Here is a 72,089-nt window from a genome sequence, read left to right as displayed (position 1 = left end):
TACTTCTGACGAGGGCGAAGCCATGGCTTGTGGTGGTGCTCCGTGCTCGTAATCTGCTTCGCGAAGTTCCCGCTCTCCGGTCTATTTGAAAATGCAGCAACGGCTGCAGCAACCTTGGGCAATCAGTTTCATGTCGCCTAATAGCAAAGTTAACATTTAACAGTTAACGTTATGGTGGATAATGGAGAACAAACGCCATATATTGTACACGTGATGACTTAATAATAGTCAATAATTGCATTAAAAAAATTAAAAAGTGTAACGTTATAACTTACAAGTCAAATGGCTAAAAAGCATTTGGAGCAAAGCAACTCGCTAAAATAACGTTAAGTGGCTGAAACATTTATATTTTAGACTTGTGAACTAAATATATACATAAATTATCAGAACTCACCTTTAAATTTCGTCTTCAAGTTTGATAAAATAATCTCGACCGCGCTGCAGTGTGTAATGTTAGCCTGCTGCTTCCCGCTGTCAGTTCGGAAATTTCCGTGGCTGAAGCGATTTCGACCAATCAGTGTCTTGTTGCTATGCAAAATACTCAACACAGCAACCAATCATGAATGAAATAGTAATTTGGTCCATAACTGTACCCTTGATGTGAGAACAATTATGTACCTTCATTTCAATTGTACCTTAACAGGTACCAAACAGTATCATCAGTGGTCTTTCCTGTACCATTAAAGGTACTATTATTGAAAAGGTACAAAACTGTTCTTTGAGGAACATTATTTGTACCACCGTGTACCTTTTTTTCTGAGAGTGTAGGCCTATGTCTCCTCTGTCTGTGCAGACTCTTCTGTAGGCCTTTTTGTAGATGTGAAATCCTGCAACTTATATTGCAGACATAAATCATACAAGTATAAATTAAGTAAAGTTATTTATGCACTTGCAGGTAGGCTATGTAACGACACTGACAGTCCATCCGGCCAGATGCTCTGAATTAGCAAATCCTGATTGTTTCTCTCATGCTAAAACACCTATGAGCGTATACCCAGAAAGCCCTAATTGACTAGCTTTCTGACACAAGTCTCTACAAGCAGGCCCTGGTTAATGTTTTACACGACTTAATGAAATCAACGAACAGGCCCCTGTTTGTTTCTCATACTATCACGTGCTGCGACCACAATTCCCTTACTGTGTCTAACGTTTGTCCTTTGTGTACTGAAGGCAAAATTACAAGACTTACCCCATTCAGTTGTTTTGGACAACTAGGACTATCTTGCTTCTCTCAGCAAAATTATATGACGCCTCAGGCTGTCAAGTTAGTCTGCCCACAGAACTACCTTTGTTTTTGCCGAGTAACACATTCTCAAATAGCCCCCAACCCCTCACGTGGTATGCACCACGAGATGCAACATATGCCGACCTCACAGATACACACACACATTGACATATATGGACTTCCACTAGTAAAATTTCATTTTACTAACTATTAAAAATGTACAAAGAGTGTTCCAGGTGATTTGCATGTTCACCAGTGTGATATTAGAATAGTTGTGTTTTTGAATTACAGTAATGTAATCTTTAAGTGCCTTTGTTCAACAAAAGAATGTATCTCTATGTTGCTATCTTTGTCAATATTCGTCCTTAGTATCGTTTTGATCCCCTTTGCAGGATGAAGAAGATTTTTGATAAGAGACTGTGATAAACGTTATGGTTCCATGCGTTTTTAATTCCCTGAGCATAATATCATACTTTGCCCCCCCGGGATTCCACACGAGGAGGGTCAGGCTGCATTAAACACACAAAGAAAATCTTCTGCTCAGAATGCTCGAAGAGGATTCGTCCACCACGAAAAAGGGGACGGTACACGGGACACTGATAAAAGCCAAAACCTTCAGTTTCCTCGCTCTCTTCTCCCTCCTCAAAAACTTTGGAAACCCAAGTCCGGACTGGCTTCGGCCTGCTTCTCTTTTCTTCTCTTTTATTTCTTTTTATGTTTTTCTATAGTCTAGTTTCGTTTTCCTATTCACCTCTGTTCATTCACGAGCTGAATGAACTTAGCCTGAATCATTCCCGGCAACTTCACCTCAAAGAAAGAGACTCTTTGAACCTCTCGCGCTCGCATGGAAGACACAGCACGCGCACGCCTCCCCTCAGACGATACGCAGGACCCTGCCTTCCTTCCTCATACAAAGAGAACCATATGCAATGCAAGTATCGATTATTGAATTGAACTTTTAATGTAATTTCTTTGTGGTCTCTCGAGGGTTACTGTCCGTGATTTTTGCCATAGCCTACTGCGATCTCTGATCGCAGATTTTTGCTTTCACTTCCGATCTCATCTCCCATCCTTCTCTCTCTCTCTCATCCGCTCTCTCATCCTTTTCTGTCATTCTATCTTTCTCTAATTCTGATCATTTTATTCTCTCTCTCACTGTTATTCGTTATCTTGTATTGTTTAACTGTATTTTATGTACATAGACATATAATCCGTGTGTATTGTGTAGTTTGATATATTCCTTAGTTCGATGTATTAGTCCAATTATTAAATTCCATATGTCCTTGACTGACTCTGTTTTAATTGCCCATGTTACTTAGTCCCTGAAATGTTCGATCTTAGCTATATGCTTTATCTTGGTACGATTTAAGTAACCTAATTTTACAAACACAGAAAGTTGTCTTTTCAAGGCCTGGAAAAGATACTCTTTCTCGTGTTTGTAAGAAGGATAATTTTCCTTGAGGGTTAAGTTAATCTTACGTTCAATGTTTGCTGGACAAACAGATTGTTTGATAACTAAATTAATTCCATTAAAGTTATCCCATAACTTCGAGCTGAAATAAGACTATTGATGAACCATAACCCGTTATGGTAATCATTCATATATCAATCTAGTTCAGCTGCGATAAATTAATGTAACTGTAACATACAAAATATTAATCATATTCATGATTAATTATTAAAATTCCCTATAGATCATTTGAGCTAATATTAATATTAATGTACAACCCATTGTTGCTACAGCTAGTTCATCCATATGACAGTTATCTGAGAGGGTTTATTCACTGTCCAGTGCAATGGAAACAAATAGACATTACAAAGTCGCATAGCCTACTTTCTTTCCTTTGGAAAGTTAGAAAACTTCCACTTACTGCACATATTTCAGCCACCACTTTCTTGGGAACAGATACAAGTGTTGCTGTATTATGTAAAAGTGCACAAAAGAGGAAAACACAATGTCATTACAATGAACTACACTGGGGAAAAATGTGATCAATAACTCATGGCAAAATATTTTTACATTAACATAAGTTTATCAGTTTTCACTTTCACAAGTCAAAGCAATTCATCATTACTCAAGATTTAACAGTTGAAATGACTATACGGCCTTAATTTAATGCAGCAAGAAATTTTTATAGTGTAGGCTACTAAGATCTTTTCTATTTTTTTTTTCTCAGCCTTTTTCTTGGTTGCTTTTATAAACAGAACACCATTTATTTAGCAGTGCCTTTTATAAAAGAGACTATAATATAACTAAAAATTACCATTATGTAGAATGTTTTTGTACTTCACTTTTATTTGTTCCCATGTTCTAGTGTGGTGACTCTGACATTACAATGCACAAAGTAATTATGCAATATTAAAATACAATAATATAGTCTAATAAGTGATAAAAACATCTAACATGGCCACTTCTAACGGATTTAAATTGTCTACTACTTTTTGCCAGCCCTCTCTCCTGGCTTTTGCAGACTTTGAGGTGTTCCCTGGCGTTTTGATTAAACATTAAAATTCCGAATAAACTTCGATTATTAGTTCTTGCTCTGCTGATGAGAAAAACTGAGCGCTCTCTTTGGCCACGCTGAGCAGCCAATACCAGCGCTGCTGATCAATGTTTCTACTATCGATTCATATCCCCTTTTAACCAGCGCATGAACGCGCAATTATCTCAGATAACTCAATCCAGCGATACTAATCATATCCAGCAAGTGTGTTCGAAGAACCGAGTTGATACGATGAACACGATGATATCATCTTGGATGTGTCATTTGATCTCGGATGTAATAAGCAACGTACGAAGAACGGACCCCAGAACAACTCATGTCAATACAAACATGATTCTGAACCTCATCAACAAGAGATTCATCAGTTACTTTAAACAAACTTGTCAGTTATAGACAAACATTTTTGGTTACACTTTACAATAATGTTTATGAGCAAACAAGTTAATAACAATGACAAAAACAATGAGCAATACATTTGTTACAGTATTTATTTATCTTTGTTAATGTTAATACAAATACAGCTGTTCATTGTTTGTTCACAGTGCATTAACTAATGTTAACAAATACAACCTTTAATTTTAATAACGTATTAGTAAATGTTGAAATTAATATGAACTAAAATTGATAAATCCTGTTCATTCTTATTAACTAATGTCAACTAATGAACCTTATTGTAAACCGGGAACTGCACTCCAATGGTTCAAGTCTTACCTCTCAGGTATGTCCTTTATAGCAGAGGTCCCCAACCCCGGTACCGGTCCGTGGGACATTTGTTACCGGGCCGCACAGAAAGAATATATAATTTAACGTATTTTACGGACAATAAATCGCTCCGGCGTCGCATTAGTCAAAAAATGCGTCATGAAGAAGAAAAAACATAATATAGCCTAAGTCGTACTGGACTATAAGTCGCATTTATATAGAAATGTAGCCTATTTCAAAAAAAAAAAAAAAATGTTACGGACAGGACAGTTCTCTGTTACAGACGTGAGCACTCTGAAAGCAGCACTAAAAGACTGCTTTAAAACTTTTACAGAGACCTCGAACAGAAAGCAAAACGCTTGTCTTTAAATTTAATTTCGTTTTGTATTAATTGTTAGACTTGTAGTCAAGACCGCCTAAACCGAGACCAAGACACTACCAAGACCAGAGGGTATCGAGACCAAGACAAGAACAAGACCAAGTCGAGACCAAGACCGAGACCAAGTCGAGACCGGAGGGGGAAAAAAACAGACTAGTGTTGAAGCTAAGCAATAACTTGTATGAATTCAAGAACAGCAGCATACTAGGGTTCAGCCGCGTTTACATTCATATTAGATGGTATTACTTCAACTACACAGGCAGAACAATACAGAGACAGACCATGTCATGTGTGTGACTGTGAGCTCACTGTAAATGTTTTTGCAGACTGGGTGAGATCAACTGTGTGTAGCAATTGCATGACGGCTGTTACTGCACTATTAGAGGATTGAGACTCCCTTAACTTTTGTGTACTGTTGAGGACTGACAAAGCTTGAAATTTCTTTAAACGAAATAATTCAAAACGAAAAAAGAAAAAGGCTACTCTCTGATTATTATCCATTATGAGCATTTCTTTCTATAGGCGCGTTCACTACGGAGATGGCGATCGTCAACTTCATCTTTGCAGCCGACACAGTCAGAAAACACTAGTTTATTAATAAAAATCAATGCATGCGTCACCGGATTCACATGCACATCTTGCTTGTTGCACGCACACATATTATGTCGAAATAACGAGATATTATGTTGAAATAATTATTATTATTAATAATAGCCTACATCTTTTAGAATATTTGATTGAATGCTGAATGTTGCGCTTGTTTAATTTAATAAAATTAAAACTTTAATTGTGATCATTAAAATAATTGAATATTAAATATTTACTGGCCAAGTTTTGCGCAGCTCCCCCGTCAGTGATCTAGCACCCCCTCAGCACATGCGTTAAAAATTCTCTGGCGCCGCCCCTGCAGAGAAGCTAGGCAGTGTAATTATTATTTTTTTCGTTACCTCCAACCCCCCGTTTTGAGTCGCCGGATCAATATTAACAGATCTGCTGAAAACACTCTTTATTTCATGACAATAGTTCCTGTTTTCACCTCATTTATTATGCTGATGTCTTCAGATCTCCTGTAAATTGACACTTAAAGCTCATTTCATTGGTGTCAGCAGACTGAGGGGATTTGATGATTACTATATGTATGTTAATTTCTGAGTTTAACTGTTTTTCTTATCATTGTTTTTTATTTGGAAGAATTTACATTAAGATATGAATGTTTTTCTTTATTTCTGCATATTGTAGAATATTTTTATTGATTATTAACTGGAATAAGGGAAATCTATGAGAATATTATCAAAGACATTATACTATTATATCTGGCTCAGGGCAGAAGCATAAGAAAAACAAATGTATTGATTACCTTTGAGGTGTATATATGTTTGATACTGGACTCTGGGGTTGCTTTTGCAAAAGCACTCGACTTTGTTAGATAATATAATTTCTTGGATAGTAAAGTTTATTTTCTGGCATCAAGACTTCAAGATTAATTTTTAATGAAGTGACAGACTCCACAACAATATGCAAATATTTGAATGAAGAAGGAGAATCATTTTAGGGTTTTAAATTGAATCAGCATCAGTTACTTTATGATGGACAGAAAGACATGATGGACAGATTTTTTACAGATTTATTCATTTAGTTTAAAAACACTCACTAACTGATATATTTTTTTATTTTGGCAGATAAGCTCCTCCCACAGCAATCACATCATCAGTGAAGCTCCTCCCACTGTAATTCACCCATAAATGCTGTAAATTCCCATCAGCTACAAGTGAAGACGAGCATCGGAGCATCAGGAAGAGCTGAAATCTGCAAAGACTGAGTTTATTAAAGAGGACAGTGAGAACATGAGTGATCCAGAACCCTGCAGAATGAAACACACTGAAGATCCTGAAGAACAAAGAGGTTGGTGTTTATTCTTCATTCATTCATGATGCCGAAGAACATTCATGTTAGAAACATTCAAGCACTTCATCACATTTAGATCACAGTTCAACTCTGAAATGGTACATATTTTCAACAAATGGTCAGTAGAGGGAGGTTGGAGAAACTTGTATATACATTGTCAACATCAGGTCAAATTATCTCCCTTATTTACACTTATTTTATAACTGGTTCGCTTTATTTTGCTACTATTTTAGCGAGATGTCAGACATCTTCTAATATAGTTTACAACATTGTGTTTAAATTCAGTGTATATTTTAAAGATTATTATTTTTTTAAGCATCAAACAGCAAACTATCAAGTAAATGAACTTTCCAGAATGGCTGACAGAATTGGAAATAAATTACTTTGTGCGCCGATAAGACAGAGCATGCAGAAAACCTTCTACCACACCATTGGATTCAGATGGTGGGACAATTGTTTTACAATTGTGTCATTAATCAATTATATTTAATATTTCTCCCTTTAGAAATGTGATCTGTGCCTATTTTTCTATTATTTCTTGAAAAATAATAATTGAAATATTAATGTACCTCATTCATGCAATTAATTGATGAAACCAACACCAGATTTATCATAATATTTTATAGCAATTGTCTACTAGTACTTTCTGCTATTACATCAGGGCTCACTATCATATTTCTCTCTTTGAATTATTGATGTGCTGAAAATTAAATGAAACCTTTTTCTTTTATGTCAGACCCGATGAAAGTGAAGGAGGAGAGTGAAGAACTGAGTGAAGTGAAGGAGGAGAGTGAAGAACTGAGTGAAGTGAAGGAGGAGAGTGAAGAACTGAGTGAAGTGAAGGAGGAGAGTGAAGAACTGAGTGAAGTGAAGGAGGAACATCATGCCAAACCTGGAGAAAAACCTTTGAGTCGCTCAAAGACTAAAAAGGCCAAAAGAGGAGTCAAGGAATCTTTCACCTGCACTCAGTGTGGAAAGAGTTACACAGCCAAACAAAGTCTTGAGCATCACATGAGAATCCACACTGGAGAGCTGTTCAAATGTGATCAGTGTGGAAAGAGTTTCACAACCAAACAGCGTCTTGATGTTCATATGAGTGTTCACACTGGAGAGAAGCCGTTCACATGTGATCAATGTGGGACGAGTTTCGCACGAAAACAACATTTGACCGAACACAAGAGGATCCACACTGGAGAAAAGTCACATATGTGTGTTCAGTGTGGAAACAGTTTCACAACCAAACAAAGTCTTGTGCGTCACATGAGGATCCACACCGGAGAGAAGCCGTTCACATGTGATCAGTGCGGCAAAACTTTTCTTAGGGCATCACACCTGAAGAAACACCTGATAGTTCATATGAAGGAGAAGCCGCATTCATGTTCTGTGTGTGGAAAGAGTTTTTCAGTGCTGTCATATTTACATAGACATGAGAGAACTCACACTGGTGTGAGAGAGTACATGTGCTTTGAGTGTGAGAAGACTTTTACTTCAGCGGACAGTTTAAAAATGCACCAGAGGATTCACACTGGAGAAAAACCTTACAAGTGTTCACACTGTGACAAGAGATTCAGTCAATCATCACATCTGAAAACACATGAGAGGATCCACACTGGAGAAAAGCCACACATGTGTGTTCACTGCAGAACTAGTTTCAGAGACAAATCATCTTTTAAGCGTCACATCATGAGAGTTCACACTGGGAGAAAGACCATTTAACTGTGATCAGTGCAGTAAACAGTTTCATTGGGCGTCAGTCCTGAAGAAACACCTGAAGATTCACACAGAGGAGAAGATTCATTAGTAATATTACAGCAGAAAAGACACGGCGGTGTGTGTTTCAGTGCTGAAGTCCTTTACTACAGAAGATGAACTGAAAGAGTGCCAGAAAATTCACACTGGAAAAGAGGCCATAACACTTTTTAAGGGCTGTTTACACCTGGCCACTTCATGCGTTTTCTCAGATGGGATAGCTATCCGATCGTGAAGAGACCAGGTGTAAATGCCCTCCAGAACGCATTCGAGACGGATTTGAATCCGATTGCACTCAAACCACTTCAGGAGGAGGTCTGGGCCGCATTCCAGACGAAACTGGACAAGTGTAAATGCATCTGGTTGTTGAAACCACATATGTAAATTTTACTCCTCCCAAAAATGCTATAAAAATAATGGCCAGATATGATGATGCTACTGGAACACGCATCACCGCAGATGAGAAGCTGAGCATCTCTTCATCAAGCCAACGTGCGAACTATCGCAAATCAAAGGGAAAGTCGCAGATGCTTAACACACAATCATCATCATTAAAAGTAAAGAACTGAAATGATCTTACCAGGGCTGTTGCCGCTCTCTCTTATTGCGGTCTTTGATTTAGAAATTTTAGCTGATGATCAATAAAATGCAGCTCATATCTGTTGCTTTCGGTGACGTGCACTCCATTAAATCTGAATATAGGGAATTGAAGATGGGATTTAAATCCATTTCGCAAAAACAAATGTATGTGACCAGGTGTAGATGGAATCGTTTTGATAAATCAGATCAGTTATCCGATCTGAGAAAATGCATGAAGTGGCCAGGTGTAAATAGCCTCTAAGAGAGACATGAATCTGATATTAATTTTTAACTCCTTCTTCATTGTTTTTCATCAGAACATCTGGTTTCTCTTCCACTTCTACTTTTCAATGCAAACTCAAGATATACTTTCATGTATCTTTGAAACTGGACACTTCTCTTCTCTTCTTCTCTTGAGATGCTTTGGCTCTTATAAGTCAGTAAAGAGAGAGATCTGTCTCATTTTCCTTCACTTTTACTAAATGTTTGTATTTGCTTAAAGTAATGATTGATTCAACTCTTTTCTCATATTATCAAAATTGTATTGTCCATTTTTATGCTGATTCTGTTTGAATCAAGAATAATTTTATTTCTAAAAGCCATGGAGCATTTTTTGCTTATTGTGCTTTTCATGTTGGTAATTTCTCAATAGAGCTTTTAAATGCCTTATAAATTATATTTCACTGCACACATGACTGACACTGAATGAGTTTGCTGTCTGTCTACATTATTAACAGTTTCACCCTTGATATCCAGTATCATATATACATTTCAAAGAGTTTGTTCTAGTCAGTTTGATCTCATTCACACCATGAGGCTTCATGAAGTCAGAACAATTACTATGAACTTTAAACACAGTTTTTACTAAATAAATTGAAATGATTACTGTCTCCATCTCACCACAGCTTTACACAACAGCAGAAAGAGAGCAGCTCGAATCAAGATAAGTTATTTTTTATTTTTGTGTGATTATGTTGATATTTATAGATGTTTTATCGTTATGAACAGGATGTAAATACAGGTATGAGCGCTGGCTGAATTAACCATTTTTATCCATATCTTTCACATCTACTGCAGTCACTCGTGTTCACTCTGAAGGAATCACTCATATGGCTGTGCACTTGTAATGACACATCAAGGATGTTAAGAGGCTAAAAGCAGGTTTAAAACTTGCCCCATTGAAGTCAACAGGGTGAAAATTTTAAAAAGAGGATAACACGGTGTAGGCAACACCATTTTTGTCGTTGTTCTCTGTACTGACAGCACTCCAAATTTAAAAAAAAAATAGCTCAATATTAAAATTGACCGGAGTTCTCCTTTAACTTAAAGGCCTAAATTAAATTTAAGTTTAAATGGCTTTGCCTGTCTTTACTTTGTCTTTAAGTCTTATATTAAAACTCTGAAACCTGCCATAATATCTTTATTTGTTTGTTTCTAGAAGCCATTTGGAGAAATCCTGGATACAGAGAATCCACGAACCAGGAGGTGGAGCGATGGTTGAGGCGTTGGTTGTATTTTGGCTGGCGATTGAGAGGGGGGTAGGAGGAGGAGAAGCACAGTCCTCCACCACCAGCCACCCACCAACACATAACACATTAACACAAAGTCAGGCACACACACATATACGTTCCACTTTGGCCCGTTTCTGGCCACACTTTAACATACACTACCGTTCATAAGTTTGTGGTCTTTCATGGTTTACACATGGTTTCAAGGTTTTACTAGTGTGATTTCTAAAACCATGCTTTGTATTATAAATGTTTTTAGATTTCATTTTCTTACATTTTATTTGTATAAAAAAAATGAATAATTGTAAATGTTAACCTATTTAGGTCATATGTTTATGTTGATTGAAAATAAACACTCATTTTCAGCAGTTATGGTTTCCTGGTTTGATTTATCTTTGAATTGCATGGTTGCTGTTGGGCGCAGATATTAAATATGGGTCAAATTAGTTGTTTAATATAATCTGGCAGAGTTGTGGCCTGTGCTCGGGAGACATCTGGCTTTTCAATGGCGATATTATGGCATGAATATGGGCCAATTTCGGGTCTTCTGGCTCTCGTCTGGTAAGGCATTGGCATTTTTCTGGCAGCTTTCTGGCATGCTTTTGGCAAAACTGTTTGGGCCGGTTTTGGCCCTGCATTCCGCGCGGTATGTTTGCCAAAACTAAGAACAGTGTTTGGGCCATAAAAGGCCCGGAACAATTTTGCTATCTGGGTAGGGCTGGGACAACGCGTCGAGGTCATCGATGACGTCGACGCAAAAAATACGTCGACGCAAAATATGCGCATCGATTCGTCGACCTGTTTTTATTTCTCTAAAAAACGTTTGCAAAACGTTTACCTTAGCCTATGCGCTGAATATACGCGATGGCCGAATCAACATTCTGTCCAACGTTATATAACCAATCCAGGGGGTTTTCTGCATTGATCTTTTTTGGCGGCTGTCAAAGCCTTATTTGATCGGTGAGTGATGTAGAATAGAATGACTGCTGTGCCTGGGCGCGTACGAGAGAGAGCCCCGGCTGCGCTCGCGCACTCACAGTCTTCAAACTACATGAGCGCTGTCTTGCTCTCTCTCTCTCTCCCTCGTGCATATTAACCAAAATCATTAGACACGATAGAAAAAGGGCGGAACACCAAAGTTTCAAGTTGTTGTTATTTTCATCTGAAAGAAGAACTTTTTTTCAGTAAGCTAGGCCCTATGTGTTCAGTAATCTTGTTTCGGTAAGCTATGTATTTTCAAGGATTCATGGTTTTATTGAATGCTATCTCTGACTAAGAATGCATTACTTTGCACTTGTATAGTCTTTTATTTTGTAATTTTAAGAGCAATAAACATATTGCAATGTTAAGGAATTCATGTTTTTCCATTCAGATATGTAAATCAACATGTATAAATTGTTAGTAGTCAATTAATGGGGAGATAATCGAATCGAATCGAAATCGAATCGGTTCGATAAAATTAATCGTTAGATTAATCGATGCATCGAAAAAAATAATCGCTAGATTAATCGTTTACAAAATAATCGTTTATCCCAGCCCTATTATGAACAGTATTTGGCACCTCTTCGTTTTTTACTATTATTATTTAATTCTTGCCATGAACTAGAAAAATACAATGAGACATAATCATTCAAAGTAAAAAAATACAATATGATTAAAATAAAATAAAACAGTGCCAGAGGACAATATTTTTTCTATAACAAACAAGAGAAAAGGGGTGCTACATTATACACCATCATCACACCTGCTTACAATGCCATAAGCTCTAATTGCCTTTTTACTATTTGGCGCGTCTTTGACCATCTACAGTTGGCGGCTGATGACGTCACCGCTCGCGTCGTCTCTTCCGTCATTGAGTTTCAGCGTCGAGTCTTCTGAGGTGAGGAGAGCAGTTCACGGTATTTCTCATATTTACACAACCATCACACACACTTTATACAGTTTGATTAAGCGGCAGACTCATTTCTGTTTTGTTTTCATCGATCACAGCGATACTTGTGCGTCTTTTCTGGCGTCTTCCTACTGAAATAAACATTCAGCGAGCATGAGGAGAATATGTAAGGAATAATTAACGACAGGCTTTTGAATTATTGGATAAATGATGCACAGCTGAGGTGGTAATGCGGTCGCGAAGCGGAGTGACCTTACACCGACCTGGAGTCCATTATTCTGCTTATACTACAGTTACCACACCTCGAAACAATGTTCAGATGATGTATTTCAAGACGTTTGTCAAGTTTTTGTCATTAAAACGCTCTTGTATGTAGGACTAGTTTCTTACGCATCAATTCCCATGCCTTTGTTGCTAATTCCATAACGTCATTTAAGAGTTAGTAACTGAGGTTTGAGCCACTGATAGCAGACTAATGCAGTTATTAGTGCAGTTATTAGATAGAGAGACAGAGAGAGGTTGCAATAATGAGACACAAAAGTATTTGTCAATATTATTTAATTTATTTATTAATTCATTCGTTTTAATTCATTTGTTAATTTTATTTTTCTATTATTGACATTCTGTAGCAGAAGGTGCCCAGGAGCTTCTCAGGCTTGTTTCACACTTGTGCCCTGTGACAGACATGATCGGCCTGCTCTCCAGCCCTGCCTCTGACAGCATTTGAACTGCAGTGCTTCTTAATGAATGGTTGGTGTATCTTCTGGATAACCCGACTGCCCCTCTGATGCGCGGAAGCATGTTTCCAAGATAGTTCACACCCATCGGTTTGTGGGAATACCAGCAATCTCTCGTGTCAAGCTTCACCTGTGAATCTTCCAGTGGATGAAGATAGAAGGATGTGGCATCAGGTGGGCATTTGGCGATGTACTTTCTGAAACTTTTAACTGGGCAAAGGGGGTCCCCTGGATTGGCAAACATGAATCCTCGGTAGCAGTCTTTGCTGGGATCGGTGGGCTTTTCGTGTTTTTTTGTTTCTGCATTATAAGACAAGCAAATATATTCATCATCATTCACCCCCTCCTTGCCAGGTTCAGCTGAATGTCAAACCAGACCTTGCGAACCAGCCCGGCTGCTGTGTCTGGTGACAGATACGTAGAGTTGCGAATTCGCTCTATTTTAGCGGTCAAAATGGGAGGATGATGAGAACTGGAGTCTTTCCCAGCCTTGCAAAACTTTCTGAGGACGGCCTTGAATACGCCATTGGATGGTTTGAATTCTGACTGCCCAATGATGTTGTATTTGGATATATAGCGGTTCAGTCCAGCTCGTAGGGAGAGAAAACAAGACACTGAATACTCTGCACCTGATGCGTTTCGGACAGTGACATAGAAAGCCCTCAGCTGGGTATTTAAAGCGTCTGCCCCGTCTCTCTCTACTTTGTCCACAGACGTATTTTTGGCCTTAAGCCAGTCCTTAAACACATTGACAGCTCAAGCTGTTGTTTTTTTCATGTTTTTCGCCCTCGAGTCTGTCTAGCTGTTCTTCGCTGATTGTTTTATGTCTTTTGTTGTTGCCTGCTGCTTTTGATGTCCTCTTCCGTTTATTTGTTTTTTCATCTGGGTTATCCAATACTGCCATCGCCCAGTTGTTAAAATATAAAGATTTACTTCCGGAAAATCAAAATTGTCTGTCATTCTTTTTCTTGTTATGAATTGTATCCTATTTTCTGTTATTAGAGTTAACTACGCAAAGTGATATGGAACTGTAATGCGTTCAAGACCTGCCTGAAACTACTTTAGCTGTGCGTTTCCCTGAAAATAATTGCACAACTTAGAACGTTTGTCAACCAATCAGATACAAGCATTCAACGGCCGTTGAGGTCATTCAGACCTGAGCGATTTTGTGTTCGTTTGTGTGATTGTCTCGATGTTTGGAGTGAGAACTGTTACTGAATGTCAAGTCAAGAGTTAAAGTTTGAGATCTGTGAGGGGAATTGATGGGAATCGATGTGTTGCTATTTTTTTATGGCAGATTTAGTTGTTTAAATTTAAATATATTGAACAGATAGCTCTAAATACTTAATATTAACCCTTAATGAGAACTGATCTAATGATTATATAATAATTTTATTGCAATTAATGCAGCTTTGAGAAAATCAAACAATGTTTAGATTCATGTGGACATATATAATGGTGTAGTTATTTACCTGAGTGTCATTCATGTTTTTGTATTATTGATGTTTTATCCATGTCATATTGTGATAAATTACAGTATTGTCTTTCAATAGAGCAGTTTTACAGGCTTTTAGCATCTATCCTGACTCAAATAATGTGTTTCTATCAGCAAACACTCAGAATAAAGTGAGATGATCTGCTGATGATCCTGAATGGCTTGTTGAATGAGTGTTGATAGTCTGAGGCTCATCAATATTAACAGATCTGCTGAAAACACTCTTTTTTTCATGACAATAGTTCCTGTTTTCACCTCATTTATTATGCTGATGTCTTCAGATCTCCTGTAAATTGACACTTAAAGCTCATTTCTACAGAGTACCTAAAGGGACATGGTGGAAAATATTTGGCATGGGAGGGAAAAAAAGTCAAATCTTTTGCGTTCCCTTGCAAAACTTCTGCGTTCCCCCGAGAAACTTTCTGTTCCCTCTCAAAACTTTTACGTTCCTTCGCAAAGATATTTGCGTTCCCTCACAACACCTGTTGCGAGCTCTGACAAACACGTCCTGTTTAATGTCCCGCTGGCAGTGTTTCAGAGATCCGTTTGTTAACAATGCGCCGTTCATGGAGTTCAGTAAAGTTGGCAATATATTCACAGATCTGAACTTCCCGGATCAATAGATCTTGAACTAAACTTTGCTCAAACACAAATGCCTGCTATTTCCAAATGATCTCTATGAGCAGTGGAGAGACACGTCCTAAGGCAAAGTCTGCAAAGTGCAAAAACTCCAAGTAGTCATTAACTTCAATGTTAAACACTGTAGTGTCACCAAATTCAGTTTAGATGTAAATGGTCTCCTTCTGGTCACACTACAACACTTGGTATAAAATATGCAAAAGCACATTTTATCAAACTATGAAAAATATTCAATAACTTCACTGTAACACACCAAATTCAGTTCACACATCACTGCTATCCTGCTGGTTATACAGTACAGGTCAAAAGTTTGGACACATTACGTTTTTTTATATTTTTGAAAGAAGTCTCTAATGCTTATAAATGCAGGCTTGATGAGCAGAAGAAACTTCTTTCAAAAACATTAAAAATAGTAATGTTTACAAACTTCTGACCTGTACTGTACGTACAACACTTCCAGCTGCCTATTTCTGGCCGGGATGGAAATGCTCAAATATGGTGAAGCCCTTAGTCTCTGTTCACTGCTTAAAACAGACATATAAAGCGCTTGGCTTTGTTACTTGGATAATAAAGTTTATTTTCAAGACTTCTAGAGGGATTTTTAAAGAACTGACAGACTCCAGTTGAATGAGCATCAGTTACCGTAATTTATGATAGATAGACACAAATGCTTAGAAGTGTCAATTAGTATGAAAACAAACTCAGTAACTGATCTATTTTTGATTTTGGCAGATCATCTCCTCCCACAGCTATTACATCATCAGTGAAGCTCCTCCCACAGCAATTACATAATCAAAGAAGCTCCTCCCACAGCATTTATCCAATAAATGCTGTAAATTCCCATCAGATACAAGTGAAGACGAGCATCAGAGCATCAGGAAGAGCTGAAATCTGCAAAGACTGAGTTTATTAAAGAGGACAGTGAGAACATGAGTGATCCAGAACCCTGCAGAATGAAACACACTGAAGATCCTGAAGAACAAAGAGGTTGGTGTTTATTCTTCATTCATTCATGATGCTGAAGAACATTCATGTTAGAAACATTCAAGCACTTCATCACATTTAGATAAACAGAAACTTTCATATTGATTGTCAAAATCAGGTCAAACTAAAAATCAGGTCAAATTAGCTCCTTTCTTTTACACTTATTATATATCTGGTTTGACATTTTTTGCAACCATGTCACCAAAATGTTGGACATTTTTCAATATAGTTTACAACATGTAAAATATATATACATTTTTTTAAGCATTAAACAGCAAACTATCAAGTAAATGAACTTTTCCAGAATGGCTGACAGGATTTTTTTTTATATTGTTACTAATAAAGTTGTTTTTCTCATAAATTACATAAGTTATTGATAGAAATATATAGTTATATAGATTACTATTCTTACAATAACTTTGGTAACAGGGTTGATAAATAAGCACTGCACTGTGTGTAGAAACTGAGACAATGGATTGAGATTATTTTCTTGTCTTCCCATCATGCAGTGTGTGTATATATATATATATATATATATATATATATAGGCTTAAAGGGACAATATGTAGCTTTTTAGGTATTTTATTATCTAAAATCAATATTTTTATTCATAAATATGCCCTCAATGGTGTACAAATACCTATGCCAATGATCAGACTAATCCTCGTAAACGAAGAATTTATTATCTTTATATACATGGGACGGGTAGGTCCACGGAGGCTTCCATGTAGTTCCGCCATCTTGAAAAACTATAATAGCAGAGAGGGACAAAAAGTACTAGGCCAACACGTTTCCACAACGCGTTTCGTTCAGAGCCAGCGTCACGTGACTCAAGTCAACAGAAGCGGAGGAGCAGAGCAGAGAGAGGCGCTTGAAACTGCCGCGGCAAGTTTAAAAGGCTGCACTGCACGGTTATTTATACACCGTTCATTCATACATACATATGAGTCACAGGATAAGGAGTCCTCGTCGTCGAAAAAGTCCAAAATAGACCGTAAAAGGAAACGTGACCGGAGATTACAAAAACAAGGGTTAATGTCGGGATAGCTAATGCAGGAGAAAGCTTTCAAAAGAGATGCTGAAGTTGCCTGCTTTCTTCTCGACAGGTAAGTCAATGTTACGGTCTTAAATACAAGCTGCTTTTTCATTGCTTTGTTGTGAACTTTATTATATAGACAGTAGAAAATTTATAGTTATATCTATTTATCTATTCTATTCATAGTAAGTTAAACAGGCTCTTTGATGATTAGCAGCTAACGTTATTGAGTAAAGGAACGTTAGAGAAGGCACGGATGATGATGATAACAATGCACATACTTCAAAAATATAACGAATAAAGGCGACATTACTACTAACTACCATAGTTAATGTTTTTCACAGTCAGTAATTTATACTGTAACATTCTTTTTTTCGTTGATTCAAGTTTCAGTTTGTTTTAAATAACAAACCTGTTCACCCGAAGAAAAACTCGAAGTGCTATTATAAGACATCCTGTCATAGCTTTATGGTACATAACGGCTACCGTAGATGCAACGCGCATTTGAAAAAGTGAGGCGCTGGAGAGCATTATTCGTTTGAATGCAAAATACAATTTCACCACTAGATGGGAGAAATTCCTACTTACAGTCCCTTTAATATCGGCAATCGGCCACCCTGCTCTCCAAGATATCGGCCATCACAAAACCAATATCGGTCGACCACAAGTTTTTGCTGATGTATCAATAATTGTAAAAATTTACATTTAAAATGACCCATATGTGACCCCGGATCACAAAACCAGTCTTAAGTCGGTATATTTTTGGCAATAGCCAACAAAACATTGTATGGGTCAAAATTATCGATTTTTCTTTTATGCCAAAAATCATTAGGATATTAAGGAAAGATCATGATCCATGAAGATATTTTGTAAATTTCCCACCTTAAATATATAAAACATTTATTTTTGTGAGTGGATGCAGCACAATTGCCAATAGAAATGGATAACTTTAAAGGCGATTTCCTCAATATTTCTGCACCCTCAGATTCCAGATTTTCAAATAGTTGCATCTCGGCCAAATATTGTCCTATCCTAACAAACCATGCATCAATGGAAAGATTATGAATTCAGCTTTCAGATGATGTATAAATCTCAATTTTTAAAAAAAATACCCATAAGACTGGTTTTGTGGTCCAGGGTCACATATCATGAAATAAGGCTTTGATCACCCAACAACAATCTTGTTAAACAACCGTGATTTCAATATTGACCAAAATAATCATGATTATAATTTTTGCCATAATCGAGCAGCCCTAACCTCTGACTAATAATCAGACTGAAGAGTTTGTGACCGTGAGATCCGGGTTAATGGCCGGTGGAAAACTGTAAGTGACATTAACCTCTGAACGAACGAGTAAAATATAAAGAGTTAAACAGAATAATCAAATGTTTACGTAAATGATTGGCTTTACAACCTAAATTTAAGGATGTGAAAAATAGAGTCATAAATACCTTATTGGACTTAAATTACTCTGCACACCGAAAAATCAAAGCATACAGAAAACCTTCTACCACACCATTGGATTCAGACGTTGTGCCATTTGGGTGGACCTTGCATTTCACTAGTTCACACTTACAAATAAGTCAGATAGAATAAATGCGTATTTGGCTTGCTGACCGAGGAGAGGGCTCCGGGCTCGGTATTCGGCCCGAACCCAGAGTACTCCCCCCGTATTCCTGGCTGTAAAAGATTGAGCCAAGAGTGAGGAGTCGGGGTGGTGGAGGGATGCTGGGAAACTGTCAAGGAATATTAGGTGAGTTGACAGAGTGGATATATATATATACTTCTTGTCATGCTGATTAGGGTAGACATAATTGTTTGATGACGAGTAGATTGGATTGTTTATTTGAACGTGCTCCTCCCGAACTTTGTTTATAAAACATCATTTAAAATTAGTCTACCTTCTATTACATCAGGGCTCATTTTTGGGTTCTTTCACTTCATGTTTCTCTCTTTGATGTACTGAACATGAAATTACACCTTTTTTCCTTTCATGTCAGACCTGATGGAAGAAAATGAGGAGAGTGAAGAACTGAGTGAAGTGGAGGAGGAACATCATGTCAAACCTGGAGAAAAACCTTTGAGTCGCTCAAAGACTAAAAAGACATTTTTAAAGGAAAGAGGAGCCAAGAAATCTACAACCTGTACTCTGTGTGGAAAGAGTTTCACACGCAAGAGTCACATGAGAGTTCACACCGGAGAAAAGCCATTCACATGCAATCAGTGTGAAAAGAGATTCTCACACAAACAAAATCTTAAACGTCACATGAGAGTTCACAATGGAGAGAAGCCATTCACATGTGATCAGTGCGGGAAGAGTTTTACACAAAAAACACATCACACCAGGCACATGAAAATCCACACTGCAGAGAAATCACATGAATGCGATCAGTGTGGAAACTATTTCATATACAAATATGAGCTTGATACTCACATGAGGATCCACACTGGAGAGAAGCCGTTCACATGTGATCAGTGCAGGAAGAGTTTCACTCAGTTAACATATCTTAAAGTACACATGAGGATCCACACCGGAGAGAAGCCGTACACATGTGATCAATGTGGAAAAGCATTTATTAATGCATCAGAGCTGAAGATACACCTGAGAGTTCATACAAAGGAGAAGCCGTATTCATGTTCTGAATGTGGAAAGAGTTTTTCACTGCAGTGTAATTTACAAAAACATAAGAAAATTCACACTGGTGTGAGAGAGTACATGTGCTTTGAGTGTGAGAAGACTTTTACTACAGCTCAACATTTAAAAGTGCACGAGAGAATTCACACTGGAGAAAAACCTTACAAGTGTTCACACTGTGACAAGAGATTCAGTCAAGCATCAAATCTGAAAACACATGAGAAGATCCACACTGGAGAAAAACCTTACAAGTGTTCACACTGTGACAAGAGATTCAGTCGATCATCACATCTGAAAACACATGAGAGGATCCACAGCAGAGAGAAGCCGCACACGTGTGATCAGTGTGGAACGAGTTTCTCTACTAAAACTCACCTGAAGCGACACATGAAGATCCATGCAGTGGAGAAACCACATCACCACAGTCTGAAATCACAGTAACTAGTCCATCTTTATGTGCTGAGCAACAGAATCTCTTCTAAGTTAGTTTTGATAACAGCCACGTTGAGCAACAGGAGATGTTGTCGGTTGATTGGTATCTATTAACTTCTGTTCACACCAACAAGAGAGTTCAGTCTGATTTTCACATGCGATTTGTCTGTTCAGAAAAACCGTGCTGCACATGTTCTGATCGCCCTCTGGTGGCTGGATGCAGTATAGATCATAAACCTATGACCTGATATAGACAATATTACTTTAGCATATCTTTACACGTGTCATATCTGCAGTGTAGATCCGAAGAGGGGGCTATTTCCTATAGACTGGACTGAGACTAGACGTCTCTTGAGCTGTCACAATCCTTTTTTGGCAGTCTTAGATCTTGATTTTGTAAGAATTACAAAATGCCGGACAGTCTGTTTAAAGAGTGACCAGACCCTGAGAGGACAAAGGACCTCTCTGGAAATTACCATTTGAACTCCTCCTCTTGCACCATCGAGACGAATGTCTCACCTCCGAGTCATCCTAATCTACATCTCTTTGCCCCTTCTCTCACCCCTCTTTCAGATGATCACCTGAATTCACCCAAAAAAATGTATAGTTTAATGTAAATGATCATCACTGAGTATTTTTCATGTTTGGTATCATTTAAAATGTCACAGTGCGACTGGTACAAATGTTTCATTCCCAAATAAGTAACACAAAAGGTAATAAGGTTTTAAGAGTTTATGGATAACTGACTTACAAAGGAAGGTGGTCTCCTAGCAAATGGTCACACAGAGAGAGAGATCTCTCAGCCTCATGTCTATTTCTTAATGTTGGGTTTGCATCTTTTCTTTATTCCAGAGAATTTGATGTTTTGTAACGATTATCTTCTAAATGATTAAGAAATTGGCATGATACATTTACCTGACATAATAAATTGTTACATTTGATTATTCTAACTGACTTTGACATTATTTTACTAAAGAGTTAAAAGGAATAGTCAAACATTCACTTACAATCAATGATCCACAGATATCATTAAAACCTTTTCATTTATGTAGTCAGATGAAATAACGAGAGAATACATATTCAAATGTGTTGCATTTAATCCAAAAAATACTTTGCCTCGAGAAAAGGACAGTAACACGCAAAGACCTTCCGCGCTGGTCGGACGCCAGACTTTGGGCCGATCGAGCGCGAGCTTACAATTTCCTAATTCAGAATATGATCAAGTTTGTGTATGAAGACGTTTTCAAGGCATTTGGCTATTGAAAATATAACATTTAATGCCTCTCAAATGAAGGAAATTACTTGAATAAAGATCGAATGCAATTGTACGAGAGAGTTATTAAAATGACCCAGTCTTCCAATCACTACCAATAACAACCTGAACATTTCAACACGGTGAAAATGAATGATTGTGTGATGACACATGCATTTTAACTGAAATAAATGAACACAAACAGACATTTCTGCAGTGAGATGTAAAGTTCCTTTATGCATACATATTCCTCAAAAACAGTTCCTTTCTGCATAAACACTGTCCACACAAACAGATGAGGAACACAACGCAGGAGAGAAACTGTTTGTTGGCATCTTGACAACCGAAACTCTCTGAAAGTGTAAGTGGAAATATAGAAAAACTTGGGAAATGTACAGAGAACATAAGAAAAGCATCGATAATATCTATGAAAATGTTGATGTTACAAGAGGTAAATTTGAAAGAGAGATCAAAGACTGTAATGCAAGAGGATCCAGTCATTTGAACTCACAGGTACTGAGATTATTAAGAATACCTTTCATCACATACTGTTACTATTTACTATCATAGAGCTGTGTGTCACGTTCATATCCAAGAACGACAACCTCACCAGTGAGAGAAACCAGTTCATATTCATCAATGAGAATCTCTCAAGAGAGAGAGACCAGCTAAAGTGGGAGAAAAACTATCTTCAGATGAGTCTTGGTAACATGGGTGCGTATCCAGGGCTGCCAACTCTCACGCATTGAGCGTGAGACTCACGCAATTGACACTTTTCACACGCTCTCACGCCACACATCCATTTTCTCACGCACAGAAAAATTGCGGAGCAAAGAGGTAACCTACTTTTAATATTAAACTAATTCTCAGCTCTTAGATTTCGTCAATTTTATTACGAAATTCAGACAAAAATACGTTTGGCGCTTGTAAATGTGACGTGACAGATCGCTGAGCGCCTCAGTTCAAGTCAGTGGCGTAGCCACGAGGGGGCCTGGGTGGGCCTAGGCCCCCTCATTTATATGTCCGGCCCCCTCAGATTTCTGATGGCTTAAAATAAAATAATAAAAATAAGAAATTATTGATGTGTTAGTCTAATTGATAGATTGACCAATCAAAATACTGCGCGGTAAAATGCGGCTGTTTTCAAACTTGATTTGACTTGTTGTGCGTAACCTATGCTGTCATCTTCGCGTGAGAGTTCATGCGGTGAATGGCAGCGTTGTGCAAAGTACAATATTACGCACGAAAAGATGAGCGAGAAGGAGAAAATAAGCCATCTACATCTGAGTTTGCTTCAGCTTACTACAAGACGACAGCGAGTGAAGCGGCTAGGAGACAGAAACGTATATTTCATCACAGGAATAGCGGTGAGACTTCGACTCAGATCGGCACATTGCGCAATGACTTGTTTGCAATTGATGAACCGCCTTCACAACCAGTGATGACCACATTTCCTGTATAGCCTATATCTGTTGTATATTAAGAGTTTGGTTTCAAAACGCGATAAATTCATTATGATTAATTTTGAGTAGGCTAATAATGTGTTTTCTTTACCAAGAGAGTGGACAGATTAAAACCACTATTTTTTGTTTCAAACTTTCACATAGCATATTTAGGTTATAATAACATAACAATTTCAAATCCATATTTTGATTTTCAAATATTTATTCTAAAAAAGGATTAGTTTTCCCCCCAAAATGCAATAAATTCATGACACCTTTTTTTCCCCCCAAAATTCAATTCATCAATTGAATCAATATAAAAGTTATTTTTCATATTTTAACTGTTGAAATACACAACAAAGTAAGTTGATCCACATATGACAGCCTCTGAACTTGGTCAATACTAATCTTATATAACTTACAGGCACTGGACTAAAAATAGCCGAAAAATCACCATCGCTAAGAAATACCTCCTGAACTTTTTTTTACGGCGATCAGCTGTAAAATGGCTTGGTCCTGCTCGGTTTTCGTTGACTTTGAGTAAAACAATTGAAAGTTTTTCAAAAGATCCCCTGGGGTCAAGTGTCAGCGTGACAGAAGTTTGATGCTGTCGTGTGAGAACAAGCAACAGTCGAGATTTTTCCTCCTCCCTCATCTTCTTAATCTCCTCAAGTAGCCTAAATGATTAGATTTCAATGGCTTACGTTTCTTCCCCACCACAGGGTCACCAATGCCGTCAAAATGATTTTTTTTTTTTTTGTGGATCACAAAGTAGAAGGAAAACTAGGATGCCGGGTTTATTAAAAGCGCCGCCGTTACGGTTTACAAAGCGTGGAATGGTGCGCTGACTGCGCGGATATCGCATTTTACGTAAAATTAAAAATGGACTTTTCAACACCGACCAGATAGCCTACAATACAGATTTTTGCGGGAACTAAAAAAAATATATAGCCTATATATTTAACGTTTATCGTGTTTTGGAACCAAACTCTTATCTGCGGAGTAAGACATCATTGACACTTTTTATAATCGCCCTTGTAGGCCTACTTCATGTAAAAGATAATAATCGCCGAGCTATGTCGTAGGCTGCTATAGCCTAGGCTATATATATATACAGTGAGGAAAATAAGTATTTGAACACCCTGCTATTTTGCAAGTTCTCCCACTTGGAAATCATGGAGGGGTCTGAAATTGTCATCGTAGGTGCATGTCCACTGTGAGAGACTTAATCTAAAAAAAAAATCCAGAAATCACAATATATGATTTTTTAACTATTTATTTGTATGATACAGCTGCAAATAAGTATTTGAACACCTGTCTATCAGCTAGAATTCTGACCCTCAAAGACCTGTTAGTCTGCCTTTAAAATGTCCACCTCCACTCCATTTATTATCCTAAATTAGATGCACCTGTTTGAGGTCGTTAGCTGCATAAAGACACCTGTCCACCCCATACAATCAGTAAGAATCCAACTACTAACATGGCCAAGACCAAAGAGCTGTCCAAAGACACTAGAGACAAAATTGTACACCTCCACAAGGCTGGAAAGGGCTACGGGGAAATTGCCAAGCAGCTTGGTGAAAAAAGGTCCACTGTTGGAGCAATCATTAGAAAATGGAAGAAGCTAAACATGACTGTCAATCTCCCTCGGACTGGGGCTCCATGCAAGATCTCACCTCGTGGGGTCTCAATGATCCTAAGAAAGGTGAGAAATCAGCCCAGAACTACACGGGAGGAGCTGGTCAATGACCTGAAAAGAGCTGGGACCACCGTTTCCAAGGTTACTGTTGGTAATACACTAAGACGTCATGGTTTGAAATCATGCATGGCACGGAAGGTTCCCCTGCTTAAACCAGCACATGTCAAGGCCCGTCTTAAGTTTGCCAATGACCATTTGGATGATCCAGAGGAGTCATGGGAGAAAGTCATGTGGTCAGATGAGACCAAAATAGAACTTTTTGGTTATAATTCCACTAAATGTATTTGGAGGAAGAAGAATGATGAGTACCATCCCAAGAACACCATCCCTACTGTGAAGCATGGGGGTGGTAGCATCATGCTTTGGGGGTGTTTTTCTGCACATGGGACAGGGCGACTGCACTGTATTAAGGAGAGGATGACCGGGGCCATGTATTGCGAGATTTTGGGGAACAACCTCCTTCCCTCAGTTAGAGCATTGAAGATGGGTCGAGGCTGGGTCTTCCAACATGACAATGACCCGAAGCACACAGCCAGGATAACCAAGGAGTGGCTCGGTAAGAAGCATATCAAGGTTCTGGCGTGGCCTAGCCAGTCTCCAGACCTAAACCCAATAGAGAATCTTTGGAGGGAGCTCAAACTCCGTGTTTCTCAGCGACAGCCCAGAAACCTGACTGATCTAGAGAAGAGGAGGAGTGGGCCAAAATCCCTCCTGCAGTGTGTGCAAACCTGGTGAAAAACTACAGGAAACGTTTGACCTCTGTAATTGCAAACAAAGGCTACTGTACCAAATATTAACATTGATTTTCTCAGGTGTTCAAATACTTATTTGCAGCTGTATCATACAAATAAATAGTTAAAAAATCATACATTGTGATTTCTGGATTTTTTTTTTTAGATTATGTCTCTCAAAGTGGACATGCACCTACGATGACAATTTCAGACCCCTCCATGATTTCTAAGTGGGAGAACTTGCAAAATAGCAGGGTGTTCAAATACTTATTTTCCTCACTGTATATATATATATATATATATATATATATATATATACTGTATATATATATATATATACTGTATATATATATATTAGTTGCCCCCTCATTTTAAGTTGGGCCCCCCCAAAAATAAAATTCTGGCTACGCCCCTGGTTCAAGTGCACGTGAACCGATCATCTGTTACTTTTTTATTTAAAGATGCAGTACAACTTACCAAAAGTATACATAATATCGACCAATTAGTGTTTTTCAACCACGGAAAGAGGTCAATATAACAGCAGGAGAACAATTATGTTACATAACGTTACATTTACCTCAGGAAAGCCATTTAATGACCATAGCATGTTAACTGAATAGAAAAAATAGCTAGAGAGGAGATTTAGCTGAGCACTATATTACATATTTATTATATTTTTACTTATGTCATTAAATAATTGTTATTATAACAAAAACTGCATTATATTTAATTTAATTTGTTATTTTTAACCTTTAATAATACCCGCAGATTGGGCCCTCTATGTTTACAGCATTAGGTGAGATTATTTTTTTTTATAAAATTTAAAATAAACATGTATCCAAATTAGTCAATATTGAATCAAAATCGGAATCAAATCACAAGAATGGAATTGAAATCTCGAAATTTTTGTCAAGCAATAATAAAAACTGTCCCCTACCAGTCATTGTACAATGTAAACATTGTAACATGTTGTCCCCCCCCCCCAAAAAACAAAACAAATCTCACTCCAAGCTAAACTCAAAAGTTGGCAGCCCTGGTATCTCTGGTCATTTTAGTAGATGCTACACAGCAGGAATATGATATGGTTAGTATTCATAAGCAAGTGAATTTCTAGTACACATAATATGGACGACATGAAAGGTTTCTACTAAATAAACCATAATGTAAAAACCATTTAAAGTGTAAAATGACGTGTACTTGCCATATAGTCTACTAATTGTATGTGCATTCCTGTTGTGTTAGGTTTAAGTGACTTAAATACAAATAAAAATAAATTAACCTTTAAGACATGCAAGTCAATTTTAAAATCCAAAGGAACAACTCCACCAATCTAATTTGGAAAACTGCTACATGTGATCATACAACTTGTTGGCTCTTTGCACTAAGTACAAATTGCATTAGATGCTGTTAAATAGTAATTTCAAGTGGCACAAAAAATTATATTCTAGTAATTTCTGTGCACTACGTGTAACTGATCAGTAGGTCCAGGAACAGAGCCATATACCAGTTCACAAAGACATGTAACTTTAGTGTAAATAGACATTCTGTAACTTATTCAGTTTGGAGAAGACTGAAATAAAGAGCTAGTTGAACTGGTTGTGTTTATACTGTAGATGGATGGACTTTCTATCAGTCCAGTCTTTAATTCTTTTCCTCTGAGTCGAAGAGCTGGAATGAGAGCAGAAGAGACTATAGACAGAGGAGCAGATCTGCTCATCATAAACAACGGAAATTAACTAGTGAGTATGAAAGAGTTGATATTGTCCGTTTATGTATAAATGTGCTGTGGTGTAACATTCCTAGGAGTTTGTTAACAAGAGTGTATTCTGGACTGGTAATGTTGGAGTCTGGATTGGTTTGAGTCAAGTGGAGGGCAGATGGAAATGGGTTGATGGCATGCAGCGCACTGAACTCTAGGTGAGAAATCACTGAACTGATTATTATCTAATAAATGATTCTCACTGCCAGTATCATCACACAGAAAGCAGCACTGAACATGTAATGTTGATCTGTAGTTTTAGGTTCTTGAAGTCTTCAGGTGGATATATAGGACAGAACTGTGTTCGAAGAGTTTATTCATCATGGTATTCTGATTTATGTGATCGTATTTCTAGATGGATCTGTGAGAGGAAGAATATTTTACCCATTGCACTGCTCTATAAACATAACACAACCTTTTAAAATACAAATTAACATTAACATACTTTCTTGAATTGCTGATGAAAATTAAATATATTTCAGTATAGGCCTATTTAAATCAAATCAAATCAAGTATATTTGTATAGCGCTTTTCACAATACAGATTGTATCAAAGCAGCTTCACAGTATTAAATTAAAATAAAATAATACAACAAAGTTTGTTTCTAGTGGAATTTATTGATTGATAGAATAAAAATTAAATATCCCCAAAATATCCCCAACTGAGCAAGCCAAAGGCAACAGTGGCAAGGAACCGAAAAAACTCCATCAAGTGACCTAATGGTGTCCTAAAACTCAATCAGGTGACCTAATGGAGAAAAAAAAAAAACCTTGGGAGAACCCAGGCTCAGTCGGGGGCCAGTTCTCCTTTGGCATTTATGAACTAGAGGTCGGATTGTAGTTTGAACTGTAAGATTAACAATATTATATGAATGCCTGGCCGAAAAGATGCGTCTTTAATCTAGTTTTAAACTGGGAGAGCAAGTCCGAGCAACGAACAGTATCAGGAAGACTATTCCAGAGTTTCAGAGCCAAATGTGAAAATGCTCTCCCTTCTTTGGTTGATCTGGATATCCTAGGTATGACCAAAAGCTTAGAATTTATTGATCTTAAAGCGCGTGATGGATTATAGGGCGATAGAAGATCCGTTAAATAGACTGGAGCTAAGCCGTTTAGGGCTTTATAAGTCAGTAGCAATACCTTATAATTAATACGGAACTTTATAGGTAACCAATGCAGTGATGATAAAATCGGTGTTATATGATCATATTTTCTTGATCTAGTAAGAACTCTAGCAGCTGCATTTTGAACTAACTGTAGCTTGTTTATTGAGGATGCAGGACAACCAGCTAATAAAGCATTATAGTAATATAGTCTTGAGGTCATGAATGCATGAACTAACTTTTCTGCATCAGAAACTGATAGCATATTACGCTCTTCCACTACAGGTAACACTTCTTTCAGTAGTTTAGTTGGTATAGGATCTAATAAACATGTTGTTGTTTTAGGTGAAGTGATAAGTTTATTTAACTCTTTTTGTTCTATAGTTGTAAAGCACTGTAATTGTTCTTGCGGGGTGATAATTGAGGCTGAATTATAAGGCGCGATTGAGGATTGAACGTTTACAATTGTGGTTCTGATGTTTTCTATTTTCTCAGTGAAGAAGTTAATGAAATCATTACTACTAAACTGTAACGGGATATTTTGTTCGGGTGATGTCTGTTTATTTGTTAGTCTAGCCACGGTGTTAAATAAAAACCTAGGATTGTTTTGGTTGTTTTCTATCAGTTTGCGGAGATGCTCAGCCCTGGCCGCTTTTAGGGCCTTTTTATAACGTGACATACTGTCTTTCCACGTGATTCTAAAGAGCTCTAAATGAGTTTGTTTCCATTTACGCTCTAAATTACGGGTTTCTCTCTTTAGAACATGCGTAGTATTATTGTACCATGGTGCTTTAATTTTCTCTCTGACCTTTTATTAATTTAATGGGTGCAACAACATCCAATGTTCTAGAGAGAATGGTGCTCATAGTGCTAGTTAGTTCTTCTAGTTCATCTGTTTGTTTGGGTTCAGGCAGCAGCTGAGACAGATTAGATAAGCAATTTGAGAAATTATCTATGGTGGATGGAAGGATTGTTCTGCATGGTCGATAACGCGGCGCCGCATGACATATTACAGCAGTACGTAATATGCAAGTTACCAAGTAATGGTCAGTGACATCATCACTTTGTGGAATGATATCTATATCGGTTGGATCCGATGAGTTGTTCCGGTGACGTTTTGCTTGACCCCAAAGGAATTTAATAAATCTATAAACGCAGCCCCTAACGCATCAGTTGAATTATCTACGTGTATGTTAAAATCTCCAACAATTAATGCTTTATCTACATTGACCAATAGATCTGAGAGAAAATCTGCAAACTCTTTTAGGAAATCAGCGTAAGGCCCAGGCGGTCTATATACGGTAGCCAAGGCTAGAGATAATATGTATTTTTTTCTAACATCTAAGAGCGTAACATTTAGTACAATACTTCAAACGAAATAAACTTATAACCCGTTTTCTGAGTAACATTGAGAATATCTCTATAGATTGTTGCAACACCGCCGCCACGACCAATCAGACGGGGTTCATGTTTATAGGAGTATCCAGATGGAGTAGACTCATTTAGACCGAAATAATCATTTGGTTTAAGCCAGGTTTCAGTAAGGCAAAGTACATCGAAGCTATTATCTGTGACTATTTCATTTACAATAACTGCCTTAGGTGTGAGTGATCTAATGTTTAGAAGACCTAGCTTTAAAAATTGTTTTTGTTTATTAATAGCAACATTTTCTGTTTTAATAACAATTAGATTTTTCCTAGATTTTTCCAAGTGATCAAAGTGGCGCAGATACAGTGTTTTCTCGTGTGGCTCGCACACACCGCATTGTCTTCACTCGACGCGCGCTTCAATCCGTTGCGTTGCGGATACTCTCTATTCGTTCTGTTGAAATAACAAAACATAATGCATACGTTTGCATGTCCCTGCTTGATATACAACCACTGATGAAAATAATCGTTTTGATGAGAGAAAAAAACTATACGAGAAAAAAAACCTATAAGAGGGCGGATTCGAACTCACACCCTCTGACATGGCTGGCAAAAGCACTACCACTGGACCATTAGATACACGTCGATTAAGTGGGCGGATATATGAATTGGCACTGACAACATGTATTAGGCTACATTTCATTAAACGACAAATTAAACCCCATGTAAGCTACAATTTAAATCGATTGCTGGACATCGTTATGTTATTGGCGTCCATGTTCATTGAATTTTGAAATCAGATAGAGCCGGCCAGAGCGCTGCATAATAAGTAGCCACGCCGGCTTATTCAGTATGGAAATACACAACGACAATGACACGCCCCTACTGCATGCTAGAATCTCCGAAAAACAAGTCGATTTCAAACTCAAAATGTACGCTTTTAAATATGCCAATACTGCTATATCAAACATGAAGAGGCTTCTTCGTGATCTCAACTAACAGATTCTGCAAAAAAATGAAAATCACCAATTTTGAAAAAAAACGATTCTTTCTCATTTTGCTCGAAAGTTGTGCTGCCGACTTGTGTCCCTGGTTTCCGTGACGGGTCACAAATAAGAAGCAAATACATAGCAGACAATGTAATATGGCGCCGGCGCGATCACTTGCATAATGCATATGCAAGTTGCATTGCACGTGAACTGTCTGGAGGACGCCGAAACAGATTTGAGAAATATAGGCTATCTATTATAGAAAGCTTGAAATGTCTACTTTTAAACGAAAATATTCAAAACCAAAAGAAATAGGCTAGCCTACTCTCTGATTATGTAATCAAAAATGTGCATTTCTCTCTGGCGTTCATGGCAAGTCCCGTCCGCATCGTCAACTTCATCTTTGCAGCGACACAGAAAACACCATTTTATTAATAAACAATTCAATGTCTCCTTGCTAATTTAACTCTTTTTTTTTCTTTTTTTTTTCTCACGCCTGATCCTCTTCCTCTCACTTCTGTCAATAGAACAAACGTGACATTTTACTGCGCCGAGTCGAAGTGCTCCCAAAAGTGCTATTCCGCCATACTAGTGTTGTTTTTGGCGGCCTGTTTTAATTTTAGTTTTAGTCTAGTCTTTGTGTCAGGCTGTCATTTTAGTTTTTATTAGTTTTAGTCACATTCATACTCTTTTTAGTCTAGTCAAGTTTTAGTCGACGAAAACTGATGACATTTTAGTCTAGTTTTAGTCGACGAAAACTGATGACATTTTAGTCTAGTTTTAGTCAATGAAAATTGTATTTTAGTCTCTTTTAAGTAATGCGATTCTATTTAACCCAGTCAATATAGAATTTCAAACAAGGCTATCTTATTATAGGCTATTTAGTAGGCCTATATTTAGGGCTGTGACGGTGGCAGGTTTTTTTTACCACCGCGGTAATGGACCAACTACCGGCGGTGGTTGGGGGGTTATTAAAAAAAAAAACCTCGTTTTATATTTCCACACAAAGACGCGTGATACACTCTGCGCTTTGAGAGGGATGTGGGACACGAGCAGGAAAACACGAAGATATCGATCTCTTTATGATATCTTCGTGTTTTCTACTTGATGTAAATTGGTTTGAAGAGCGAATTTTATCCTCCACAAGGGCGAGATATTTAGGCTGTGTTTGAGATTGCGCTGCCAGAGAAAGTGAAACTAAAAATCACCCACACGTGTCAAACGCGCTTTACAACTAAACTCGCGCCCAATGTCTAATATAACAAGCACAAACTGTGTTAAAAAGAATTTGACATGCAAGTAGAAATGTAGGCTATCTGTCCTACAGCGTTTTTCTACTTTACCACAGTAAAGAATACGAATATAATAGGCCTAATTAAAAGCGAACCAAGAAACGTTTATAATACCTTTAGAAAATGGGTGAGACGTGACGTGAGTGAAGATTTGGGAAAAGAAACAAGAGATTCCATGCAGGGATGAGTCACGATTTTTGGATATTCGATTAGTTTATTTAATTATAAAATATCGAATAGGTTGTGCGATTATATCTACTCTAAAATAAAATCTCCACGTTCTGGCGCTGATACGTGTTCATGTAACAAGAGACGCTGCCAATAACGCACATAACAGCTGTCACAAAGAACCAGCAAAAGTAATGATTATGAATGTGTCAAATATATCAATGAGACATTTTAATAGAATAACTAATGGAGTAATATATGGTTAAATTCGCTGATAATCGGGTGACCAGATCGCAATCCAGAATTCACGCACAACTCTCTCATTCGTCGTGACGTTACATTTCGTCTCGTCTCGTTTTGGTCAACGAAAATGAAGAGACATTTTAGCATAGTTTTTATTTTTTAAACCACATTTAGTCTCGTTTTTATTCGTCAACAATATTGCATTATACATGTATTTTAGTCATCGTCACATGACCATGCATTTACGTCTAGTCTCGTCTCGTTTTCGTCAGGTGATAACGGTTCGTTGACGACAATATTTCGTCATAATTTTCGTTGACGAAAGCAACACTACGCCATACATTATAGTTACCCTTTTTAACCCGCTTAGAAAAGCGCCACGTTTTAATTTTGTGTCACCATACTTGGTCGTGTAACTACTCGTGTAACTGTATTTAAATAGGGAAAACGTGGAGGTGTTTGGTCGCTTCTAACTTCATCTCTGTTTGGTCCCTAATGAATGAACTGGGCTAAGCTAAGTGCTATCAAAGTGTCACCGCGCGCCAGAGCGATTGAGTGCACGCACTGAGATGAGAGAGGTATGCATCAACTCGTCTTAGTTAAGGGAATAACAGTTTATTATGAAAAAACGGTGGAGTATCCCTTTAACAACAACTTTTCAGAGTCTTAACTCTAGGGGTCATCCATCATATAGCCTAGAAACAGCCAAAACCTGGACTATTTTGAATTCCAAAGTCCATTTGTGACTTAAACAAAGGGTATGAGTCTAGGAGTGGTAATCTCAAGGAGTTTGAACATGTATTTGCCATTGGGAATGCAGAGTCATCCAGGAACTCTATTTGTGGCAGTGGTTCCAAGCCAGATGGGGGAAGTGAAGACAGCCCAGTAGCAAACATCAAAACATCTTCCACAGACACAGCAGCCTGGCCTTCTGCAAAGAAAAACAATTCAGATACATCATTGCCATGTGTTTTCTTAACTAGTTATAAAAAACAAACCTTCACAATCAAGGAGATAGTCTGCTCAGTAGGCCATGGTTTGACTTTCTTTAAGTCTTCGATTACTCCCCGAAGGACTGAGGTCAGGTTTGAAGAGACTCTCAAGTTCAAAAGCAGTGAGTCGCCTTTCAGAGTGGCACAGGACAGGGGCCAGCAAAGTAAGGTGTTGCTGTAGTGCATTCAAAAACTCAAGGGTTGAAAGACCGTCTCTGAATCTACAGTGAACACAAACATAGTTTCACTGCTGTGTAGTGCCAATTGAATTTAAATTATCTAAAGAAAACAATTAAATATTCTCTTCTCTACAATTACTATCCACCTTAACAAACATACATTTGGGGGGAAAAATGGTTGTGTTGAAAATTGATTTAAGAAACCCTATTTTTGCGTTGCACGTTAAATGTTAATTGGTACAGACTGTAAGTATAACACATAGAAACAAAAGACTGGAATGACACAGACGACTGGGTGGCTTGAGCACTCAAACGATGCCTTCAGAAAGCATGGTGTAATCTTACACTATCGAAAACTAATAAATTAATGAAATAAATTCTGCACGTAATATAAGTAAACATTGTCTCAAAACACTGCAGGAACTATGTAAACTTCTGCCCTACCATACCGTAGCCTTATGATATTCTCACCTCTTGCAAAGCTTTCCCTATTTCTTCATCAGTTATTAAATTATTTGTTGCTTTGAATGAAGGCTGGCCTGCAAGATAATGTACAAGATCTTCCGACAGGAAATGGGGTCCTGGACCTCCATGCACAACTGACACAGCAATCAGCTTTCCTGCCAGGTTTCCTGCTTCATCCTCCCTAACAGCTGTGAATTAATTCATATTGCAAAATAAAACAAACAATGCATTACTGTATATACTGTAATATACAAGCATATGTCATGTGATATATATGTGGTCAATGAGCATTAACCAACCATTAGTAGCCTATAGTACACATCTAACCAATATGCATACCATTTGCATTGTAGACCAGGAACCGATGTGCTTCTGGTCCATCAAAAATGGGCCACTCTTTTAGGTGTTTCATTAGTAGAGTTAAAAACTCTCGTCTTGGACCACCAGTGTCAATTCCCTCTTCCAGAACACCAGTATCATCAGTAAATTTCACCAGCATGTCACAGGTTTCAGAATATGTTGTACGCTTGAAACCTCTGACTGCCCCATCCCAAACATTAGCCCTTGAGATGTTGAACCGGCTGACTTTTTTATGATCAATAGGAAGTGACAGGTTTGCTACGATGTCAGGTAATGTAATGTCCGTCTCCTCTCTGTAATGACAAAAAGTGACTTCATTTGTGGATATTCCAGATATACCAGAACTATTGTACAGTGAAAAAAGTACTAGCTACTAGTAACTACGAGTGCTATATTCAAAAGCTGTCATATTACATTGCTGTGTGTTGGAAATTCTTCACATTGACAGCAACCGGCTCTTCGTCCTCTTGCTCAACATTTGGTGAATACAGGTCTGTGTATTTACTGTTGGGAAATTACCATTTCCATGTAAAAACATCTTACAAACAAATGTCTTCCCCATGTAATCATTTAAATAAATCAAAATTATGTCAGTCTTTATCTTCTTTTTTTTCCTTACTTGTAGCAAGAAGTTTTTTCTGGATTTGTTTGAGGTGGATCCAGATCCTCAGCATCAGATATTACTATCTGAAAAACACAGGGCCGGCCCGCGGCATAGGCGGTATAGGCAAATGCTAAGGGCGCCACTCATCCATAGGGGCGCCAGAATGAGTGAACGAGTGAATTTTTTTTTTTTTTACATATTTTTTTTTTATAATAGGCTACTATTTTAAAACCATTAATTCGAAATACTACCAAATAAAGCAAAAAAAAAAAAAAAAACTTCAATCTCCGGCTCTTCAATCTTCCCCCGCCCATTGAGTGCTTGAAGTGCGTCAGAAACAGAGCGCGCGCGCGCGATCAGTTGTTGGTAATTTGTTGTGTAGCGTGCCCGACGCCGCATCCAATGTAGACAGCATTGCTTTTAGGTGTGTTCGACATTGGCTGCGGCTGGATGTAACGATCGGCGAGAGTAGCCGCGTGCAGGCGGGGAGGAGCTGCAAACGGAGACGTGAAGTCGGACACTTTCTGGTTCCCGTAGTGACCGCTCACGTGGTGTTTGCATACTTTACCACAGCTGAAGTGAAATAAATGCAATATTTGCCAAATAATACACAGATGTTTCAGAGACATTTTCATTATGTACTGCTTCATACAGCGTCTGTTTGAACAAGAATAAAGTTCAACATAAGCTACTATCAATTAAGTGGAGTCTACGTTTTTTAATCAGTTTTAATTTGATAAACATGACACAATATACCATCACAACTACATGAAAGAGTGTTTACTGTTATACAAAACTGATTTGTGAGCTTTAGAGGAACTAAGGTCTTCGAATAAACACGAAACACACGTGATCGTTGTCATGCGGTGAATCCGGCCAATCGTGGAACAGCTGTGTCGTCATCAGAGCTCGTGCAGCCCAGTGCAGCTGCTCTTGAGAAGCTGCGCTGGCTGAGTTCTCCGGCTACTCTCGATTCGCTCTCGCGGTACTTTGATGGCACACGTCACAGTCACGTGGTGTCGGCGCTGTATCAAGTCGGACAAAATTTCTAACCAGCATGCACTGCTTCAAGTCAGCCGCCGATCGGTCTGCGCAGAGCTGCATGAAGTCGAACAAGCCTTCCGTTAACACACAGCTCGTAGAAACGGGCCTGGCAGCTCGCGCCAGTTCTAGACACGGTGAAAGTTTCCTGATTGTGACGGAAGGCCGAATTTACATGACACATTATAAATGAGCATAGTCTGCGATAGATACAGTGCCAAAAAGAAGAGAAGAGGATAAAGACAGAGGTAAAGTGATGTAGTGAATGAACAATTTATTGCATAGGAGTAAGATACTATAATTTCATGGCAGTTATTTTTACCTTAAACTTAATGTTAGCAGTTGTTCTGAGTTCTGAGTCCCCAGACTGTGTGATTTTGTAACAATCATGTCAGTTTTAAGACGCATTTTTTATTATCACTTTTTTATTAATGTTTTACTCTACAGTTGTGCAGTTTTGGGGGGATACAGTACAGGCCAAAAGTTTGGAAACATTACTATTTTTAATGTTTTTGAAAGAAGTTTCTTCTGCTCATCAAGCCTGCATTTATTTGATCAAAAATACAGAAAAAAATGTAATAATGTGATATATTATTACAATTTAAAATAATTTGTTTTCAATTTATTATACTTTAAAATATCATTTATTTCTGTGATGCAAAGCTGAATTTTCAGCATCATTACTCCATTCTTCAGTGTCACATGTGACATCCGGTCAATCACATGATCCTTTAGAAATCATTCTAATATGATGATTTATTATGAGTGTTGGAAACAGTTCTGCTGTAATGTGTGTGTGTGTGTGTGTGTGTGTGTGTGTGTGTATGTATATATATATATATATATATATATATATATATATGCTAAATCATGAACACAATGACAGGGTGAAATGGGCTGTGATGCATGGGGCGCCAGGTAAAATCTTGCCTAGGGCAGCAAATTGGTCAGGGCCGGCCCTGGAAAAACAGATTAAAATGTCTGAAACGACAACACTGAAAGCAAGAAATGTCATGCTGCCACAATCTGCCTTATTACCTGTCCTGGCTGAATTGTTGATGATTGTCCTGGTGCATCTCTGAAACATGATAAAACATATTAAAATGATTAGCTCCATGATAAAAGCTATAAGGTAGTTTTGAGTAACATGTAGTAGTAAAAACATTATTTTGTTATAAATCACATCATACATATGGTATTTTCTGTTTCAAGTTCATCCGAGCAAATTCTCTGATCACATCAACAACTTAAAGATAAATTATTTCTTAAGAACATGTGGATAGGAGCGCATCCTGGACTCAAATCTGAGTTTGTTTGAGTTTCTTTTTGAATGGAAAAGGTATAAAATAAGAGAAAGCTCAAACTACAAATTTGTAACTATTAAAATGCTTGTATTGCAAGTGGCCAAGTCATACAGAACCAATTTAAAAGAACTCTGATGCATTTTGGCATCTAGCCTTCGTCAGCGAGTCAAATGGATGAAATGAGACAATGGGTCTTTTCTAGTGTCCAAAGCGTTCTGGGCTAGAGAGGGTGTTGTAAACATCTTAAAACCAGCAGGTGTCCTTCAGGCCTGCAATAGTCAAATCATGTAAACATTTTGTATACAGCCAAGTTTTCTATTGGTTGATTACCACTTGAAGAAACCCATTGTCTCTCATTACATCTATTTGACTCCCAGACAAAGGCTAGATGCCGAAACGTGTCGGAGTTCTTTTAGTTGGTTCTGGATGACCGTGCCACTTCAATAAAGGCCTATAGTACCTATGTAGGATAGACAATAGTGTGGGACAGTGGATACCCCCCACTTCATTCTCACGTGTTTTTTTTAATGGTTTGGTTAATTTGTGTTTATTCACCTGCAAGAGCAACTGTATTTCAGTAGGTTTATTCTGTGATGTTAAGTAAAGCTCACAGACAGCTGTGGTTCCTTTAGGTAGGGAGCGAGGGGGCACCTCAGTCAGTTACAGAAACAGCCGATAGCATGTAGCAACGTTGAGCTTATGTGCAGCAATATACATGCATGTATAATGTGTATGTGAATAAGTAGTGAAATATCTGCTAGTAGTTTTATCAGTTTTGTGAGTTAAATGAAAAAAAAATGTGAAATTGCACTTTACCTGGTAGTGAAAGCACTGTAGCCCAATAAAATATGAATTATTATTATCATTTCCAGTCAAGAAGTAAAGAAATAATTTCAACCCATGCACGCCTGAAAGTTCCTTTGTGTCCATTTGTGCAACACCTACCTTTCATCTTCCAGTTTGTATTTGGGAGTACTTCGATTTTGTGGTTCAAAAACCTGAGAGGAAACGGATAAAATGATCACCAACTTTCAACAGCTTCTATTATTTTTCCATTACCACTTACAGTATATATCAATGCTGAATGGTTGTCTGTGTTACTGTATAATAGTAACTGCAAAATAATCAAAACAAGCCTTTTCCCACTAAAATATTGACCAGGACATTGATGTTATGCTTAAAATGCAATGTACATCTAATAAATTATATGAAAATGAATAAATACAAACATACATAAATGTTTTAAAAAAAGAGAAATAACTGATGTACCAAAGTGTCAGCTCGATTGAATTCAGCTGTGCTCCTTGTTGTGATGGCAATTTCAGAATCAGAGTCTGAGGTATCGTACTCTGAAAAAAATAAATCAAACAACCATTATTTATCCTCCAGCAGAGTATCTAAATATGTAAAAAATATTGAATTATGAGATCCACTAACCTCTTTTATAGTGTTTTTCTAGGCAAATGAAAAAAGTAATCCTAGAATATGCCTTTCCTATTTCCTTTTAATATTCTGCCAATTTAAATGACCTTTCTGACCCAGGCACAAGAACCACCTCTGAGCAGTCTGGATACAAAAGGACATAAGGTCCTTTGTGCATGTCCTTGTTAAATGTTCTCATTTTCTGGACAGCTTGTTTCAGTAGATCAGGTGCTGCTATCATGACAAACATGAAATCTCTCACTAGCCCGCGTTTCACCTTCACGTTCTTAGAAGTTTACCTTTCAGTTAATATACATAACGTTAATTTTGTTTTGTCCCGGGATGCAACCACAAGTCATCGAATGAAATCTCGTTTGTTTTCCGTCCGATGTTACCCAGCGGAGACTCTGGGTTCATGCCAGATGGAGTAAAAAAAGGCTAGCAGTAGCAAGAATAAACGTTTTTCATAACCAAATCAACAGCTAAAATACCTTTTGTCTTTCTCTTAAAATATCTAAAAGCTTGTTTACTTTGCCACTGTTTAATAGATTAGATCCGCTGCAGTTTTATTAAAGGCTAACGTTACGTTGAGAAATGTGTTTAATTAAAATATTCAAAATAATACCTGGTTTTATTGACTTTTATTGTAACTTGTTTGGATATAATTATAGAAAGGGTGGGTCCTGCACCTTGTGAACTTGGCTTTTACCCACCTATAATAATATGATTGTATTTGTAAACAGCATTACCGGTAGTTAAGGCATTAGGTAACAATGATATTAATCTTTGTTATTTTAGTAGTAAATGTTAACTATATTTAATGTGCTATATAAACGTGGACAATTCCCAGAGAACACGCTGATATGTATAGCCTTAATGCACTGTAAGTTGCCTGTCTGAAAAATACACAAATTAAATGTTAAACTATTGTATACTACTTGTATACTATTGTAACTACACTCCAGTCAGCTCACAGTAATGTGAATGTGAGATAAAATTTACTACACTGGCTCTCACATTGGGGCTTGTGGATTACCAGGTAAAAACATATAGAAAATGTTAACAAAATGAGTATATATGGTTTATTTAGGGAACATATATGGTTTAATTATAATGTATTATAATAAGCATTTGCTTTTGACAATTCTCTTTAAATTCAACATATATAATTATATACAACTATTAAATTAAATGTTTGGAATTGAACTGTGTTATGCTTGTTCAGAGATTATTTGTATAGCTATCTTAAATACATAGAACACTATTATAACTCCTCTATCTCTCCCTAGTTTTACTAACTCGACCTTGTCCCTCATGCTGGCCCTTACAATACCGGCAAGTAAACCAGAATCTAAGCTGCACTGTTCATGTCCAGATTTATAGTGGTTCTCTCCTCGATCTATGGTTTTTCTATCGTCTAAGAAAAAGGACATAAGATTGGAAATTGATACGGCCATAGCTAACGTTAGTGCTTCTGAGATGGTAAAAGCGCGTTTTTTTCCTGGCGAATTAGCAAATGGTATGCAAACATACAATCAAACATATACAGTGAAAGATAATCTTTCAAGTTTATTTGAGGCACAATGATCAGGCATAATAATCTTAATCACAAATAAAATAATATTAAGGTTTATATAAACTAACAAAATAATAAACGAATAAATAAAACATTAACAAAAGATAAAAAAAAATCTCAGAGAGGCACGCATAAACAAAATTAGTTTCTAACATTTTTTGAAAAACAGAATGGGCAATATTTCTCATGAAAAAGTGGATAAGTGTTCATACCATAGACTGTAAAAAATAGGTTCATACACAGCGCAGATCATAATGAGCAAGCGTGTTTTTTAAAATAAAGTTTGAGGAAGCTTGATGATGACGTTGATCCGAGCCATGGTGTGCTGTAGACCGTTTATAGCCTACCTTTAGCATTTTATATCTGACGGCTTTATTTAGGCTTCAAAATTTATTCATTTTGGATTAACTTGTAAAGATTATCTTGATAGACAAAACGTGTTAGGGTCACAACTCTTTGTTGAACACTAACACATCTTATTTTTTTGCGATTTTCCAAAAGTCTATGGGGAAAATGCATTGCTTTTCGATCGAGGGAACCCATGAGCTGCCCATGCGCCGCTAACTTCCGGGTTGTCCTATAAAATGACGTCATAACTTCGGCACTCTATCAGAGCCCGTCTACGGAGAGCCTTGGCACTCCCTATTCAGCCCCATTGTATTGATTTTGGTTGCAGTTCCATTAGAATTCCACTGGGGGTGATCGCGAGCGAGTGCAGACTGAATGGGAGTCAATGGGGCTATACGGCTAAATGTGTCTCTTTCACCCGATTGCCGTTGAGAAATCTCAGATTTTATTGTAGGCTTTGCAAGTTCAACATGGGTTATAGGTCGAAAGTTGAATGAACGAGTACTTATGTCCTTTCGATTTCTTACAGGTTGAGTTGTTGTTGCCCATAACACGCTAGCATTCTGCTAATGAACGCTGATTGGTCAGTGAAGGACTGATTACGACCAGAGATACCGCTTGATGGCATCGTGGCATCCGAAGCGGGACCAGAAACAAACAAAACAAAAACTCTTCTAGCACGTGTATTTACCTGTGTCAGCTGTGTTGTCGATGCCTCGAGAGAAAAGAAAGTGCAGAGCGCGAACTCACCAGAGTGAGTGAAGGATTGCCGTGAAGCAGTATCTCTGGTCGTACATGTGTGTGACGTCATTGACATTTTAAAAGACTTTTTAAAGCAAATAAGTGACTCTAAAAAATCTAACACCCAGCAATGTGTAATTTCTTTGCATCTCCTTTCGAATACAACATTCAAATTACTAGACAAAAAATTATATCCTGAGAAAAGTGGGTTTTGAGGGGTATTTCGCCATAGACCTCCATTCATTCTGCACTCGCTCGCGAGCGCCCCCGCATGGATAGAGACGTGTTACTGCAACCAAGCCAGAACCCGGAAGTAAGCAGAGAGTGCCAATTCTCTTCCTATTAGACATTCTCTGACTCTATTCAGTTTTTTTTTTTTTTTTGTAGCCCAAAACACACCACCGCGCATGCGCGTCCAGTAGTGTCGGATCTGATCCAGCTACGTCATCGTGCTACAGGCTGCATACTACGATTTGGGATGTATTAATTCTATTTTCGAATACTATTTAGGACGGATATTATGCAAGTTGGGACGCACCAATTTTCTCCTCGTTCCTCTCCTGTGTTACAGGTAGGTAAATGTACAAAAAAGACTTCAGAGCTAGAATTTAGCCATGCAGAAATGTGTTTGGGATATGAGTGGACTGTTTTAGTGTAGTAATTTTCGTTAGGGTCTGTTTCTGATTTTGTTTGTAACGAGTTTGAAACGAGAGGGCAAAGTCCGGCAGAGTAACTGTCTAACTTTGCTGACAACGCACACAATACGTTAGAGAGCAAGTCAGCTCAACACACACACTTTCCCACGTGCATGCACATGAAGATATTTTATGAGCTTGCAATGTTAACGAGTATTACTAATAAAGTGCTCCAACTTCAAATCTCATTTTAAACTGTAACGTTAACCATTCTTGTCTAAACTCATTGAGCAAAAAACATTTTCAACCGATGGTGGGGAACTAACATACAGTGAGCTAACCTGATAAAATACTGTGAATGAAAGTTTGTAAGTATCCTAAAAATAGCTGCTGAAGAGTACCATTGTCTTTAGATTTCATTTTGATAAATAGTGTAAAATACAAGCACGAAGAGTGAACATGCATTTGGTACTTAGAGATTTATTTATTATGGATTTTGTATTGACATGGACACTGAAATTCATTGTAATGTTAAAAAGACACTGAATATGTAATGTGTGAAACATAAAATGACTCTTAACAATAGAGATGTATTTGCTGAAGAAAATTCTTAAATAAATTACTGCAGAGAGCTCGAACCTGACACACTGTCTCCTCGTTCCTCTCCTGTGTTACAGGAGTCAGTCTGTTCACCACCAGTATAAAACAAACTCAGTAACTGATATATTATTATTTTTTATTTTGGGCAAATAGTATATATATATTTGTCAGAGAAGCTCATCCCACTAAAATTTACCATAATTGAAGCCCCTCCCACAGTAATTACATCACCAATGAAGCTCCTCCCACAGTAATTCTCCCTTAGGTGATTATTATGGGGGGGGGGGGGGATTTTTAATTTGAGGGGGGGTTTAGACTTTTTTTTTTTTTTTTAATTACATTTATCTCGCCTAAATGTATGCTTACTCATTGCATTTTTACAATGGGGTCATTTTGTTCTTAAGAATTTACACAACTCAAGGAAGCTTGATTTCAATCTTTGAATTAAATTGAAAAAAGTAGCACAAATAAATACAATAGAATAAAGATACCAATAAAGAGAAATAAAGAGAAAAGTTTTTGCTTAGGTCTAAAACTAGTATTCAGAAATACTACAGAGACTGAATAAAGTAATCAAATGTAAAATAACACTGGGTAGTATTTTAGTCCTGACTAAATTAAATACATAGGCTATTAATCCTGATTCCTTAAAATGAAAGCTATGTTTTGTTGTTTTGACAACCAAATTAATGACAGACACATATGGGTGCTGTCCCTTTAAGAGCTAGTGCACGGATCCTGTTTTCATTATACGGTCACGTGCGATTTATGCTTATTTAAGACATAACCTACTGTGTTTAGAGGATATCACCAAGACCGAAATTGGCATAGTTTTCTTATGTTTTTGACTGTTAAAGCGATATAATCCACGAAAAATAACTTTACCCGCGAGCTGTTTGTGAGGCGGCTTTACTCGTAGGCTATGTGTGCAGAGAATAAAACATCTCTCAGACAGCGCGCAAGTACCGAAGAGTTTAAAATCGCATGAATGTTTAAACTGGTGAGACTTAAGCCGAGTTCAGATTGCACGATTTTCAAAGTAGTCGGGTCACTGTTCTTTTCACACTGCGTGACTATCTGGGGTAACATTCAGTTGCTGGTGTGTTCACACTGCACGATGCATCGGCGACAGGAGGTTTCACACTGCATGACTTTCAGGAGGAAGAATCACCGACAACTTCTGTCTGGTCCGCAAACTACGTTTCGCAACCAAACACACGCGAGAAGTGATAAGGAAATAGCGCAAAATCCCGCGTGCGTAAGACCGCAGTTCTCGCGCGAGACTGAAATTGTTATTAAAAATGATAGCCTGCAAGAAGCTTGCGATCCAAATTGACTGACTTGCAGCGAAAAGGAGAAAAATAAAAACATATTATGTATGAGGAAATGGCTGGGAAGACAAGGGGAGCAGGTGTGTTCTGCAAAGAGAGTTGGGGGTAAATAAATAATTTTGCAATGTGCTGCTGTTGCTGCTGGTCAAGCAAATGTTTGTGCTTTGTTTCTGTTTGATATAATTGTAAATATATCTATTAAAATACTGATATTGTGACCTATAACTCCTCCCCGAACTACCCGCTGCTCTGTATCTTGCTCTCTCATTGGCTGTCGGTCATCGCCGATGTAGTTTTCAGTCAGAACACTTTCACACAGCAGGATTTTGAATCGCCGACAGGTCCAGATATTTAGCATGCCAAATATCTCACGGGCGTCGGCGACTCGTCGGTGATTCTCTCAGATCGCGTCTTTGCTCATTCACACTGCGTGATTGTCACTCGCGTGAACGAGCACCGATTTGCCTGTGATTTCGGGCATTTGTCGGCGATTTCTCAAAACCTGTCGGCGATCCAAAATCGGGGCTAAAATCGTGCAGTCTGAACTCGGCATTAAAAAGACGTGCAAATGGTAAACTTTTAGGGGTGTGACGAGATGCTTACTCCACGAGACGAGAGGAGACACGAGATTGGGTTCACGAGAACGAGACAATAAGACGAGATTTTTAAACAATTTTTAAGAAATCCTCAATGATGAAATATATGAATGGAAAATAGTCTTTTATTCAACTGAAAATAACAAAATGCAAAACAATTTAGGTGCATTTTGAAATCAACTTGTAATGAATGTTATTTTACTTCTATTTTAAAGAATTCTATGCAGTAAAGGACATGCAAACACTGCAAAATGTTTTGCTATAAACTCTACCGTCTGGCTTTTCACAATTTCATATGAGAAATCTAACTCCTTTCCACAAATCGAACATAAAAAAATAAAACAGTATAAATAAAATAAATATTAATAACTGAAATAACACTTTAAGTGCAAACAGTTAGTGTGTATCCATAATCAAAGTAGGCTACTGCTCTCTCAAAACTACAAGTTCAAACAGAAACAATTTTTTTTCTTCAAGCATGAAAAAGAGATAAATTAACTACACAGAACAGCCTAAGATTATGGTCATGTTCTTTTTCAAGAATATAAGCATGTCGGCGATTTCTGGCAGCAGTTGAGACCTTTGGGCAGTAACTAGCTGCACGATATGAGGAAAAGCTGCGATGTGCGATCATTGTTTAATATTGCGATGTAGATATGACTTGAATGTTAGCTATACTGTTCCCATGTCTTAGTGCTTTAATAGGTTCTTTGCGTGATAGGTCAAATGTTTATTACCATGCCTGGTTCAGATTACACTATTTTAGCGCGATTTTGGCACGATCCGTTTCGTGGAGATTCGTGAAGGACACCGTCGGCGTCGGGACGCAAGATTCGATCGTTTCATTTCGTGTGTCATAGTGGGCGACAACCTACGCGTCTGCGATGCTTCAGGACATCACGACAGAAAAGCATGTTTAATTTTAACGGTCCTCCACGACGGGTTGAGTGTGAGCGAGAGTGAGTGAGAGTGCGAGCAACAGTGAGTGTGCGTGTGTTTGCGCGCGTAAATGAGTGAGCGAGCGAGGGACAGTGTGTGTGTGTGCGTGGAGTGTGCGTGTGATTGACCCGGCACACAAATGATTTAAAAGTGGCAGGGGCATCTTCAATACTAATTTCACCCTCACGCTCCATCACGCTGACATCACAACAACTCACGAGACAAAAGGTGTGTTCGACATCGGCTGCGGCTGGATGCAATCGGCGAGAGTAGCCGCGTGCAGGCGGGGAGGAGCTGCAAACGGAGACGTGAAGTCGGACACTTTCTGGTTCCCGTAGTGACCGCTCACGTGGTGTTTGCATACTTTACCACAGCTGCAGTGAAATAAATGCAATATTTGCCAAATAATACACAGATGGGACATTCCTGGTATGCGGTGACATTTTGTCTTAATAAGGTTTGGAAAAAAAAGTACATGATTTTCATGTTTTTAGCATTCTACCAAAATAGTGGCATGTTTAACTATAAGGAATACATATTGGTCAAGCTCAGGGACTCAAAAAATAATAATTATGGGTAGATTGTTCAGACACTGTCCATGAAAATATTCCACCCTGTTAGGGACATATACATAGTTATCACAACATGTTAATAATGTAAATGTTAAACAATAATGAACTTTTCTTGGGTAGTATATGTCCCTTATGCCATCTTATAAAAAATTTTTCTTCTTGAAACAAGCAAAACAATTTTTGATGAATAGTATATGTCTTGTTTATTAAAAACAGGTACTTTTTGTGCCCATTTTTGCAAATAGTATGGTAAATAATAATAAAAAATTTGGCTCAAAAACGTATATTATGCTGTTCGTGCTCCTCGCCTCACAAAATAAGACAGAAGTATACCAAACATTTAACAGTGCTGTCAAATTATTATTTAAAATGACTTGTCTAACAGGGTGGAAAGGAGCATAACAGGGTGGAACGGAATATAACAGGGTGGAACACCAGTGTTAAAAGGTTCAGTGGATGAGCTTTTTGTCATTGTCCTGCATGATTTGCCATCAGTAATGTTTGGAACTGCACCTATATAATACTGTTTCAAAACAATAAAATAAAATTAAAATCCAAATTTCCTTTGGGGGAGGGACACAAAAAATAACTACAACGATCAACTTCACATAATTTCTCGTAGTATTATGAAAATAATCTTTTTTAAACAGTTATTAAATTATATATAGAAAACGATCAAAGAACGATCCCTTTCCATTCGCCCAAGCTGTCAATCAAACGGCACAGCGCGAGCCGCGAATGCTTATCTGGACACTTACCAAACTCGTGATGAAATAATGACACTGTTACACTACACAACGAAGCTCTTACTAGGAGACCTGCGGGAATGATAAAAAATATGTGCAATACCCGCAATCCCGCGCCGAAATTCAAGCCCTGGAACTGGATTGTTTTATTATTTTATAATGTTTCCTGGGGTGCCCTTATAATGTTAGTATGATTTTTACATCAAAAATTGTCATAATTTATAAATAAAAGCCATTTTTCCAAGCCTGATTTCAGGCTCAGATTTGAACGCTCAGTTTTAAGGGGCGTGTCTGCTGTGAGACTGCAGTGCAAACGCCCACTGCTGTGATTGGCTGACATGCTTGCATATGAAATAGCTAGTATTACATGAACTCTCTCGAAAACTTTTACTACGTTTTTACTATTACAGCTATCGAGATTAACAAATCGTGAAACGTAGGCTACCGTTTAAGCATTATATTTAAATCTATTCCATCACATGAAAGGTTGCAGCATGATGAGCACTGAGCAGATGCAGTCTGTTGATCGCGTGAATAAAGATCCTTTCATTGCAAAGCAATTTTTGCACTCTCATAAATGCTTACTCCAAATTACAATGTACACGATGTGAATACACAGCAAGAGCTTCGTTGTGTAGTGTAACAGTGTCATTATTTCATCACGAGTTTGGTAAGTGTCCAGATAAGCATTCGCGGCTCGCGCTGTGCCGTTTGATTGACAGCTTGGGCGAATGGAAAGGGATCGTTCTTTGATCGCTTTCTAAATATAATTTAATAACTGTTTAAAAAAGATTATTTTCATAATACTACGAGAAATTATGTGAAGTTGATCGTTTAGTCACTGATGCATAAACAGTATTGAACGATTTTAAGAGAATCTGAACTTGAATAATTACTCAGAAATCACTGATCGCAGATCAGGCATTAGAATACACATGGTTACTTACATGTTGCTGGCAGAGTGTCTGGAAATTGTGATTGACTGGTTTAATAAAGTTTAACCATGCTGGAATCCGAAGCTTATGCAGACTGTCTTCTTCCACAAACAGGCACTGCACAATATTTAGTAAACAGCATGTTTATTGCTTGGAAGTAGCTCGATCCGGTTTAGCAATCATCATGTCGTCCTATGTTATTTAGCATGTTTGGGTGGTGGGCGGGGCTAAACAGGCCGTGTTGAAGTAGGCGTTGATCTTCTTTTGTGGAGGCGGTGTTTTATCCTCTTTGACGTCATAGTTCCCCACTTTGAAAAATAAGTCGTTTGCTGAGCCTGATGTCTATAAAAGCTTTTATTGGACTAACAAGGTAGTTTTCAGTTCTGAAATTTACAGGATATTATTATAGTATGATGATCTCTTATATGTCAAAAGCTCAAGGAAATTTTGATTTCTCAGTTCATCACCCCTTTAATTATCTGAACGTGCTCCTCCCGAACTTTGTTAATAAAACATAATTTAATATTTAAAAAAAAAAACAGCAAAATGGTAATATTTTATAGTATTTGTCTACTTTAATATCCTTTCACTTCATTTTTTTCTCTTGTATTATTTTGATGAATAATAATATTTTTCTTTCACTTCAGATCTGATGGAAGTGAAGGAGGAGAGAGAAGAACTGAGTGAAGTGAAGGAGGAGAGAGAAGAACTGAGTGAAGTGAAGGAGGAGAGAGAAGAACTGAGTGAAGTGAAGGAGGAGAGTGAAGAACTGAGTGAAGTGAAGGAGGAGAGAGAAGAACTGAGTGAAGTGAAGGAGGAGAGTGAAGAACTGAGTGAAGTGAAGGAGGAGAGTGAAGAACTGAGTGAAGTGAAGGAGGAGAGAGAAGAACTGAGTGAAGTGAAGGAGGATAGTGAAGAACTGAGTGAAGTGAAGGAGGAGAGTGAAGAACTGAGTGAAGTGAAGGAGGAGAGAGAAGAACTGAGTGAAGTGAAGGAGGAGAGTGAAGAACTGAGTGAAGTGGAGGAGGAACATCATGTTCAACCTGGAGAAAAACCTTTGAGTCGCTCAAAGACTAAAAAGACATTTTTTAAGAAAACAAGAGCCAAGAAATCTTTCACTTGCACTCAGTGTGGAAAGAGTCTCACACGCAAACAAAATCTTGTGCGTCACATGAGGATCCACACTGGAGAGAAGCCGTTCACATGTGATCAGTGCGGGAAGAGCTTCACAAAAAAAGAAAACCTTGATGTTCACATGAGGATCCACACCGGAGAGAAGCCGTACGCATGCGATCAATGTGGAAAAACGTTTCATAGAGGATCACACCTGAAGATACACCTGAGAGTTCATACGAAGGAGAAGCCGCATTCATGTTTTGTGTGTGGAAAGAGTTTTTCAGTGTGGCAAACTTTACATAGACATGAGAAAATTCACACTGGTGTGAGAGAGTACATGTGCTTTGAGTGTGAAAAGACCTTTACTACAGCGAGCGATTTAAAAGTGCACCAGAGAATTCACACTGGAGAAAAACCTTACAAGTGTTCACACTGTGACAAGAGATTCAGTCAGCCATCATCTCTGAAAACACATGAGAGGATCCACACTGGAGAAAAACCTTACAAGTGTTCACACTGTGACAAGAGATTCAAACTGTCATCAAATCTGAAAACACATGAGAGGAACCACAGCCAGAGAGATGAACACGTGTGATCAGTGTGGAAAGAGTTTCTCTTTTAAAAGTCACCTGAAACGACACATGAAGATTCATACAGTGGAGAAACCGAATCACCATGATCCATGTGGAGAGAGGTTCCTTCAGTTTTCTTCTTTACTCTCTCAAATGGAAAACAATCACAGTCTGAGATCACAGTAAGTAGTTCATCTTGATGTGCTGAGCATTAAAGTCTCTCCTGTGTAAGTTAGTTTCCTAACAGCCATGATGAGCAACAGGACATCTTGGTGGTTGCTTGCTATCTGTTTATTTATTTTTTTCATATTATGAGATATTAAGTTATAATTATTAGAAAGCATCTCATTATTACATAAAATTTTCATTATGAGAAAGTATCTTATTATTATGTACGGAAGAGGATTAGGGCCAGGCAATAATAAAAAAATAAAACCATCTCGAGATTAAAGTCATTATAATGCGAGATTAAACTCGTTAAATTTCGAGAAAAAAAGTCGAAATACAATCTTGAGAATAAACTCATTAAATATCGAGAATAAAGTCGTTGTGTTGCGAGAAAAAAGTCGAAATGAAATGTATAGAATAACGCATTCGATCAGTGTTCATTGCATAGCCTACTGATATCAACCTCATCGAGGTTTCGTGGTTTCCCAGGGTACCATAAGACGCATTATTAATCGTTGTTGGTTGTGCACGCCTCCATCCACAGAATGTAACGACTGTAACCATCTATACAGCCATTAATGGTAATGCTGTACGGTTTTAATTTATCATAGCTGTCCATATGCCAGAGTGCATTTGGGCCAGTGCAAGTGGCGTCTTCTCAAGCGTCTCCTTCGTCGAAATTCCACACCTTGAGGATCAACAAGTTTAATAATGCGTCTTATGGTATCCTGGGAAACCACGAAACCTCGATGAATTTCATGTTGGACAAAAGCGAGTACTTCGCGCAAATTGGACTGATTTTTTCTTCTAAAAACACCTAGACCTAATGTTCTATTCTTTGTTACTGAAAGAAAGTCAAAAATATAGATTGACTAAGTGATCCAACTCTGCCAGTATGTTATGCAATGAACACTGATCAAATGCGTTATTCTCTACATTTCATTTCGACTTTTTTTCTCGAAATTTAACGAGTTTATTCTCACAATTACTTCGACTTTTTTCTCGAAATTTAACGAGTTTTTTTCTCGAAACACGACTTAATTCTCGAAATTTAATGAGTTTATTCTCAAGATTGTATTTCGAGTTTTTTTCTCGAAATTTGAGTTTTTTTCTCGAAACACAACGACTTTATTCTCGAAATGTAATGAGTTTATTCTCAAGATTGAATTTCGACGAAATTTAACGAGTTTTTTCTCGAAACACAACGACTTTATTCTCAATATATAATGAGTTTATTCTCAAGATTGTATTTCGACTTTTTTTCTCGAAATTTAACAAGTTTAATCTCGCATTATAATGACTTTAATCTCGAGATGGTTTTATTTTTTTATTATTGCCTGGCCCTAATCCTCTTCCGTAATTATGAGACCATTTCTCATTGTGAGATGTTAAGTTGTTATTATGAGAAAGCATCTCGTTATCATGCAATGTTAAGTTATTACGAGAAAGTTTCTAATTATTATGAGATACTAAGTCATAATTATGACAACATTTCTTATTATTAAGACTTACATATTTACATTGTTTGCGCAACTGTGATGGAAAACAGGCTTCCATACTTTGTCCCCAAACATCATGTGACTGAAACAGACGAATGTAATTCAGCTTTCTGTTTCTAACATCTGCTTATTATTAATTAATTTGATCAATTAGTGCTGCAGCCCTAGTAGTAAGTTGGTTTTGATCATTAAAAACAATTGAAGAATCATGCATATTATCATTTTTGGCAGAACTGCCAGAAAGCATCTGGAAGGAGAGGACGGAGAGAACGCCAGTGATCCAGAACCTGCAGAATGAAACATCAAGATACTGAAGAACAAAGAGGTTGGTGTATGTTCTTGATTCCTCATTCATTCCTCATGATGAAGAACATGCTGATGCTCACCAGATTTACATTGTTTCATGACCAAACTAGTGTTTTATAACACAAATCATCTTCATGACATTAAAATAGATCATAATTGTGCACAGCAGTTGTCCACCAGATTTGATGGGATTAAAATGTCTATTGAACTCATCAGTGATCTCGACTTTTGAGCTTCACTTTTCATTTCATGTTTGTCTCTCATTTGAAATCTCATGATTTAATGTTTCTTTTAGACTTGATGGACGTGAACAATGTAACAACTGAGACCAAATCAGACACAATTATTTGGCTTATGTACCATAATAGTCTTCACACTCCACTCTGGAATCTGTGGTCCCATCTTCCCCCAAACAGTGCAAAGAAGGTCTTCTCGTTACCACGATCAGATAAGTTGGTTTTATGGGTGTAAAGGAATGTGACCACGTGCTCGAAAGAGAGAAAGACAATGGGAAGACAGAAACAATCTTTAACACAGACTTTGCTGCATTAATCAGAGACAAACTGATCTAGAAATGAACATGCATCCCAGAAACTGTGTGAAGGATTTTTGACTGTCCTGTGTACTATGTATATACTATGGTATGTATTTTATTATACCACCAATGGTCAATGTAACCTTACCTGTATCGTGTCTCCTATCTAATTAATCCTCATTTAACCCTCTGGGGTCTAAGGTGTTTTTGGGGTCCTTGAGATGTTCTGACATGCCCTGACATTTCTGCTTTTTTCAGTTGCTTATAAACATATTAATGGCAAAGGTGTAAATTCACTCTATATAGCACAAACAGGGCTACCATAATATGTGAGCAGCATACATGTACATGTTTGTATTTTTGAGAGAATAATGTTTATGCATGGTTATTGAAAAAACTAAAAACTAAAGTTTATGAAATAAGGCCACAAAACACATACTAAATATGTGTCAATAAGACTTTTGACTAATGGATGTCGTCGCCTAGAGTTTTTTCTTCTAAAAAACCTAATGAGCCTAATCATTCACATAACACAATACATTGATTTAAATTTTGCAAAACACTTTCTGTTTGGAAAGGCAATATGCGGAGTGGGCGTCAACGATCATGCATATTTAGTGGTTCGCACCTGAGGAGACAATGGGGCCCGCATACTTAATGAGCCATTCATTCAGGTGTGTCACAAGAAAGAATGCAAGAGCAACAGTTGGAAGCATCTAAATATATGTGTATATATATATATATATATATATATATATATATATATATATATATATATATATATATATATATATATATATATATATTTTTTTTTTTTTTTTTTTTTTTTTTTTACAAATTGTGCTTGCAAATTGGCCTATAATATCCAAGGAAAACATGTCTAGTAATTGTGCAGTTAATTCTCATACTGTATTTTCTGTTTTGGAATATTTATCCTCTCCCCAAATTTGTCACTAATAAAACACAATAAAACTTATTTAAAGAAAAGGCTTATATTTATCTTTTAATAGTTTGTTTACATATACCTTGTAAAATATATATTTTTTTTTATTAAAAAAGTTACAATTACAACAACAATTCAAGTGTAATCTTTCTTTGTAAAAACTAAAGTATAAATTTTATCATACATATTTCAAAGTTAAGGATTCATTACTTGAATATAGCCTAGGCTACATTGGAATAAACACTATAACAAATTATTTGATTACTTTATTTTTGACAAAACATACTATATTTAACATATGAGCAAAAATTGGCAAACAAAAGCTTATTTGAGGTGGCAGATATTTTACAGTAAAAATGTACAATCTATCCAAAACTAATCAATGAAATGTCTTTCATATGTCAAAACCGAAAAAAAAAAAAATACAATAGAACAAAAAGACAAATTAAATAAATAGTGCTTTAGATTTTTCAGAAAGATTAACTCATATAACATCAAAATCAAAACAAAAATGGGTCACTGAGCACAAAACCAAGTATCTGCAATGACCATCCCTGTCCCTGACCTGAACCCTGTTGAAGAGGAGAGGACTGAACCGAAGAGAAGCAGCGCCAACATGGATCTGGGAATCTGAAGGATCTGGAGAGATCCTGTAGGGAGGAATGGTCTCTGATCTCTTGTCAGGTGTTCTTCAAACTCATCAGGCATTATAGGAGAAGACTCAGAGCTTTTTTTTTTCTCTGAAAATAGGAGGTTGCAAAATTTATTTAATAAAAGAGGACAAATAATTGTTCCCAACGTGTTTTGGACAAAATTTAATTACTTCAGTGAAAGGTTAGATTTTTACTAGTTTTTAAAAAAAATAAGATTTATTTTTTACATCCATCTTTCATCATATTTACCAAGGGGGCAAATATTCTGACCAGCACTGTGTATACATAATGTGATCATCTGTATGTGTACATATCTCTTTTATAATTATAATTACACAATTACTTTGTTTTAAAAGAAAAGTTGCGGCAATGTACTGTCAGTTTAACTTCAAACTACTTTATAGGCATTAATGTTTAATAATATATAATACACAAAAAATAAACAAGAACTATCACAGAGGAATGAATAAAATAAGTCATATGTAATGTGCCATTAATGTTTACAGTAATTTTGCAATATACACAGTGAAGTAAAGTGCAGCAGAATGTGAAAATAAACTTTAAATAAAATACTATGTGCAAGACTGAATTATTTAGATTTTTCAGTGGATTTATCATTGCGTAAATGTGTATTCTAGTGAGGACTTTAATTTTGAAAAGCAGTCACAGGCAACCTCTTAGTTCAGGAAGCAGGAAGTACTAGTAGTACTGCCATAGACAGTAAAGAGTACTGCAATAGTTCAGCAAAATGTGGTAGCCGTGTGTGACATCTTACCTTTCTTTTCATCTGTTAGACGCGATGTCTGTAAGTATCGACGTTACTAAAAATCTCAATAGAAAATCTAAACACAGCCTCCAACACATGAATTCACATACAGCGGAATAGGGTGCTGATGATCCTGAATGGCTTGCTGTGCGTTCATATACAAAGCCACTCGTTACACACTACGTTACACTCCAAACTACTCGAGCTACAAGCCTCAGTCCATTGACGTGTACTTCATCTCTGACTTATGTCTGCTCAATATCCACCAGCACCACACTATCTACCCCACAGATCTCAAGTGTCATACATGGAACAGAGACTGCTAAATGCTTTACATTGAGCCTATAATGAGCCACATACATGAGACATTAAATCAATACTAATAAATATGAATAGCGTTTTACTCTTGGAACAATAGTGCTTTGTGGTGCTCTTTATTTTTAAAAGTTTTATGATAATTTTCAGTTTCTGCACATATAAAATGTTATTATTTTAATGATCTAATTTTATAGTGATTAATGTAGTTATCATAAGATCAAACTTGATTCATTTGGGCACATTGCATGTTGAAATTAAGTATATTGGTGTTGATTTCCGTATTTCGAATGTACTGTGTAGTGATTAATGTAGTTATTATAAGATCAAACTATATATTTTGATTAATTTGGACATTATGCTGCTGTCATTATTTATCTGTTGATGAAGATGAGTGTCATTAGTGATTGTTTTTGTGTTATTGATGTTTTAGCCATGTCATAGTGTAATAAATAAAAGTATTGTCTTTCAGTGGAGCAGTTTAATAGTCTTTTATCATGTATCCTGACTCAAATAATGTGTTTCTAACAGCAAACACTCAGAATAATAGAGATGATCTGCTGATGATCCTGAATGGCTTGTTGAATGAGTATTGATAGTCTGAGGCTCATCAATATTAACAGATCTGCTGAAAACACTCTTTATTTCATGACAATAGTTCCTGTTTTCACCTCATTTATTATGCTGATGTCTTCAGATCTCCTGTAAATTGACACTTAAAGGTAATTTCATTGGTGTCTGCAGACTGAGGGTATTTGATGGTTACTATATGTATGTGTGTATTCTGTTTATGTTTTACTATATGTCTTTTATGCTTTTAAATGTTTTTTTTTATATTACAGTTTTTTACTACTTTTCTAGATATCTGCCATTATTTTAACGAAGAAACAGAATAATGTTAGAATTAGAAATAAAAATTGCTGTATGATAGACAGACAGAAATTCTCTCTCTCTCTCTCTATTATATATAATTAGGCCTATGTTGTTTCATTTTTACATACAAATGTTACACTGAATGATGATTCAACATTATTTCAACTAAATTCTGACATTTTGTCTCCACAAAAGTTATTTGAACATATACATTACATTTTATACATTACACTTGCATTTTTCTATGTATACAAAATCCCTTTTGTAAATTTAATATCAATCTGACACTAAAATTAAACATCTGGTCTTTGACCCTATTGAAACAAATCAGTAACTGATATTTTTTTAATTTTGGCAGATCAGCTCCTCCCACAGCAATTTCATCATCAGTGAAGCCCCTTTTACAGTAGTCACATGATCAGTGAAGCTCCTCCCACAGTAATTCTCCAATAAATGCTGTAAATTCCCATCAGCTACAAGTGAAGACGAGCATCAGAGCATCAGGAAGAGCTGAAATCTGCAAAGACTGAGTTTATTAAAGAGGACAGTGAGAACATGAGTGATCCAGAACCCTGCAGAATGAAACACACTGAAGATCCTGAAGAACAAAGAGGTTGGTGTTTATTCTTCATTCATTCATGATGCTGAAGAACATTCATGTTAGAAACATTCAAGCACTTCATCACTTTTAGATAAACAGTTAAACTATGAAATGAGTACAGATTTTCAACAAATGTTCAGTAAAGGGAGGTTGGAGAAACTTTCATATTGATTGTCAACATCAAACCAAGTAAAATTGTAGCTCTGTTTTATATTTGGTTCACAAGATTTTGCAACTATGTCACAGAAATGTTGGACATTTCTCAATATAGTTTACACGTTTTTATTATATTTTTCAAGCAATAAACAGTAAACTGTATCAAGTAAATGAAATATCCAGAATGGCTGACAGGGTTGTACGTGTAACTTGAGCAAAATCTTAAGTTGTATTAATCATAAATTATATGAGTTCAACTGTCATAGAGAACATTCTTCTTACAGTAACTTTAGTAACAGGGTTGATGAATACAGTCAATGCTACATCCATCCATCCATCCACTTCTACCGCTTATCCGGGGCCGGGTCGCGGGGGCAGCAGTCTAAGCAGGGATGCCCAGACTTCCCTCTCCCTCGACACTTCCTCCAGCTCTTCCGGGGGGACACCGAGGCGTTCCCAGGCCAGCCGGGAGACATAGTCTCTCCAGCGTGTCCTAGGTCTTCCCCGGGGTCTCCTCCCGGTGGGACATGCCCAGAACGCCTTCCCAGGAAGGCGTCCAGGAGGCATCCGGAAAAGATGCCTGAGCCACCTCAACTGACCCCTCTCGATGTGGAGGAGCAGCGGCTCTACTCTGAGCTCCTCCCGAGTGACCGAGCTTCTCACCCTATCTCTAAGGGAGCGCACAGCCACCCTGCGGAGAAAGCTCATTTCGGCCGCTTGTATCCGGGATCTTGTCCTTTCGGTCATGACCCAAAGCTCATGACCATAGGTGAGAGTAGGAACGTAGATTGACCGGTAAATCGAGAGCTTCGCCTTGCGGCTCAGCTCCTTCTTCACCACGACAGACCGGTACAGCGACCGCATTACTGCAGAAGCTGCACCGATCCGTCTGTCAATCTCCCGTTCCATCCTTCCCTCACTCGTGAACAAGACCCCGAGATACTTGAACTCCTCCACTTGAGGCAGGAACTCTCCACCAACCTGAAGCGGGCAAGCCACCCTTTTCCGACTGAGGACCATGGCCTCGGATTTGGAGGTGCTGATTCTCATCCCAGCCGCTTCACACTCGGCTGCAAACCGTCCCAGTGCATGCTGGAGGTCCTGGTTTGACGAGGCCAACACGACCACATCATCCGCAAAGAGCAGAGATGAAATCGTGTGGTCCCCAAACCTGACCCCCTCCTGCCCCTGGCTGCGCCTAGAAATTCTGTCCATAAAAATTATGAACAGAACCGGCAACAAAGGGCAGCCCTGCTGGAGTCCAACACGCACCGGGAACAAGTTTGACTTACTGCTGGCAATACGAACCAAGCTCCTGCTCCGGTCGTACAGGGACCGGATAGCCCTTAGCAAAGGGCCCCGGACCCCATACTCCCGGAGCACCCTCCACAAGATGCCGCGAGGGACACAGTCGAATGCCTTCTCCAAATCCACAAAACACATGTGGACTGGTTGGGCAAACTCCCATGAACCCTCCAGCACCCTGTAGAGGGTATAGAGCTGGTCCAGTGTTCCACGACCGGGACGAAAACCACACTGTTCCTCCTGAATCCGAGGTTCTACTATCGGCCGTATTCTCCTCTCCAGTACCCTGGCGTAGACTTTCCCAGGGAGGCTGAGAAGTGTGATCCCCCTATAGTTGGAGCACACCCTCCGGTCCCCCTTCTTGAAAAGAGGGACCACCACCCCGGTCTGCCAATCCAGAGGCACTGTCCCCGACCGCCACGCGATGCTGCAGAGGTGTGTCAGCCAAGACAGCCCCACAACATCCAGAGACTTGAGGTACTCAGGGCGGATCTCATCCACCCCCGGTGCCTTGCCACCGATAAGTTTCTTGACTACCTCGGTGACTTCAGCTTGGGTGATGGACGGGTCCGCCTCCGAGCCCTCAGCCTCTGCTTCCTCAATGGAAGACGTGACGGCGGGATTGAGGAGATCCTCGAAGTATTCCTTCCACCGTCCGGTGATATCCCCAGTCGAGGTCAACAGCTGCCCTCCTCCACTGTAAACAGCATTGGTAGGGCACTGCTTCCCCTTCCTGAGGCGCCGGACGGTTTGCCAGAATCTCTTCGAGGCCAGCCGATAGTCCTTCTCCATGGCCTCACCGAACTCCTCCCAGGCCCGAGTTTTTGCCTCCACAACCACCCTGGCTGCAGTCCGCTTGGCCCGTTGGTACCCATCAGCTGCCTCAGGAGTCCCACAAGCCAACCAGGCCTGATAGGACTCCTTCTTCAGCTTGACGACATCCCTTACTTCCGGTATCCACCACCGGGTTCGGGGATTGCCGCCTCGACAGGCACCGGAGACCTTACGGCCACAGCTCCGAGTGGCCGCGTTGACAATGGAGGTGGAGAACATGGTCCACTCGGACTCAATATCTCCAGCCTCCCTCGGGATCCGGTCGAAGCACTGTCATGGGTGGGAGTTGAAGATCTCTCTGACAGGAGATTCGGCCAAACGTTCCCAACAGACCCTCACAGTACGTTTGGGTCTGCCGAGTCTGTCCAGCTTCCTCCCCCGCCATCGGATCCAACTCACCACCAGGTGGTGATCAGTTGACAGCTCCGCCCCTCTCTTCACCCGAGTGTCCAAGACATACGGCCGGAGGTCAGATGAAACGACCACAAAGTCGATCATCGACCTCCGGCCTAGGGTGTCCTGGTGCCATGTGCACTGATGGACACCCTTATGCTTGAACATGGTGTTCATATGGACAAGCTGTAACTAGCACAGAAGTCCAATAACAGAACACCACTCGGGTTCAGATCAGGGGGGCCGTTCCTCCCAATCACGCCCCTCCAGGTGTCACTGTCGCTGCCCACGTGGGCGTTGAAGTCCCCCAGTAGAACGATGAAGTCCCCAGTCGGAGCACTTTCCAGCACCCCTCCTAGAGACTCCAAGAAGGCCAGGTACTCTGCACTGCCGTTCGGCCCGTAGGCACAAACAACAGTGAGAGACCTATCCCCAACCCGAAGGCGCAGGGAAGCGACCCTCTCGTTCACCGGGGTGAACTCCAACACATGGCAGCTGAGCTGGGGGGCTATAAGCAAACCCACACCAGCCCGCCGCCTCACACCATGGGCAACTCCAGAGTGGTGAAGAGTGTGGTTCCAGAGCCCAAGCCGTGCGTAGAGGTGATCCCAACTATCTCTAGTCGGAATCTCTCAACCTCACGCACAATCTCAGGCTCCTTCCCCGCCAGAGAGGTGACGTTCCATGTCCCTAGAGCTAGATTCCGCATCCAGGGATCGGGTTGTCTAGGCCCCCGCCTTCGACTGCCGCCCGATCCACTTAGCACCGGCCCCTTACGGTCCCTCCTGCAGGTGGTGGGTCCACGGGAGGGTGGCCCCACGTCGCTCCTTCGGGCTGAGCCCGGCCGGACCCCATGGGGGAAGGCCCGACCACCAGGCGCTCGCATACGAGCCCCAGCCCCAGGCCTGGCTCCAGGGTGGGGCCCCGGCTGCGCCATACCGGGCGACGTCACGGTCCTCTGTTTTTTTTTGTATCATAAGGGGTTTTGAACCGCTCTTAGACTGACCCGTCGCCTAGGACCTGTTTGCCTTGGGAGACCCTACCAGGGGCATATAGCCCCAGACAACATAGCTCCTAGGGTCATTCGGGTACTCAAACCCCTCCACCATGGTAAGGTGGCAGTTCAAGGAGGGCATTTGCAATAATATCGCGATATGATGAAATGCGATTTTTTTTAACCGCAAAGCTGCTATTACAGTCTGGTCACGTGACACGCGAGAGTAAGTAAACCAGTCTGTATTACCTGAAGATAAAGCATCAGCTTGGCACGCTACACATATAGGCCTGGCTACAGGAAATAACAGTTTATGTTTAGTTTATGTGATATTGTGTTATAGATTCTCTCCAACGATTCTGTATCGATTAAGATAATTTCAGATTTATGTCTGAGCTTAGTTTTAAACACAGATATGTGATGGCGCTACGTGTGCTTTATAAACAACCGTATTCTGCTTGCTTCTAATTCCTCTGTCTCACACACACGCACACGCTACTCCAACATTACGAGAAATAATCTTTAATAAAGTTCGGAAAAGTTGAAGCGAATTAAAGGACATTCGCGGGCTTCATTGCACAAGATATGAGAGTTGCGCGGTCTGCGTGATGTTATTTTTGTAGTGCGCGGTCTCGCCCGCCGGTAATTTACTTACAAATGTTCTACGAAGGCATCATATGTCTTGGAATGCAGTTGGCTTATATATTAAAAATATGAAAATCACAGACAGAAGCTGCTTTCAATTTCAAATACTCATGCGCGCTTTGCGAAGAGCGTTTGAGCATGCGGCTGTGAGCGACTCCTTCCAAGTGGTTAAATGTACTTGCATCTCAAAATGCTTTTATGACACAAAATTAATGTGACAGTCAGTTATATCTTAAGTTATTAAACAGACAGGACAAACCACATCTTATAATTTCAAAAGAGATGAAAATGTTCAGACAGCCTACTCAAATATTGAAAGCACTCTTTGTTTATTGCTTGTAATATTTTTTTTATTTATTTATATTTGTTTTGAAGCTATATTTGTTAAATTATTAACATGTAATTGTATGAACCCCTTACCTGTCAGCCCCCTTTTTTGAGAATGGACATTAAAATGCACTATTTAAGCTTAAATGGTTGTAATTCAAGAATGCTTTGGAGTATAGACCCAAGTTTGGCCTTGTTTTAAAGGGAAAAAATAGCAGAATATTACTGAAGTGACATCAATTAAAAAAAATAAAAAGTATGAAAAAGTTATGGAAGTTTAAATTTATATTAAATCAAATATAATTTAATATTTTTCTTTTATATAAAATCTATATTTTACAAAATATGTTTTACAAAAAATTACTATAAAATCTAAGCCATATATCTATCCAAGTTGTGTTCCAAATTTGAAGTTTAAATCACAAAAATTGAAGTTCCCATGAGATTTTGTTTAGGCGTATTACCAGAAATAGCCACTGGGTGCCATTGAATTCCATTGAATTTAACTGTATGCATTCTACCATAACAAATGAATAAATTTCTGTCCAAATATCACTTCTGTCACAAAATATGGAACCTTGAGACTCAGACCTTTCTGACAATATGTGTTTTGTCAAGATTAGAAAATATTTTGATCATAAATTATGAAACATGACGACGCCCAAAAGGGGAGGAGCCTGATAAAATAATTTAGAGTACCGTTTCTATGGTAACACAATGTCCAATTTCAAAACAGTTTTCACAGGATGAATTATGAGATCATAAGCTTTCAAACGATACCTAATTTATGATAACTACTAAAATATGTGATGTAATAAAAAAAAGGCAATAAAAAGATAATATTATATTTTAGAGGATAATATGTATATTATACTTTTTAGAGGATATTTTGTCTATTTAAATGGAGAAAAATCTATCATAACTCCAGTAAACTATGGAGTGCCGCAGGGATCTTTGTTAGGCCCTCTGTTATTTTCAATATGCTGCCACTTGGAAATATTATAAGGAAACATGGAATTAGTTTCCATTGTTACGCTGATGACACTCAAATCTATATTTCATCACGGCCAGATGAACACACTAAATTATCCAAATTGACAGAGTATGTTAAAGATATAAAAGATTGGATGACGCGCAATTTTTATTTTTTTAAATCCAGACAAGACAGAGGTACTACTTATCGGTTAAAAAAAACGCCCACAAAACCTCTCACAATACAACTTTAACATCGTAGGATGTCCTGTTACTTTATCCTCTACAGTAAAAGACCTGGGTGTTATACTAGACTGCAACCTGTCTTTGGAAGGTCATATTTCATGTTACAAAAACAGTCTTTTTCCCACCTTAGAAACATTGCTAAGCTCAACAAATCCAGTGAACACCAGCTGCCTGATGATGAGCTGTCAATTGGACATGACACAAAGACATTTATCAAAAGTCAAGCTAACTTACCTCTTGTAGCTTTCTTCAGGGATGTAAGGAAATATTTCACTGCAGCTGTTGAGTACATGCGCTCTAAATTCCCCTATGGGGACGAATTGCTGGGTCATGCTGCCGTAGCTGATATAAGAAGACGGCAAACAGCTAAACTCTCCTCACTGACAGGTTCCCCTGCTTCTTGGGAAATGGTGTTACAGTGGATGAAGTGGAGGAGGAGTTTTGTCTCTTCCAGTCCTCCACCTTGAATGATGGTTTTCTTACCAAACGGGCTGATGAAGCTTGGAGAGAATTAGGTGTGATGAAATCAGGAGCGAAGAAACTTTTTGCAAACCTCACTACAGTTATGCTTGGGGTGTGTGTGATTTTTCACAGCAATGCAGAATGTGAAAGGATTTTCAGCTTGGTCACTAAAAACACAATGTCGTGCTAGCCGTGACATGAGCACAGAGATGCTTAGTTCTCTGGTGGCAAGAAAAGTCATGATTGCCTCCAAAGGCAGCATTTGTTAAAAAGAGACTTTCACTGACACACTACTTAAAAAAGCCAAATCTGCAACCTTTAAACCATGCAAAAGTTGAAACTGCATGGGAAATTATATTTTTTGTTGTTGTTTGTTTTTAGCAAACTGATTTTGATATTGATAACTGCTGGTTTTGCACATTTATTTAATGTTTTGATTTATTTATTTGCAAAGAATGTACTCAGTTTACTTTTATTTCTGACAAGATTTTCAGGTGGAAGAAGTTTCCATGGGCTACGCCTCCTGTACAAAAGTTTAAGGATTTAAGGATTAGTACAAAAGGATTAGTGGGTTGTAGTACTCATACAATTTCTTCAAGGTTGGCAGGTATGTAGTCATTAGTCATAACCTCTGACTAATAATCAGACCTATGAGCTTGTGACCGTGAGATCAGCATTATTGGCCGAGGTGAAACTCTAAGTGACACTTGAATCCAAATGAATCAGTCAAATATAATGTAAAGAGTTAAATAGAGTAATCAAATGTCTATTTAAACTATGATATAAATGACTAATAATTAATTGGTGTTCCAACTTGAACTGGAACTTGTGTTTTTGGTTTCCCACGTTTACATGCGAATGAATCGGAGTCATTGGAGTTAAAAGTCTAGTATGACTGGACTGTAATAATTAAATAGTTTTAAGTAAAATAAATTACATTTTACATTAGATATTTGTGTCAATGATCAAATATATTTAATAGTTCTTGCTACAGAAACATGGGATTTGTGTCTATAATGTTTTAAAAAATAATTATCATCAATGTACCTAATTAACGGAAAGTACTTTTTGTTATTACATGAGAGCTCTTATGTCCTTTCACTTCATATTCTTCTCTTTGAATTATTTTTGTTGTACTGAAAAGGAAATAACTTTTTCTCTTTGATTTCAGACCTGATGGAGAGTGAAGAACTGAGCGAAGTGAAGGAGGAGAGTGAAGAACTGAGTGAAGTGAATGAGGAGAGTGAAGAACTGAGCGAAGTGAAGGAGGAGAGTGAAGAACTGAGTGAAGTGGAGGAGGAGAGTGAAGAACTGAGTGAAGTGAAGGAGGAGAGTGAAGAACTGAGTGAAGTGAAGGAGGAGTGTGAAGAACTGAGTGAAGTGAAGGAGGAGAGTGAAGAACTAAGAGAAGTGAAGGAGGAGAGTGAAGAACTGAGTGAAGTGAAGGAGGAACATCATGTCAAACCTGGAGAAAAACCTTTGAGTTGCTCAAAGAATAAAAAGACATTATTAAAGAAAAGAAGAGCCAAGAAATCTTTCACCTGCACTCAGTGTGGAAAGAGTTTCACAACCAAACAAAGTCTTGACTTTCACATGATGATCCACACTGGAGAGAAACCATTCATGTGTGCTCAATGTGGAACGAGATTCTCAAACAAACAATATCTTAAGCTTCACATGAGAGTTCATACAGGAGAGAGACCGATCACATGTGATCAGTGTGGGAAGAGCTTCACACAAAAAAATAACCTTAAGAAACACATGTGGATCCACACTGGAGAAAAGTCATATGCATGCAATCAGTGTGGAAAGAGTTTTACAACCAAAGAAAATCTTGAGATCCACATGAGGATCCACACTGGAGAAAGGCCGTACGCATGTTATCAGTGCGGGAAGAGCTTCACACAAAAAAATAACCTTAATCTTCACATGAGGATCCACACTGGAGAAAAGTCATATGCATGCAATCAGTGTGGAAAGAGTTTTACAACCAAAGAAAATCTTGAGATCCACATGAGGATCCACACTGGAGAAAGGCCGTACGCATGTGACCAGTGTGGAAAAAGTTTCACACACTCATCAAACCTTAATCTTCACATGAGGATCCACACTGGAGAAAAACCTTACATGTGTTCACACTGTGACAAGAGATTCGGTCACTCATCATCTCTGAAAACACATGAGAGGATCCACACTGGAGAGAAGCCGTTCACATGTGATCAATGTGGAAAAACATTTCTCTCTGCATCAAACCTGAAGACACACCTGACAGTCCATACGAAGGAGAAGCCGCATTCATGTTCTGTGTGTGGAAAGAGTTTTTCACTGCGGAGTCATTTACAAAGACATGAGAAAATTCACACTGGTGTGAAAGATTACATGTGCTTTGAGTGTGAGAAGACTTTTATTAGAGCGGAGAGTTTAAAACTGCACCAGAGAATTCACAATGGAGAAAAACCTTACAAGTGTTCACACTGTGACAAGAGATTCAGTCGGTCAACAGATCTGAAAACACATGAGAGGATCCACACTGGAGAAAAACCTTACAAGTGTTCACACTGTGACAAGAGATTCAGTCAGTTAACAGATCTGAAAACACATGAGAGGATCCACACTGGAGAAAAACCTTACAAGTGTTCACACTGTGACAAGAGATTCAGTCAGTTAACAAGTCTGATAACACACGAGAGGATCCACACTGGAGAAAAACCTTACAAGTGTTCACACTGTGACAAGACATTCAGTCGATCATCATCTCTGAAAACACATGAGAGGATCCACACTGGAGAGATGCACACGTGTGATCAGTGTGGAAAGAGTTTCTCTTTTAAAAGTCACCTGAAGAGACACATGAAGATCCACACAGTGGAGAAACCAGATCACCACAGTCTGAGATCACAGTAAGTAGTTCATCTTGATGTGCTGAGCATTAAAGTCTCTCCTGTGTAAGTTAGTTTCCTAACAGCCATGATGAGCAACAGGACATCTTGGTGGTTGCTTGCTATCTGATTCACATTTTCACATCATTATGAGATATTGAGTTAGAATTATAAGACAGTATCTCATTATTATGACAACATTTCTCATTATGAGATGTTAGGTCGTTATTATGAAAAAGCATCTCATTATTATGCAATGTTAAGTTATTATGATAAAGTTTCTAATTATTATAAGATACTAAGTCATAATTATGACAACGTTTCTCATTATTGTGACTTCCATATTTATATTATTTGCGCAACTGTGATGGAAACAGGTTTCCATACTTTGTCCCCCGGACATCATGTGACTAAACAAATGAATATAAATCAGCTTTCTGTTTCTAACATCTGCTTGTTATTAATAATTTCATGAATTAGTTGCAGCCCTAGTTCATTTAAGTTGGTTTTGATCATTAAAAACAATTGAATAAAATGTTTTGTTGCTGTGGCTTCGACAAAACCTGATTATCATGTTATACTGCACGATCTGAAGATCTTGAGTTACAGATGTCACAGTTCGGTCAGTTTTCATGGACTTTTAGTTTGTTTTCTCGGTCACATGTTCACCTTTGTCTTAGTTTTCCCGCCACTCATATGTCGTCGTGGTCATTCATTTGTTCTGCACAGGTGTTTGTCATTTTACCCTCATTTGACTTGTATTTAAGTGGCAGTCTTTTCAGTTCTCATTTCATCAGTGATCTTGACTTTGAGCTTCACTTTTCATTTCACGTTTGTCTCTCATTTGAAATCTCACTTGATTTAATGTTTCTTTCAGACCTGATGGACGTGGAAAAGAAAGAATCAAGTCTGAAGATTCACATGAGAGTTCACACTGGAAAGAAGTGGCTTAGGCTTTCGCTCTGAAATCAAATCAGTTTCTCATTCTTTTCTTTTTTTTGTGATCAAATTTTTATTGAGTTACAGAATATTATTGTACATAAGCGAACAATAAAAATGCACATCATTCTGAACACTTCTCTTTTCTTTTCCCCCCTCCCACATTCCCAAGGCGACCATAACCCCCCACCCCCTCTCCCAGAGATACATTCAGAGTATACATAGTCTAAGAAAAAGTGCAGATCAAAAACCAAATACAATAAATAAAAGTTAGAACATGAGATAAAGGTCTTAAAGATGCTCCTTAATTTTGGAAATGGCATGTAACCATGCTGAAATAGTCCTCTTAGAAGCTCCATGTAGTCTTGCCACTGAGAGCTCCATGTTCGTAATGTCCAAGAAAGAATGCATCCAGTGAGTCCACGCAAGAGAGTGTGGATGTTTCCAGCGCAAGGCAAGCATTTTCTTAGCAGCAGTAAGCCTACAAAAAAATAACTTTTTTTGAGTTAGAGAGAGGGTATAAGAGGAATCATCATTCAGAAGCAAGAGTCTCGGACAGCATGATATCTCCAACTCCAAAATGTCCTTCAGCGTGGTGGTAACCCGTCTCCAAAACTCATTGACTTCAGGGCAATCCCAAAACATGTGCATATATGTCCCTATGCACCCAGTAGAGCACAAGTCACATTTAGGAGAGGTGGAAAGCTTCATTAAGTGACGTTTCCTGGGAGTGAGATACATCCTATGAATCATCTTGAAATGAATCAATTGATGATTAGGATTTTTAGAGACATGTTTGAGGTTAGACCATATTGAGTCCCAACATATGTCAATACTGTCCTCTGAATCAGTCCCATAAATATCCCTGTGCCAAATGTCCACCACAGGTAACCTTTTATAAGAAGCCTCCAGAAATAACAAATACAATGACGAAACCATCCCCCTAGTGTTACCATATGAAGTGAGCAACTTATGCAAAGTAAGACAGTGAATACTAATGCCCCAAGGAACCCCATATGCACGCATGGCAGATCTCAGGCGCAAATAAAAGAAAAATGAAGTGCCTGGTAAATTATATTCTGCACGTAGATCATTAAACATGCGTAAACCATTGTCCCCCCAAATATCAGCCAAAACATTAATCCCTCTATCACTCCAGTCTGAGAAAACAAAAGGTTTATTGCCCGATAAAAGATTATGGTTACGAAATAATGGAGAATTTGAATGCCATTTATGGTCATCGCGGGTGATCTTTGAAGCCGCCCGCCAGGTAGAAAGAAGATAAGCTATTATTGGGCCAAAATGCTGCTTCGCACTCTTTAACGGGATGTTACAATAAATCAAATCCTGTAGTCTATAAGGTAAAGCCAGATTAAATTCAATCGGTTGCCAAGATACAACAAAGTCAGGGTTCAACCATACTGTAAGAGGGCGTAATGTAAAAGCCCAATGATAAAGCCTAAAGTCAGGTAATGCAAGTCCACCGGCATCCTTGCAACGCTGCAGCGTTAAATACTTTATACGGGGGGCTTTGCCGTTCCATATGAACTTAGAAACTAATTTTTGCAATTTAGACCAGAAATCTAAAGGTGGTGACAGAGGTATCATAGCAGAAAAAAAATTAATGTGAGGCAAAATATCCATTTTGATGATAGAAATACGAGCTTGTAAAGATAGAGGAAGCGATGACCAACGAGTCAAGTCCATCTCTACACGATTATATATACCCTGGAAATTTTTTAAAGCTATTGTGTGCAGAGATGGATATATGTCCACACCCAAATATCTAAAGCTGGTTACTATTGGTATAAAAGATGGTAAAACAGAATTAGAAGATGAATTGTTTAGATGCATCAATGAAGATTTGTTCCAATTAATCTTATACCCAGAAAATTGGCTAAAACTGTTAAATACTGACAAAATATGATGAATAGACTCAGCTGTATCACTAACATATAAAAGAATGTCGTCTGCATATAACGAAATTCTATGAGAAGTGTTACTAAAAATTATAGGGCTAACCAAGGAATGCTGACGAACTTTCTGTGCAAGAGGCTCAAGAGAGAGTGCAAACAAGAGTGGTGAGAGAGGGCATCCCTGACGAGTCCCACGTAATATAGAAAACTTTGGAGAGGTGATGCCCCCTGTCATAACCACAGCAGAAGGGTTGGCATATAGTACTTTAATCATATTAATATAATTTTTGCCTAAACCAAAGCGCTCCAAAACTGACCAGAGGTAACGCCATTCAAGCCGGTCAAAGGCTTTCTCAGCATCCAAAGACAAAGTTGCGCACGGTATGTCCATACCACTGGTTACATGTATAATATGCAATAACCGGCGAACATTGTCGGCCGCAAGGCGAGATTTAATGAAACCAGTCTGATCGTTATGCACCAGTTTAGTCATGAGCAAATCTAAACGAGAGGACAAAACTTTGGCAAACAGTTTCACATCACAATTTAAAAGAGACAAAGGTCTATAATTCCCACATTGAGTCAAATCTTTATTAGGCTTTGGTAAAAGAGTAATAATGGCCATATTCGCACTATTATTAAATGAACCCACTCGAATAGAATAAAGAATCATATTCAACAAAGGTTGTCCCAGCTCATCCCAGAATGAAAGGTATAGTTCAGGTAATCAGCTTCTCATTCTGAAGAAAGACCATTTAACTGTGATCAGTGCGGTAAACAGTTTCATTGGGCGTCAGTCCTGAAGAAACACCTGAAGATTCACACAAAGGAGAAGATTCATTAGTAATATTACAGCAGAAAAGACACGGCGGTGTGTGTTTCAGTGCTGAAGTTTATAGATTTATTACATTTATTAAAATGATTTATTAAATTTATTATTTATTAAATTCATTTGGGGTCAAGCAAAACGTCACCGGACCAACTCATCGTCTTAATCACACACTCGATTTAATTATATCATATGGAACCGATCCAACCGATATAGATATCATTCCACAAAGTGATGATGTCACTGATCATTACTTGGTAACTTGCATATTACGTACTGCTGTAATATGTCATGCAGCGCCGCGTTATCGACCAGGCAGAACAATCCTTCCATCCACCATAGATAATTTCTCAAATTGCTTATCTAATCTGTCTCAGCTGCTGCCTGAACCCAAACAAACAGATGAACTAGAAGAACTAACTAGCACTATGAGCACCATTCTCTCTAGAACATTGGATGTTGTTGCACCTATTAGATTAAAAAAGGTCAGAGAGAAAATTAAAGCACCATGGTACAATAATACTACGCATGTTCTAAAGAGAGAAGCCCGTAATTTAGAGCGTAAATGGAAACAAACTAATTTAGAGGTCTTTAGAATCGCGTGGAAAGACAGTATGTCACGTTATAAAAAGGCCCTAAAAGCGGCCAGGGCTGAGCACCTCCGTAAACTAATAGAAAACAACCAAAACAATCCTAGGTTTTTATTTAACACCGTGGCTAGACTAACAAATAAACAGACGTCACCCGAACAAAATATCCCGTTACAGTTTAGTAGTAATGATTTCATGAACTTCTTCACTGAGAAAATAGAAAACATCAGAACCACAATTGTAAACGTTCAATCCTCAATCGCACCTTATAATTCAGCCTCAATTATCCCCCCGCAAGAACAATTACAGTGCTTTACAACTATAGAACAAAAAGAGTTAAATAAACTTATCACTTCATCTAAAACAACAACATGTTTATTAGATCCTATACCAACTAAACTACTGAAGGAAGTGTTACCTGTAGTGGAAGAGCCTCTCCTCAATATTATTAACTCGTCTTTATCTTTAGGTCATGTTCCAAGAACATTTAAACTGGCAGTTATAAAACCTCTCATTAAGAAACCACAATTAGATCATAATAATCTAGCAAATTATAGACCCATTTCAAATCTACATTTTATGTCTAAAATACTAGAAAAAGTTGTGTCCACTCAACTGGGCTCTTTCTTGCAAGAAAATGATATCTATGAAAAGTTTCAGTCAGGATTCAGACCGCATCATAGCACTGAAACTGCGCTCGTTAAAATCACAAATGATTTACTCTTAGCTTCTGACCAAGGCTGCATCTCAATACTAGTTTTACTTGATCTAAGTGCTGCGTTCGATACTATAGATCATACAATACTCTTAGATCGACTACAAAATTATACTGGTGTTCAAGAACAAGCATTAAGCTGGTTTAGATCATACTTATCAGACCGCTACCATTTTGTCTATTTAAATGGAGAAAAATCGATCATAATTCCAGTAAACTATGGAGTGCTGCAGGGATCTGTGTTGGGCCCTCTGTTATTCTCAATATATATGATGCCACTTGGAAATATTATAAGGAAACATGGAATTAGTTTCCATTGTTATGCTGATGACACTCAAATATATATTTCATCACGGCCGGATGAAAATGCTAAATTATCCAAATTGACAGAGTGTGTTAAAGATATAAAAGATTGGATGTCGCGTAATTTTCTTTTATTAAATCCAGACAAGACAGAGGTAATACTTATCAGTTCAAAAAACCGCCCACAGAACCTCTCACAATACAACTTTGACATCGTAGGATGTCCTGTTACTTTATCCTCTACAGTAAAAGACCTGGGTGTTATACTCGATTGTAACCTGTCTTTTGAAAATCATATTTCGTATGTTACAAAAACAGCCTTTTTCCACCTTAGAAACATTGCTAAGCTACGTAATATGCTATCAGTTTCTGATGCAGAAAAGTTAGTTCATGCATTCATGACCTCGAGACTAGATTACTGTAATGCTTTATTAGCCGGTTGTCCTGCATCCTCAATAAACAAGCTACAGTTAGTCCAAAATGCCGCTGCTAGAGTTCTTACTAGATCAAGAAAATATGATCATATAACACCGATTTTATCATCACTACATTGGCTACCTATAAAGTTCTGTATTAATTATAAGGTATTGCTACTGACTTATAAAGCCCTAAACGGCTTAGCTCCAGTCTATTTAACGGATCTTCTATCACCCTATAATCCATTGCGCTCTTTAAGATCAATAAATTCAAGGCTTTTGGTCATACCTAGGATATCCAGATCAACCAAAGGAGGGAGAGCATTTTCACATTTGGCTCCAAAACTCTGGAATAGCCTTCCTGATACTGTTCGTTGCTCGGACTCGCTCTCCCAGTTTAAAACTAGATTAAAGACGCATCTTTTCGGCCAGGCATTCATATAATATTGTTAATCTCACAGTTTCAAACTACAATCCGGCCTCTAGTTCATAAATGCCAGAGGAGAACTGGCCCCCGACTGAGCCTGGGTTCTCCCAAGGTTTTTTTTCTCCATTAGGTCACCTGATGGAGTTTTAGGACACCATTAGGTCACTTGATGGAGTTTTTCGGTTCCTTGCCACTGTTGCCTTTGGCTTGCTCAGTTGGGGATATTTTGGGGATATTTAATTTTATTCTATCAATCAATAAATTCCACTAGAAACAAACTTTGTTGTATTATTTTATTTTAATACTGTGAAGCTGCTTTGATACAATCTGTATTGTGAAAAGCGCTATACAAATATACTTGATTTGATTTGATTTGATTTGAAGTCCTTTACTACAGAAGATGAACTGAAAGAGTGCCAGAAAATTCACACTGAAAAAAAAAAACCTTTTGAAGGCAAAGTTCAGGAGCTGAAGAAGAAGCCATAACACTTTAAAGAGAGACATGAATCTGATAATAATTTTTAACTCGTTCTTCATTGTTTTTCATCAGCACAAACATTGTT

General features: G+C 38.2%; 4 protein-coding genes across 7 annotated transcripts; 3 read left to right on the top strand and 1 right to left on the bottom strand.

The window, feature by feature from the left end:
- Window positions 1–1,854: 1,854 nt before the first annotated feature.
- Window positions 1,855–10,918, top strand: LOC311077474 (uncharacterized protein). 2 transcript variants are annotated; one of them, XR_014604897.1, is made up of 4 exons: window positions 1,855–2,156; window positions 6,490–6,712; window positions 7,452–9,021; window positions 9,949–10,918. XR_014604897.1 is itself a non-coding variant. In XM_084106004.1 (3 exons), exons 2-3 carry the CDS (start codon window positions 6,655–6,657, stop codon window positions 8,429–8,431), a joined length of 1,038 nt encoding a protein of 345 aa, XP_083962130.1. In that variant the 5' UTR covers window positions 1,892–2,156; window positions 6,490–6,654; the 3' UTR covers window positions 8,432–9,583. The 2 variants fall into 2 exon arrangements, 1 of the variants encoding a protein (XP_083962130.1); XM_084106004.1 differs by lacking the exon at window positions 9,949–10,918 and having other exon boundaries at window positions 1,892–2,156; window positions 7,452–9,583.
- Window positions 10,919–28,663: 17,745 nt separating this feature from the next.
- Window positions 28,664–39,229, bottom strand: LOC311081789 (uncharacterized protein; the record flags this gene model as incomplete). Its single annotated transcript, XM_084112461.1, has 11 exons — window positions 28,664–33,376; window positions 33,444–33,658; window positions 34,088–34,269; window positions 34,421–34,734; window positions 34,856–34,945; window positions 35,061–35,128; window positions 37,125–37,164; window positions 38,336–38,388; window positions 38,660–38,739; window positions 38,828–38,845; window positions 39,208–39,229. The coding sequence occupies 10 exons, from the start codon at window positions 39,227–39,229 to the stop codon at window positions 33,632–33,634; spliced, it is 894 nt and encodes a 297-aa protein (XP_083968587.1). The 3' UTR covers window positions 28,664–33,376; window positions 33,444–33,631.
- Window positions 39,230–40,660: 1,431 nt separating this feature from the next.
- On the top strand, window positions 40,661–52,736 carry LOC311077465 (uncharacterized protein). Its single transcript, XM_084105990.1, has 4 exons — window positions 40,661–42,048; window positions 48,479–49,701; window positions 51,418–51,511; window positions 51,788–52,736. Exon 2 carries the CDS (start codon window positions 48,484–48,486, stop codon window positions 49,540–49,542), a length of 1,059 nt encoding a protein of 352 aa, XP_083962116.1. The 5' UTR covers window positions 40,661–42,048; window positions 48,479–48,483; the 3' UTR covers window positions 49,543–49,701; window positions 51,418–51,511; window positions 51,788–52,736.
- A 1,561-nt stretch (window positions 52,737–54,297) lies between these two features.
- Window positions 54,298–66,464, top strand: LOC311077326 (uncharacterized protein). 3 transcript variants are annotated; one of them, XM_084105704.1, is made up of 5 exons: window positions 54,299–54,428; window positions 55,936–56,190; window positions 62,999–63,119; window positions 63,684–65,412; window positions 66,269–66,464. In XM_084105704.1, exons 4-5 carry the CDS (start codon window positions 63,689–63,691, stop codon window positions 66,342–66,344), a joined length of 1,800 nt encoding a protein of 599 aa, XP_083961830.1. In that variant the 5' UTR covers window positions 54,299–54,428; window positions 55,936–56,190; window positions 62,999–63,119; window positions 63,684–63,688; the 3' UTR covers window positions 66,345–66,464. The 3 variants fall into 3 exon arrangements, with proteins under 3 accessions (XP_083961828.1, XP_083961830.1, XP_083961829.1); XM_084105702.1 differs by lacking the exon at window positions 62,999–63,119 and having other exon boundaries at window positions 54,298–54,428; XM_084105703.1 differs by lacking the exon at window positions 62,999–63,119 and having other exon boundaries at window positions 54,316–54,428; window positions 55,941–56,190.
- Window positions 66,465–72,089: the final 5,625 nt, after the last annotated feature.

The sequence above is a fragment of the Abramis brama genome, assembly GCF_963993115.1.
Source record: "Abramis brama genome assembly, chromosome: 1".
NCBI lineage: Eukaryota > Metazoa > Chordata > Actinopteri > Cypriniformes > Leuciscidae > Abramis > Abramis brama.
This window is presented reverse-complemented; position numbering and strand designations above follow the sequence as displayed.

Excerpts from the sequence above, each read along its gene's own strand:
- LOC311077474 (XM_084106004.1), top strand. The coding sequence starts at position 6,655 with ATGAGTGATCCAGAACCCTGCAGAATGAAACACACTGAAGATCCTGAA. Across the intron at positions 6,713-7,451 it reads AGATCCTGAAGAACAAAGAG|ACCCGATGAAAGTGAAGGAG; the intron begins GTTGGTGTTTAT and ends CTTTTATGTCAG.
- LOC311077465 (XM_084105990.1), top strand. The coding sequence starts at position 48,484 with ATGGAAGTGAAGGAGGAGAGAGAAGAACTGAGTGAAGTGAAGGAGGAG.
- LOC311077326 (XM_084105702.1), top strand. The coding sequence starts at position 56,133 with ATGAGTGATCCAGAACCCTGCAGAATGAAACACACTGAAGATCCTGAA. Across the intron at positions 56,191-63,683 it reads AGATCCTGAAGAACAAAGAG|ACCTGATGGAGAGTGAAGAA; the intron begins GTTGGTGTTTAT and ends CTTTGATTTCAG. Across the intron at positions 65,413-66,268 it reads CACCACAGTCTGAGATCACA|ACCTGATGGACGTGGAAAAG; the intron begins GTAAGTAGTTCA and ends TGTTTCTTTCAG.